The following is a 72,089-nucleotide window of genomic DNA, read 5'->3' on the forward strand; positions in this document are numbered from 1 at the left end:
TCTTCCCTTTTTGTCTAAGGAGCCTGAACCTAGTGACCTAAAACTCCAAGAAACCTTTTCTTTGTAATTAATCTCAGTTACTATTTTTAGTTAACTTAAAACCAAACCTTTTCAACCAAAATTATGTTTTATTTTAAAGCTAACTCATAAAAGAAAAAGCACCATTTTAGTACTTTAACTAATATCACTTGTAATATGAAAACCCATCCCCGTGAACGATCCTAGAACCACTATACTATGCTAGTTATGCTACCCTAGTGTACGGTGAATTAGGTTTATAAATTTTGTTGATAACTCCCGTCCAACTGAATCAAATGGTATACCAATTGGGGATGAATCACTTAATCAACTAACTTTGCTTACGTGGACAATCAATTTTGGACCACCAATTTTCACACTCTCCACCTTGGTTCATAATTGATTTTGGATTCTTTGGATGAAGATCTAACTTAATCATACTTACACATTACCTAGACCAAATCCAGGTAATACCTGAATTTTCTTACTGGTAGAACTTTAGTTGCCATGTCGATTGGATTATCAGCTATGGAAATCTTCTCCATCTTCATTGCTCTTGAGCTTACAATTTCTCTAATGAAGTGATATCTAACATTGACATGTTTGGTCTTTTCATGAAACACGGAATTTTTACACAACTGAATTGTACTTTGACTGTCTGAAAATATTTCCACTACAATATTCAGCACTCTAAGCTCCTTAACAAGTCCTTGCAACCAGAGAGTTTCTTTCATGGCTTTAGTAGTTGTGATATATTCAGCTTCAGCGGTTGAAAGTGCTACAATCAATTGTAGTTGTGACTTCCAGTTAACAGGTCCTCCAAATAAGGTGAAAATATAATTTGTAGTTGACCTTCTCTTATCAAGATCCCCTGCATAATCTAAATCCACATAACCTGTGATACTAGCACCCTCTTTAGAAACTCCAAACTTCAATCCTACACCAAGAGATCCTCTTACATATCTTAGCAACCACTTAACTCCATTCCAATGTTCTCTACCTGGGTTAGGCATAAACCTACTCAAAACACTTATTGAATGAGCAATAACTAGTCATGAGCACACCATTGCATACATGAGTGACCCTATAGCATTAGCATGTGGAACATAATTCATCTCTTTCTTTTCAACTTCAGATTTAGGACATTGTGTCATTGACAATCTGAAATGTCTTGCTAATGGTATACTTACAAGTTTTGAATTGTCCATGGAAAACCTCTTCAAAACCTTTTCTAAGTAGCCCTTTTGAGTACGATCCTCTCTATTTCATACAATTTCCCTGTTGAGTATTCTTCTTGTGTTCCTCAGATCCATCATGTCAAATTCTGACTTTAGAATCCTCTTCAACTCTTGAATTTGTGACTTATCTTTGTAAGCCAATAGCATATCATCGACATATATTAGAAGAAACATAATCAGACTTCCTTATAACTTCTTGTAATAGAAACAACCATCATAACTGCTCCTTTTGAAACGAATCTTTAGTATAAAGTTGTCAAACCTTTTATACCATTGTCTTGGGGATTGTTTCAATCCATATAAGGATTTTATAAGTAAACACACTAGATGTTCCTTTTCTGGCTCTTTAAAACCTTCAGACTGAGTCATTAGAATTTTTTCTTCTAAGTCTCCATGTAAAATGGCAGTTTTAACATCTAGTTGCTCTAATTCCCAATCAAACTGAGATACAATGGACATTAATACTCTAATTGAGGTATGTTTCACCACTAGAGAGAATACTTCAGTGTAGTCAATGCCCTTTCTTTAAGTATACCCTCAAGCCACTAATCTAGCTTTGAACCTTATGGGTTCATTCTTAGTGACACCTTGTTTCTGCTTGAATATCTATTTACAACTTACCACTTTTTGATTTGGGCTTTCTTTCTACAAGCACCCAAGTTTGATTTTCTTGATAAGAGAGTGGCTCACTCTCTTCATACTCCATAGCAGCCAATAGAGCATAGGCAATCAAATTTGCAAAACCAAACCTATCTGGGGTTTTATGTTCCTCTTAGCCTTATCCCTTGACAAGAGATAATCATGACCAGCTTCTTGTGAGTTGGTTCATGCACCACCTTCAACATTTGAACCTAACACCTTAATATCTTTTGTCTCTAGGCCACCATGTGCTAAATCATTTTGTTGAGATGATAACTCCATCTCAAACTCAAAATGGTTTTTGTCAAGTGTCAAGCTCCTATTTTCAGAATTTTTCTTTGTACTTGCAGTGTTAGTCCTCATAGAAAGCATTTGATTTTCATTAAACACAACATCATGACTTATTATTATTTTAACACTTGGAGATTCCTTATTCCATGGCCTGTAACCTTTAACACCATCTGGATAACCTAAGAAGATACATTTTATTGACCTTGGTTCTAATTTTTCTTCACTTTGGTGAACATAAGCTGTGCACCTAATGATTCTAAGGTAATCATAGTTAAAGGGCTTTACAAACCAAAGCTCTTCTGGAGTTTTAAAGTCTATAGCACTAGATGGAGTTCTATTTACTAAATAGCAAGTTTTCATTACAACTTCACCCCAAAAATGTTTAGATAAGCCAGAACTATACAACATACACCTTACTCTAAGCCATTTCGTTGAGGTGTATTCCTCACTATCTTGTGTCTTAAAATACCTTGATTTTTATAGAGCATTTCAAATTGCTCATTGCAAAACTCTAACCCATTATCTATCCTTAAAACCTTTACTCTTTTATTAGTTTGATTTTCAACTAAAGCCTTCCACTCCTTAACCTTTGTTAGGACATTATGTTCATCTTTAGTATTTAACAAGTATAACCAAACTTTTCTAGAGTAATCATCAATCAATGATAGAAAGTACATGTTTCCACCATGAGTAGAGACTCTTACATGCCCCCATAAATCTAAATGCACATATTCTAATACATCCTTTGACTTGTGTATTGCAACTTTGAATGTCAACCTGTGTTGCTTACCAAGAATACAATACTGACAAAAATCAATCTTGTTGATGCTATCTCCACACAATAGGCCCTGCTTGTGCAATTCTTTTAGGCCTCAATCACTTAAGTGACCAAGTCTTCTATGCCAAAGAATTGTTTTATCAGTTTCAATTCTTAACATTGATCCCACTAAACCTTTCAATGTGTGACCTTCTAGGATATACAAGCCATTTCTCTTTTGACCCTTCATGAAAACCATGACACCTTTTGAAATTGTTAATTTCCCATTTTCTACTTTGAAGTTATAGCTTGATTTGTCCAAAGTTCCAAGAGATAATAGATTTCTCTTCAGGTCTGGTATGTGCCTGACTTCTTTGAGAGTTCTTGTCATTCCATCAAACATGTTAATAGCCACTATGCCAATTCCAACCACACTGTAGCTCATGTTGTTTCCCAACAACACATTTCCACGATTAACTTCTTGATAGGATGAAAACCAATCTCTTCTTGGACACATATGATAGGTGCAACCTGAGTGCAAGACCCATTCTCCATGATTTTAATTCAATGTAATAGTGAGTACCTCTGCACTGTCATAACCATCATCTATAAAGGCAACACTTCCTTGTGCTTGAGTCTTTTCTTCTTCTTGTCCATCTGGACAAATTCTTCTTATGTGTCCCATCTTGTTGCAATGATAGCACTTGACATTCCTATAATCTTTCTTGCCTTTGGACTTTGAGCTTGAACGAGATTTTCCTCATTTTCCATTGTTATTTTTATTTTGAGATCTTCCTTTATCAGTTAAACTTTCAACACTGTTAGTTTTGTCAGAGGACTTCATATCCAACACCTTAGCATTCAAGCCATTCTGAACATCATCAAATGTAATGGCATCTCTGCCATGGAAAATTATATTTGCTCTTTGTAGGTATTATATTGAAAATGATATAAATAAAAATTTAGATCATGCCCAAGTGAATTAATTTTCTTTGTAGGATAAGTGAACATTTTGGCTTTAAAAAATGTGTGCATTAGGACAAGATTAACAAATTTAATTAATAGCATTTGCATTATTTGTATGATTCTTTGCTTGTTTCATAAGGCTGACAAAGTTATTTTTTATTCTTTACCTACTTGATAAGGTTAACCTTTCTTTTTTATTTTTCTTTACCTATTTCAATCGGATTTGGGCTAGGATTTATGCCCAGATATCCAACGAATAGGTTTACATGTAAGAGAAAAAAGAGGACAACGATGAATATTACAATCACAATGGCAAAAATTATGGATAAGTTTACAAAAAAGTTTTTGAGCCATTCTTTAAAAGGTCCCAGGATTGCTGAACATAGAGTTGAATATGATAGAAAAAAAATGGGGACAAGAAGGAATCCAACCACACTTCAAACAACATTTTTTGAATTATGTATCATTGTTAGGATGATTGTTGCTCTAAATGCCACTGCCATCATTGCGACCGAGGACCATACATATAATTCCCTATACCAAATTTTTAAAAAGATATGTTCTGAAGTCTTCTAATGGAAATGAGGATGTAAGGATGGGAAAAAATATACCCACATATATCAACACCAAAGTGAGGGAGAACACATCAGCTAAAATGAAAACCACAAAGAAGGATTTAGAGTAAAAGATTGGAATACCAGTGTTTCCATAAGAACCTTCTAGTACCATGTAGGCTACTACAAAGGCAACAATGGCTATGAAAACAGAAAACATGGTACAATTCTCAGTGGTACGCATTAGCTATTCCTTGGCTTCTTGATGGAGTTGCTTATTCCTAGCAGCAAATAATTCTTCAGCAGTCTTGTTCTCTTTGTTGAGAGGATTGCTGACAAGCATCTTACAGGTTGACTTCACTTTCTGCACGCACTCATACGATCACAAGTCGTTATTCTTGGAATGCATAAAAGCATTTTTGTTGTTTGTAGTCCCTTCATTTATAACCAGACTAAATTAAAACATGGTGACTCAAGCCAATTATTAATGAACTTTTAAGCTTTAATCCTAGTAACCTTGATATTATTTTTCTAACAACTTAAACTTATAGGTGATGTAGCTTTTAATAAGTACCTTGGGTTATGGGAAGTCTTGGATTTGAATCTCATTAATGCGTTTAATTATTTTCCCATGCATTTATTAATCATTCTATGGTAAGGAAATTGCTTTCTGTATACCTTATATATATATATAAAAAAAAATGATAGGCAACAAAGAATTATATCTGTGAAAAATGATCTTATTTGTTTATACTTCTAATAAGTTTCTATTTATTAACTATATTTAGATTATATTTTTTATACTTAATTTGATTTTATTTTTTTATATCTAAGTCTCATCTTTTAGTATTTTTATTTTACAATCAATATCTTGTTCTACACAATAATAGCTTAAATTTAGAATTTATTGTGACACCCATTCAGTAACTTAACATTTTTCTAACTTGATACATATTGCCTAGCTAATAACTTATTCTTTTTGGTCATGAACACAAATAATTAAATTGCCTGGCCCAAGTGAATGTAGGTGAACAATGCATAAATTTATGACTAATGGGTGAGTAGAAGTGCACCTTAAACAAAAGCAACTCGTCTCACAATTGAAGTATAGGGCTTTGCATCTTTTCACTCGCTTGACTTTTTCTTTTTAGACTCACCATATGCAGTACGAAGTTCCCTTCATTATTCGTAGTCAATAATAGCCTTCTTGCAAGTACTTCAAACTTTACCACCATGTCAAATATGTCAATATGACGGTAAAGGATTGTCATATGTTATATGTTCATTCCTTCCTTATCAATATGCTTAAGTGCTTGAGGCTGGAAGTTGAGTATTGTTTTGACAATTTCTTCAATATTTGACTTTATTGCCAAAAATTTCATAGCTCTTCTTGTACTTGCTAGTTGAACTTTCTTGGGAGTTTTGACCTCCCTTTTTTTGGGACAATATTTCAAAGGAGTGTTCTACTACTTGAGAATTAATAGTAGCATCCCATGAAGTATCTTTCTCTACCAAAAGCATGATGAGTGAGTTTCTGCTTTTAGTAACATGAGACACTGAGGATTATTTTTATATAATATTGAAAACTAATTGATGGAAAAGTGCTTTTATGATATGGATCATATTTCATAAATCTAAAATTTAACTACTGGACCATATAAATACTAAATTAGAAGTAAATGACTTGATATTATATGAAACACACAAACAAGCTAGTTCTAGAAAACTCGGTTAATTGAAATATTGAAATTTATCATAAGTAAATGAAAGTATTATATGATATTGAAGTCTAATAGTTTGAGTCCTCACATACATGCCTATACACATTTTGATTAATATTATACCAATGGAATACTATAACAACAATAAATTTCAATTAGTGGGTCAATTGATTCATAAAGAAGACTTTTCCTTTGTCTTTTTAATTTTTCTAACAACCTTTTAAACATTACTAATAATTGGGTCATTACCGATCAAAATTATTCACATTGCAAAAAGGGTTACGTTTGTTTGCATATTGACTTTGTATTAATGTCTCATTTTTTTGTACCTTATTTTCATTCCTTTGTATAATCTCATCACATATATCAACTCCTCATATTATGAATTACATATAAGGTAACTGTTCTTTACCTTAAAGTTTTCCTTAAAAATTTAACTACTAAGTTGATCACAATCAATGTAAAACCTAACTCTTTACCTATTCTTTCTTAAAATTTTATTGTTTATTTGTATATAAGTTTCATTCCTTTTCATAATCAAAGTCATATTTTTATCTATTTTTTTTCTATAGTTCAAATTTGTTTATACACACCAATGAGTGAAATTCAAAGTTGGATATGATGATAAATTTAGATTCTAAAATTTTCCTTTAATTAATGTTCAAGTTGGAAGTTGTTCGAGTTTGTTTTTTCTCCTTCAACTAAAAATTCTAATTATATTTTAAATTTCTTATGCAATAGCTTTTAAAATCACTAACCATCAAAATAAATTATTATCCAAGGTGCATACCAAAATTTTCATTTCTCACCTTCCATCTCTTACGATGCCTCTTCTAATGAAATCAAGATAAACAATTATTAATGAATGGAAATGAAAAAAATACATATCCAAATTTTATTAGATCAACTAAGAAACAAAATCCATGGGAACAAATCCACATTTTGTTAGTCAAAAAAATATTGAGAATAAAATAGTTATACCCATCAAAGCCCCCATTTCAAAACACAAGTCATTAGGGATATTGAATATGACTCAATTCCATTCTACTACATATCTAGCTTGCATCATGGCTCCTATTCTATTTATGGAGAATAAATATTACTACTATGTATTAAAGCAATTAAAATCGGTTCAATTGAGTTAAATACATGAAATTTTGAATGTATATCATACATTGTTCTATATGTTTTTCCTCTTTTGTTCCCCATAACAATATATAAGTCAATTTATGAGACTAATAAAATATAATTTGGAACATTATCGAAATTACAACTTTCTTTCAAATATAAATCATATAAGTTATAAATTAGCCTATAAACATTTTAAAAGATATAAATCATAAAGAAAGAGTTTAATATCACACGAATGAAGTAGTTTATTGATGCAACTATGATGAAAGTAGCAAGCTTGTAGTAGCCTAAAGTTGGCGAGCTGATATCAATATCATTAAAGAAGATTATAAGCGTTAGTTAGAGCAAGTCCCTCAAAGAAAGTTGTAATTGAACTATCAATTCACCTCCATATAAGTTCGTATATTATTTTCAAAAAGCAATGTAAACTAAACAAAAGAATGAGTTGCATTTTATAAGATTGCTAGCTAGTTAACTCAATTTTGAACTAAATTTTTCAAAAAGAGAGAATATTAATCCCACACCTACTTTCTACATGATTTTGCCTTCTAAATAAAAATGCAAATGAGAGTAATTCAATAAATAAAGAATAGATGATGATGATGATGTTGAAGAAATATACATAAATAGATCATATACTTTACAAATCCTTGTTCCTTTTTAATTTCAGATTTGCTGAGTTACTCTATGAATCCTTGTCTTATTTGTATTTTCCCTCTTTTGAATACGATTGGATTGCATGCAAGATATTGGAGAGTAGTCATTGAGGCTAGTGCTTGGCAATTAATAAGGCTAAATCTGTTTCATATCAATTATGTAGAGATAAGACGGAAAACAAAAATGTTAAATTAGCAGTAATAATTAAATTAAATTAAATATATGCTTTATAAAGTCGACATTCAAATACTTTAGAAGTTGCATTTCATCTTAAAATTCTATTTGTAGCAAAAAGTTCTTCAAAGGCTTTAACAACTTAAGCCATTCACAATTGAACAACTTAGGTTATGTTTGGTTCCTAAAAATTTTAGAGAAAATGCAAAGAAAAGAAAATAGAGTAAAATGAAAGGAGAAATGAAGAAAAATAAAAATATAAAAGTCAATAAATTATTTTTGTATAATACTTTATACACTATTCAATTATTTTAAACATTTTATATAAATATTAAATAATTTAAAAATGTATACATTTATAACTAGTTTTAATACAATCAAACAAAAAAAATAAGTTTCTTTTAACATTTTTTTCTTTTCAGTGGTATCTTTTGGAAATCATACATAACCTTAATTTCGTGAGGCTTGAGAAATAATGATATTAGAAATAGAAGTGGACTAGGACTTGGAGATGAATTAAGAGCATAATAACTCACTAGAACACTTAGAGGAGATGGAAATTTGAAGAACTATTGTGTCATCATTCCTTTACAAATGAGCTTTACTATCTTCTGGACTTTATCGCTCTAGTCCCATTTTGTTAGCCAAAAACTCGAACTTTGAAGTTTGACCATAGCGGGCTGCACAAAAAATAGGCTTCACTCCTAAGTCGTTATATGCAATTAGCATGTTTGCATTGTTGGAGCTGAGGTCCCAAACTTCTGGCTATTTTTCATCTCGCTTTTACTTGCAATTCAAGGCTTCCCTAGTGATACCTAGGCAGACTCCTCCGAGGGTAAAGCCAGTTGGCGCCCCATGGGAGAATAAAAATTACTTTTTATTAAGTTCCTTTTTTTCTTACTGTTATATATATATAAAACAAAAAAAAAAATCGGATTACCTTTTTAACAAAAATCCAAGATCCAATAAAATTGTTTCACTGTTCAAATCTTCAACCCAAATCTTTAATGGAACCATAGTCAAATCGGGAACCACCTAGTTCACAGTATAAAAACCTTTCACCTACTATTTGGAGAACTTTTCTTTTCGAAGTTCTCTCTATTCTTTTCTTTTTTTTTTTAAAATGTGAGAGTTAGAGAGCCAGAGAGATTGAGTCAAAGATAGATTGTGTCAAAGAGAGATTTTATATATATATATATCTTTAGTGGGGAGGTTTCTAAGAAGTTTTTTATAGTTCCAACTCCTAGAAACCGCTTCCCCCATATCTCTGACATATTAGATCGGGTTGGGTCAGCCCAACTTGGGCGCCCACCCAATTCAAACATCTCCCACTTGCACAAGATGGGTTGATACAACCGATCAATAATCATCCAAGTCCATTCTCTCAAGGTGATTCATACAAGCAAATGGGCCATGTGACCATGCGAGCACATCTACTATTTGGGAGCTTATAAAGTTATGTACATGTTAGGGATACATAATAGCTTAACCCCAAAATTATTAGTGAATAGTTATAATCATGTCTCATTGTACCCTAGATTATTTAGTCACATTTTAATGTATACACTTAATCCCTCAAAGTTGTATACTACTCAACACTATAAATGTATTCACAATTATATTAGCTACAAAAGCAATATAATTGGTTGACCGTGAATACATCTTTATCAATTTAACTCAAAAAAATCTTTCTTTTAGGCTCATGTCTTTTAGATTCAAATTAATCACTTGCCTAATATGTCCCATAAGGATAAATTATTTTATTTCCGTTGGAAACATACCAAAGTAGCGACATTAATTTGTCACCTCAAAACATAGCCAAAAATACAAAGAGTACAATAGTGGGTTATTATAATTGTAATAAGCCTTAAGAATCTCACACAGTGAGGATACATGGATTAATCACTCACTTTCCTTATCAATCACATTCACACATGTAGTATGAAATACATGTTATGGTGGTTTCTCTTCACTTAGAGAGTGTATGTCAAACTACCACCATATGGACTTCAACTAAGAGCTTCACACCAGCAGCTTGTTTGAGTTTTACGTCTATGGTTCTCCTTAAACCTTATATGCTAAAACTCAAGTCCGGTTCAAACAGACAAATGTAATTATGGGTGATTACATTTGGTTAAGATGTCATCTATTATAGACCTCATCTTGATACTTAATCAAAGTGACACTCATCATCCTTTGTATACTTTTGACTAATTTATCATCATTAGTATTTTGTGTCTCATCCCAACTCATAAACATATTAATTGGGGTGGTTGCTCATGTGAGAGAGCCAACCTTTGCTTGTTGACATACATTTAAGAGCATATATGTATCAGTACTATTTACAAATTCAATGATATGAATAACAAATACTCATCTCATTTGATCATTTATAAAGTATCTTATGTCCAATCAATAGTGATCCATGTCATATAATCAACATAAATTATAACCTACGCAGTCTTACTGACTTTACATGTATAGAAAACATGTCTCTCAAAATGGATTTCGTGAATGGATCAGCAACCATCTCACGCGTAGGTAAATATTTCAGGATCAGTTCATTTCGTGCAATAATATCTCTTATAAAATTATTCTTGGTATCTATATGCTTAGTTCTTTCATGATATTTTGGGTCCTTTACATAAGAAATCGTAGCTTGACTATCACTATAGACTGTTGTTGGCCCAAAAACATTCTTAACTATTTCCAAGCTTTGCAAAAATCTTCTCAACCATATAGCTTCCTGTGTTGCAGCTAGACAAACAATAAATTCGACTTCCATGGTTGACAAAGAAATACAAGTCTGTTTCTTGCTTCTCCACAAGATAGCACCATTGTTAAGCAAGAATATATATCCAGATGTTGATTTGCACTCATCTAGATCACCTGCCCAATCGACATTTGAATAACCCACCAAACACAATTCTTTGCCTTGATAACAAAGAGAATAATCCTTAGTGCCTTTTAGATGCCTAAGAATTCTCTTTATTTCCTTCCAATGCTCATTCCAGGATTTGCTTGGTAACAACTAACCATTCCAACAACATAGTAAATGTTTGGTCTTATGCACATCATAGCATACATTAGACTCCCAACAGCATTGGAGTAGGGAACATTACTCATTTTTTTCTTTTCTTATAGAGTCTTTGGACCCATTTCTTTGCTTAATCTTCACCTCTTGCAAATGGAGTATCAATGGGATTGCAATCTTGCATATCAAATCGTTCAAGGATTTTCTTAATATAGTGTTTTTATGAAAGAGCCACTAATCTTTTAGAATGATCTCTATGGATCTTTACTCCAAGAATATAAGATGTTTCTCCCATATCTTTCATCTCAAAAGTAGATGATAACAATCTCTTAATGGTTTGAACAAACTCCAAATTATTTTCAACTATAAGTATATCATCCACGTATAAAGATAATAAGGCATATTTATCTTTATATTGTTTAATGTAAACACAATGGTCCTCATTAATCATTGTGAAATTGTATGAAATTATCACACAATGAAATCTCAAGTACCATTGTCTAGATGATTGCTGAAGGCCATAAATCAATCAATTTAACCTGCACACTTTGCGTTCTTGGCCTTGGATAATGAAACCTACTGGTTGTTCCATATATATTTCTTCATTCAACTCTCCATTAAGGAAAATTGTCTTAACATTCATTTAGTGTAGCTCTAAATCCATATTAGCTACTATAGCTAGAATGAAGCAAATTGAGGCGAACCTAACTACTGGAGAGAAAGTTTCCTCATAGTCTATACCCTCTTATTGGGTATAACCTTTAGAAACTAATAGAGCTTTATAATTTTCAATAGATCCATTTGTCTTTCGTTTTATTTTAAAAACCCATTTGTTCCCAATAGCTTTTCAATTTGAAGGTAGATCAACCAAGTCCTAGACTTTATTCTTTTGCATTGACTCCCATTCCTGTTCCATAGCTTTTCTCTATTCATCCTTAGTTGGACACGTTAGAGCCTCCTGAACCGACTTAGGCTCAGCATCATCATATTTAGTAACAATATGAACTTCCCTTTCAATCTTAAATCGTCGTCAAGGAATAATTTGTATATAACTTTTTCTCAATATTGACTCTTTCATTGTACTTGTTATAGGTACCGGTTCACTCCTACTAGGTTCAGGCATCAATTGTTGTTTGGGTGTAGATATTATGCCAGGATCCATCATTTCATAAAGATGTAAATCCCTATCAATCTCACTGTAGACCCTTAATTTTGTCCCTTTAGCACATGTCTTTAAAATTCGTTTTCAATGCTCCACAATAGTTCTTTGGTGGCCCATGGCTACTCATACCACTTACCTTTTTTTTGAGTCACCTCGGAGACTTTGGTTGAGGGATTATTTGATCCCTTATTATGACCCTTGGCAGTCTTGATTAGACTTAGGCTTTTCTTGCTTTTTTTTTTAGGATAGCTTTTGGATACACCTGGCCCATTATGCACCACCCTAGGCCCACTTAGTCTCACCTTATGCCCGTTTAGGTGCACTGGGTCTATTAAGATTTTTTTTAGTATGACTTGTATGACTTGCATGGTTACATGGCTTTTGGGCTCGACTTTTGTTTATTGGTTTATTTTTATTTTATTTTATTTTATTTTTAGTTTTAGTTTTGTGATTATCATTCACTTTTTATTGGTTATCTTCATCTTTATATTATTTTCCTTAACTTATTTATTTATTTATTATTATTTTTTTGTTTTTTTTTTATTTTTTTTTTACCGTTCCCTAATTTATTTACTTGCTTATCTATCATTCAATTTATTTAACTTCAAGAATTTCATGTTTTTGCAAGGAAACTTACCATTGGAGTTTAAGGAAGGTGGGACTCTCCTTGGAAGGTTTTGGAGGGGAATTTGAAATTGGGAAGATTGCTCTTGATTGGAAAATTAAAAAAAAAAAAGAGAGGAAGAAAGGAAAGAGGAGAATTTTCCTTTTTGGAAACAAATTTAGGTCTTGAGGGGTGATATATATAGGTGAGAAAAGGAGGAATAGAGGGGAGGAGACGCATTGGAAAAAAGAAAGCAATTCTGGGGATTTTTTTTGGGCTGCAGGAGAGAAGATTCTTGGATTTGCTGGGTAGAAAAGCACAGAAGAGCAGAAGAGGGGCGATTGCAAGCAAGGTTCTTCCAGGTACGTTCCTAGTTATTCTCGGAATTCTTATCCATGTTCAATCCTCCATTATTCTCTGATCATTTTGGAAGATTCATTCTTGTTGTTTGGTGTGGACGCAAGGGCCACAATTTGATTAGTTGAGACTGATTTGCTTGCATGTTTATGCTATTTTAATATTCCTTTTAATGTCTTTGGTTCCATCAGAAAGCAATCTGAATATAGGTTTACCTTTGAATTTGATGCTATGGGTCTTGTCCCCATTTATGTCCCAATCTGGCTTCAAAATACCCACCGACTGTCTTCTTTTCCGCTGTTTTCTTTTCTTTTCTTTCTTGGTCTTTCTGTGTGCTTCTGTATCTACGTTTCTTCCCTTTCTTTACCTTGGTATTCTCGGATATGGAGACCATGAGCATTCCGAGAAAGGTGGGAACTTGATAAAGGCTGTGTAAAACGGGTTGCTTGGGGATAGATGGGTGCAGAGGTTGTTACTATTTCTAAGGGGTCTCCGTGGCTTTCTGAATCAGATGTTATGGATTTAAGCTATGAACATATCTCTGGTACTCCCATACTTGCAGTTGTTAGTGGAGATGTCTGGCCAAAATTGCGTATTCTAAATTATTTGATTGAATTGTGGGCAAGACAATTGATTCCTCTTATGACAGATAGATTGCACTAGAAGATGGGTGATTCTTTAAAGGTTGTGAATTCTTCCATTGACCTCCACAAGAAGATGATTGAGATATGCTACTGATGTTAAAACAGAACGGATATTAGAAGTCCTGTCGCCAAGACATTTGGCTTATCACTTGTTGGTGAACTTGTTGGGACTTTCTGCCACCTCTCCCATCTCCACGTCTGCATGGCATTCATTATTTCCAACAATTCCATATACTCAGATTCTGGAAGAAGACAGACCAACAATTTGTGGAAAGAAAAAGAACACTTCGAGTAACATTAATCGTTTCTGTCGTTAATGATCTGTGGTGTTCAAATGATGGAAATGATGGAATTCCACGGGTTTATAGTCTTCTAGCTGGCTATGGAAAATTAATGGGTCACCCAGATGTTGGGATATTTGAAGAGGCTTTCCAATCCCAAGTGCTGGACCGACTGTTAAGTTTGGCTCAAATGGAGTGCAGCATCATCTGATGCTGACAAAGGCCCTTGAATGGACCTTGAATTGGTGCAGACTACAGAGCATGTTTGATAGGAACTTTTGTGCTCAAAGGGACTTTGTTTCCAATCCTAAAACATTGAAGAAAAGGTCATATCTTTGGTGGCAACTTGTTTTGGAATGCTGCTGTTTTTAGAACTATAACAGCTATTAGAGGGGCTGCTGTAACAGATGAGCTTCTGATCCTTGATCCAGAAGAGACAATGTCTTTGGTGGTCCAATATACATACTACTTGCTCTGAGTTGGTTAGAATGGAATTTGAAACCTTGTTTCAGTATACTAGAAGATCGCATCAATTTTATTTTATTTTTCTCTTATTCCTTGCTTGCTCTTATTTGCTGTTCCAAAGCGGGTGGAGGACATTTTGCAGTTCAGAAGATTACACAGTTCGTGTTGAGGGTTGTGATCTATGCCTAGATGATTCTGATGCCCCGTTACAGCTTCTGAACGCAGGCATCAATTGAAGGTCCTGATTCTCTATTTTGTTTGCATTTGAGATAAGTCATGAATACGCTCTGGAATATTAAGAAGCTCTATGCAAGGAGTGGCAGAGAAGAAACTAATGAGCAAGATAAGCTATTAGAGGATGTTGTTGGAGAATTCTACAGGCTTTGAGTTTCGGACAGGGTCATCTTTGAGTCATTCAAGAGTGGACATGCAGATTCATCTTGAACTCTTACCAATGTGTTGAAGTAATGTCTATTATAGATAATTTTCTGAAGCTGAAACATAAAGACCCTCTCAATAAGGTCACCTTTGTGAATCTTGCCCAGCATGCTCATGAGAAATTTTTGGTGAATTACTGTACTATGCCAGCAACCAGAATACATATTTCCAATGTGCCCAAAGAGACAAGGATACGGTTCAATGAAGCATAAAAAATGATTTATGAGTGTTATTTATTCTTTGAGAATGAAGATGTAGATGAAGGGCTGCATCATGAAGGATACCTATCTATTGCTTTGCTGTTGATTCCTCTTGAAACAACCCTTTTATTTGAAGAATATGGCTCATCTGGAGCAGCTTCTAAATTTATTGAAAGTCATTTTTGACGATGTGGAAAGCGAACCAAGCGATCAAGATGGTGTACTAAAGCTGGAGCAAAGCCTTACATCTCCTGGTTAATCTGTTTCACTCCTTAAAACAAAAACTGTGATTCAAAGACTCTGCAGTCTGATTAGAAATTGACTCATCTTCAGAGCCGCCTTGCCATCCAAACCGTAAGGGTCCAAAAATTCCAGTTGTTCGAAGTGAAGTTAAGAGGCAGTCTTGTCCATCTTCCAGCATAGACATAACTCAAAACACTTCTGCGGGCCATTGAGTATAATCGACCTCCAATTTCTGCGCATTTCATGAGATTGCATCCTTCGCTGAAACCTGTTGAGGCCAATGTCAAGTTAGCTGCTGCCGAGAAAGCTCTTGCACTATCAATATGGACAACAACAACAGTTTGTCAGGTTCTTTCCCTTGAAAGTGTTTTGGCAATGCTTGAAGGAGTATTGTTGGAAAAGCAAGTAGTAGTAACGTGCTCAGATCTGGGTGTTCTATTGGCCACAGTGTTATCTCTGATTCCCATGATTTGTCCATTCGAATGGCAGAGCTTATTGCTTCCTGTTTTACCAAGGAAGATGTTCGATTTTCTTGGTGCCCCTGTTCCTTTCATCGTAGGCATGCAAAAATAAAATATATGGTTTGAGGATGAAGAGCTCATGATCAGATAAGCAATAAGTTTGAAAAACATCAGGATCTTCACCCCATTCTGTAATTGGTGCACGCATAGGCAGTAGGCTGCAAGTGTGGACGCTGTTGCTTACCTTTTGAAGAACGATATATTAACTTTAGAAGCACTTGTCAGAGAGATGGGGATGTATTTGCCCACTACAGATAATTTAATCCATGCAAGAGATGGACTGGCAGATTGGAGAGCTTTGTGAGGTACACTCATTGGTTGCCTGGCATTAATGAAGGAGAAAAGAGCTGCTTGGAAGACTGTACAGTCGCTGTTTATCCTGGAATCTGGAGAGCAGAAATGCCATCATAATCTGTAGGTAGAAAAGATGAAATCAGAGATGCTCAACCTATAGTTCCAGCTTCAGAGTATGAGCACCAATTCAAACCGTGGTAAAATTTCTCCCAGGAATGAAAATCTAGAAGAGGCAGAATCTGGACAAGTGGATGGAAATTCTGAGAGGGGTGATCTGGGAAGAGTAATGAAGAGAAAGCTGACATGGATTTAGAGGCACCAAGGAAAGATGTCTTGAGATCTGGAAATTTTGACTTCACTAGCGATCATGTGCTCAATACAGAATTTGTGACACAACTAAAGGATGACATGTAGGCTGCAGATTTAAGAAACAACGGCACCAGAACTCTAATAGCAGTAATATTCACAATAATCTTGCACCTGTAAATGGCTTACCTCCCAATGATACTTCTGAGATGGAGATATTGGTGGCTGACTCATCTATAGACGGGTTGTTTACAGACTCGGTCTTTCAAAGTCTAGGGCGTCAGTGTTTACTTCGGGAATTGCTGCTATTGGAAGTTCATTATCTTTTTTAGGCAGTCAGTTGGGAGATAGTTTGCTTGTGCAATTTACTTCCATACTGTCTTCTAGTGTGGAAAAAAAGGTTGGAGATATTGAAGGTGATGTGCCTTCAGCAAAGCGATCGCGCAGGTCCTCTTCTGATGCTTCGCAAGATATGGTCAATGGTGATAAGCTGCCATTGTATGGTTCGGCTCCAAATAGCACAGAAACATCACAGAAGACATTTTCATTTTCAGTGAGTGATTCACTCATCAATGTTGGTCCGTTGAAAGACTTCGCCTATGGTCTTCGAATTAATGTTGACCTAAAAGCAACTGGCATTGTTAAACAAAGTAATTATGAACTGATGTGTTGTTCGGGTCATGGAAAGAATGGTGCTCTCTGTATTCTGCAGCAATCAATTCGTCCAGAAATGATCACTGAGGTTGAACTACCTGGTTGCAAAGGAATTTGGACAGTTTGTCACAAAACACACGTGGTCATAATGCTGATTCTACCAAGATGGTTACTAAGGATGATGGGTATCGTGCATACTTGATTATAAGCCTGGAATCTAGAGCGATGGTACTAGAAACAATTAAACTTCTTGGTGAAAATGACGTTGCTCTGTCTGTGACTTTACTTGATGGAAACAAAGTACAAGAAGAGAAGCCTCACAAGGAAGGGAAGCCTCAAAGTCTATGTGAGAATTTTTGAAGATTCTTTTGCTACAAAGGCAGCAGAAGAAACATGCTTGCAATAGAAAGAGCTTAGGGTATTTGAAATTTCTGGATTGGTGCTGCTCAATGAGAATATACAGCAAATCAATCCAAACGAACCACTAAAAGAAGAATGCATTACTCTAGATGAAGTATCACGGTTAGAGCATCAAAGAAACGCGTCTGCAATGAAACGCTCAAATTCTCCAATAGAAAGTGACAGAATCACGAAGCTGCCAGCAGGGGTTCCTGAGGAAGCTGAGAAACCTGCAGAAGAGTATGAAAACAACAAAGAACTGATCATAGAGAAAGAGAGAGACATCAGGGAGTTTCCAGCCGTATCCATTGAAGTTGAATCGATTAAATAGGAACAGCATTCTGAGACAATACTCGCTGAAAATCCTTGAACGACAGATTCTGAAGTGCAGACTAAAACTGTAAACCTACAAGTGGTAGAAGGTTTCAGCAAAGACTCTGAAAGATTTCCCATCACAAGAGCAATGGAAGTAGAGATGCTACAGAAATAGAGTGGTGAAAAGAAAGTGGATGTCTCAACTCTGTATCTGAAATATCAGAAGAAATTAATAAGGAGGTCATAGAAGATGCCGACACTTGCTCTAACAATATTGATGCTGCATCTTAATATAGGAGGATTTCAAGGAATTAGAAAAGGTCCAGGAATGCAGTGATGTAAGGTACTTAAATGCATAACGAGAGAGCAGAAGGAAAAATCCAGAGATAATGACAGCAGTGCCTGCAATCACCAACAGTGCAAACTTGGTCATAACCCCCGACCTCGCTCCAACGTGGTCACTTTGCCTCACATCGTACTCCTCCTATTGTTTCTTCTTCTTTTTTGTGATTTTATACGTCTTAAAGCCGGATTTCAAAACCTTTTCCTATCAAAAAAAATGAATTTGGTTTTCTCTAAGGTTCCTTAGAAGCTTCTAAGTACAAAATCCAGACTTCAACACCCTTTTGCTGCCACTTTCCTTCCGGCACGCGTTTTCACTATTTTATTTGATTTTCAACTGATTTTCTTGATTTTCAATAAGCATGAATAAAATTCATGATTCCAAACAATGGAATTCATAAAATCAACTCATGCGAAATTAATTAGGGCTTTGGTGGGGGCCCCACACTCATAACACTCACTTCAATACTGTTTGCTTGATATGATGATTTTTTATTCTTCTTGATGAAGTACTTGAATTCACTTTATATTTATTGTTGAGATATCCTTGTTTCCCATAGAGATGTGGATGCTTGCTAATCAGGTATGCCCTTTCTACCCCACAACCCTAAAATTCTATGAATGTGTATGTTCTCATGAGACATGACCATGTTTGATGCCATAATTGATTGCCTTGATGCTTGTTTGATCATCTTTGATGAAAATACATACCATGTGTCATATTTTCAAGCTAACCTCTCATGCTTTATGATAGCGCTTAAGAAGCCGTTCAGGTACGCGCTTCGACTCTCTCTTATGGTTGGTTTTCTTGTTAGGCATGCAATATTTGAAATCACCTAGCCTACTTAGGTACTTATACTTAACTGATTAATGGCCACACCTCCCTTAACTTTGTCAGTAGAGACCTTTTTAGGGCTTAGAGGGGTGCTACCTCCTAGAGGTACCTTCCCAATAAGTAACCTGATCCCCGGACCTAGACTCAGGTTTCCCAAAGACATGCTTTTTTTCAAAACTATGGAGTCACTTTTTAGGGTTTTTCTTTCTTGTTTTATTTTCCTTTTAAAAATAAAAATAAAATAGGTGGCGGCTCCAACTTTTCCAAAACTAAATATTTTTTCACAAAAAAAAAAAAAAAAAGCGAGTCTCGCCGATCGAGTGGGGACGCACGTGAAAAATGCGGGTCCACACTCACCCATACATGGGAAATCGTCCTCTAAGAATGTGGCATCTCGTGATTCTAATTCAGTTACTCTTCCATTTTCATGCTCACCTATGAACACATATCCTTTGGAGTGTTCATTGTATCTTATAAAGATATATTTCCTTCCTCTAGGACCTAATTTTCCATATTTATGAGAAGGAATGTGAATATAAGTTGCAACATTGTTTTATTGTGGAGTCCCTGAAATAGTCAGTTGTCTACTAATACCATTTTCATCACATAAATATTTAAATTGTTCTAATAGGTATTCTCTACCTCATTCTATTCTTAATGTTTTAATCTTTTTATCCAATTGATTCTCAACTAAGCTAATGTAGCGTTTGAAGCAATCTAATACTTCTAATTTATGAGAAATCAGATAAACATGACCGTAATGAGTAAAGTCATCTATAAATGTGATGAAATATAAGGCGCCATGCCTTGCTTTAACACTCATAGGACCACAAATGTCAGAATGGATCAATTGCATTGGTATTTAAGCTCTAGTTCCTTTTCTGAATGGTTTTCTTATTGTCTTACCTGCTAGGAAATATTCACAAGTTGGCATATCAATTTTAGTGAATTGACCTAGTAGATTTTCTCTAGCTAGTTTATTCATTCTTTCTTATCCAATATGCCCAAGTCTAGCATGCCATATGATCATATTATCACATGTATTTCTAGAAGTAGTCATCAATGAATAATAACTATCATTAGTATTAGACGATACACAATTATCAATGTCAAGAACCATAAAACCATTCAGAATAAATCCAAAACCATAGTATGTTGTTCCCAAATACAACTCCATTATTGAATCATGAAATTTCAAATTAAAACCTAAACTAAGAAGGATTAACATAGAGACCAAATTTCGTCAAATGTCCGAAGCATAAAGAACATCATGTAGGAATAGGGTACGTCCTCTGCGTAACTCCAATTCACACTTTCTAATGCCCTTGACTTCAACTTTGAAGTTGTTTCCTACATAGATTCATCTTGTACCAGAACTAATTTTTCAAAACTCTACATATGCTCCTCGGTCTCTAGCTATATGGTCTGTGGCGGCTGAGTCTACAGTCCACAAAGGAATGGATTCAATTAACATTACACAACTAGAAACATAAGCACATGAGTTATTTGAACAAGACCATACCTATTTCAGCTCAGTGCACTCACGAGTGAAATGACCCTTGTTGCCATACTTGTAGCATTTCAATTTGATATTGTCCTTCTTAACACGCTTGAACTTCTTATGTGCCCCGATTTTTCTTTTCTCTGAAGCATCATCATATTTCTTATTCTTCTTAAAGAATTTTCTATTACGCTTAAAGCCGAAAGTTTTGCGTCAACTAGATTCAGCTACATAAGCTTGTTCATTAGGCCTAGTAACCACAAGTCGCTCGACTTCCAATTCAAGATGGTGAACTATATCATCAAAGGTCTTGACACTCTCATTATGTGTCATGTTCCCAGCTCTTTGGTAGAGATCTCATGACTGCCTTAACCTGTTACTCATCAATGAGGACATGTCTGGATGTCTTAAGCTCTCTTATCATTCTTTTCATCTCCTTGAGATGTTGTTTCATTGTATGGTTCAGTCACATCTTGTAATTTCCAAATTTCATTACAAGTTCTCTCAGCTTTGTAGCTGAAAGTCCACCATACTTTTCTTTTAAAGCTTCCCACATCTCATAAGCAGTTTGGTACACCTCATGCTCAATCAAGAGATCATCTTGCATACAACTTAACAACGTAATGCGAGCTAAAGAATTCTTTCTCTTCCAGGCCACATAAGTCTCCTGATCTTTTCTATGTTGAGCAAAGTTCCCTTGTTTAGGTTCTTGCATAATATGATTTAGTGTTTCAAGAGTCTCTTGCTCTTCAAGGATGTATCGAACCTTGCGATACCAAATCTCATAATTATCATCATTCAGTTTTTCACCCTTATTTAGTTTTGCTATGATGTTTTTAGTTGCAATCAACATATTCAACTACATAGAGATATTGCACAAATCTTATTAGTTGGTACTTTAACGGATATCGATACTCATACTTGCTCTAATTATCTTCTAATATGTAATAACCTTAATTGTAATAGAAACGACAGTTCCCTATGTTCCCAATCAGCTCCTATACACAATTTTAATTATTACTAATTAGAAATAATCTATGCAAGTATTACCATATCTATATTTTATATGTTAGGCAAGAAATTACATAAATTTCCTTTAACCTAAAACTTCTCACTTCATGAAATAATATTGTACAACTAGTATGTGTTGACAATATATATATAAAGAACTGAAGACATGCGAATAAAAAATATATATATACTAATTCAACAAAATAAATATACATGTCATGTCTTGCATATCAAAATATTTACATTTTATGTACAAAGCATAAAAGAAAATGTAATATATAGAAGAAAAACTAATCTTCTCCCTTGAAACTAAAAGGAACAATGTTAGGATTATACACAGTGTCTTCTATAACTCTAGAAGTTGTTTTTAATAACCATAACCCTCTAAGATTTTTATGCCTGATAGAATTTGAAAATTTTGCATTTTGCAAGTTAAGAGAAATAGAAAGCACTGTTGTTCGTCTAATGGCATTCTTCACAAAACATATTTGCTAATGTTCCTTGAAAAGAGCTACCAAGTCATCAAAATACCTATTTGTCAAACCTTGAGGCCCTTCTTGAACGAATTCCCATATGTTTTCTAAAACCTTATCCTCAGGTTTTGTTAATAACATTTGTAAAATTTGCTTTTTATGGTCTAGCTAGAAAATATATTCCACTTCCAAATACTTGATCATATTAACCACATGATTCACACGTTCATTTATAGAATGACTAGGGTCCCTCTTGTAATTCATAAGTGTATCTAAAAACGACCAAGGTCTAGTTCTCTTCATTCGTACCATGTTGCACCTGACCAAAAGAATTTAATTTAATTTTAATGAGAAACACATACTCATACTTTAACTAAATATTTGAACAAATCAAAATTTAATTAGAAATACACAATTAAAAAAAAATGTCTTTCATTATCCCTCAAAATTTTTATTATTATTATTATTTTATACATAAGTCAACATTCATCATTTGAAATAAACAATATAGTACCAATAAATGGTATTTTATGTCATATCAAGTGTTGGTACTTTGGTGGTAATAAGGGACTATTTTAAAATAACTGACTTAGGTTCAAATCCTTGGATATCCCGTAATTTATTTATTTATTTTATTCTAATATCCAATTTCCACTATACTACATTTTATTTATTTATTTATTTTATTCTAATATCCAATTTCCACTATTGGATATTATCTACATTTTATTTCCTTTTTTTTTTTGGATATATCTGGATTATGGGTGAGTCTAGGATTATTGTCTCATCTTATCATTCAAAGTTTTATTTTATTTTATTTTATTAATTATAATATCCAATTTTGCGTTATCGGACATTACCAATAAACTTCATTATTAGATATTATCCTCTTTCCATTTCCCTGCAGATATCATTATTAGATATTATCCTCTTTCCATTCCCTTGTAGATATCTAGTATTTCCCTACAGATATCTAGTCCTTACCTGCGTTCTTACATGCATCCAATGCATCCATCATTTTCACATTCGATGCACATCCATCATTATTTATTCACTGCATCCATTATTTTTTTATTTTATTTTATTTATGATTACTACCAAAAAGTGCTATTTTGTAGACCTAATTATAATGGTTTTAAGCACCTTTGTGTAGTAATCATATTCATTTAACCCAATTAATTCATTAAGGTCCTTAGTAATTGGTTTTAACCATTTTGTGGCAAGTTTACATGTTTTTATCAGCTTATGAATCAATTCAAGCATGCCAAATGATGGAGGAGCTACTTGGACAAGTTAAAGCAAGGATTTTGGAAGCTCAAATTCATAAAGAACCAAGCTTTGGAGCTCCATAGCCCTTTGCCAAAGTCGTTCAAAGTATGCAAGGAAAGAACAATGGAGAAGAGGAAAACAGAGGACAGCAGCTGCAGTCTTCTTTTGCACTTTTGGGGCACTTCCCGAAGTCCATTTTCTACATGCTATATACCATTTCAAAGCTCAGGAAGTTAAAAATCCAACGCTTCAAACCGTGTACGATTTGGAGCTGAAATGAGGAAGATATGGCATTCGGAAGACAACTGCATCAAACCTTGCGAAAATTTCGCAAGGTGAATTTCTCCTTGCGAAATTTCGCAAGGAGGATTTAGCACCTTGCGAAAATGCCAAATTTCCTCTGTTTCTCCACGCACGCACCACCGACTTCCCAGATATTTTTAGCTTGATATTTTCTCATGTAAATTCCTTTTGTAACCTTGTAAGCAACCAATGAAAAGGTTGCTTTTGTAATAGCTCTTGTAATTTAGCTTGTTATTGTCTTTAAATAGAGGTGAAGAGCCTCAGACAAAAATATCTTGTAACCTGTAACTTTATAAGTTATAAGAGCACTTTTGTTCATACGCTTTCTTTTCTCTTTTCCTTCTCATTTTCTTAGTAGCCAAACATCCTTGGAGGATGAAATCCCCAAGGATGAGAGGCTAAAACCTTTAAGTTTCTCAAAGTATGGATGTTATGTGATGGCTTGGATGCAATCCCATGGAAATTTCTCGCACCTGGAAGGTAAGGTAGTCGTTTTTCATTAATGGTTCATTAATGCAAAGTTTGGTTTTTATTTCCTTTGGACAACTTCCAACGGCCAATACTTGATAAGCTTTTGGATTTCTATCCATTAGTTATCTCCTACGAGCTATTGGAAGGTGAGGTTTTCAATTCCAAGTTTTGCATTAATCCGTTAGAACCAATTTCAATGGCCATTGAAAGGTGAGTTTATCACCTGGAATGACTTTGAGTTGCCAATATTTGGTAAGCTTTTGGCTTTAGACCATTAGTTATCTCTTACGAGCCATTCAAAGGTAGTCTAAGGTGAATAACCATTGATGAAATTCACTACCATCTGTTTTGCCATTTTAAAGGATTAAAACTTGATTTGCTAAATCCATACCAGTTCGGGAAGCAAGCATCACCATAGTTGCAACCCCAGCGCGAGGAGCCTATCCTGAGATTTCCAATTTGCATAAGAGCCAGAGCATAGCTATCCTATCTTTGAGAAACTTGTTTTTACACCCTTTCATTTTAGTCTTTAATGTTAGCTTAAATTAGTTTAAATCTTTCTAAAACATTCACATCTTCTTTTAAAGCTAACATCCATAAGAAAATCACATATTTTCCTAATTTGAATATCACTAGTGTTTGCGAAAACCCTTCCCAGTGAACGATCCTAGAACCACTATGCTATAGTAGCTTGGCTACTTTAGTAATAGTATTTAAGGTATAAATTTTGTTGATACGCCTTTAAAGCTAAGCTACCATGAGTCGCATCAATTTACGATAACTCTTCTTTCCAAAAACAAATCAAAATAAGAAACTATATTCTTTCTCAAAAGAATAAAACAAACCAACATGCTCTGATACCATTGTTATAAAAAAAAAACTTCGGATTACCTTTTTAACAAAATCCCAATATCTAATAAAATTGTTTCACTGTTCAAGTCTTCAGCACTCCAGGTCTTTAATAGAACCACAATCAAATCAGGAACCACCTAGTTTCACAGCACAAAAACCTTTCACCTACTCTTTAGAGAACTTTTCTTTTCTAAGTTCTCTCTATCCTTTTCTTAAAAAAAAAATATATATATGCGAGAGTGGAGAGCTAGAGAGAAATTGTTTTTTTATTTATATATATATATATATATATCTTTACTGGGGAGGTTTCTAAGCAATTTTTCATAGTTCCAACTCCTAAAAACCACTCCCCCCATATCTCTGACATATTAGATCGAGTTGGGTCAACCAAACTTGGGCACCCACCCAATTCCAACACTAACCTTCTCATACCATGATTGAGATCTTATATGCTTCTCTGCTTATTGACAAGGGCGGAAGTAACAAGGGTATCCTCTGCCATTCTGCTTTCCACTTCGCCATTTTCACACGATTCTTGACTTTGGGCTAACTGCTCCCACTACTTCAAATGGTTTCCTCCCATAGCTCCCATGTGTCTTACCCGGTTTCTTCTTGGGTCAAAACATTATGACCAGGCCCTCTAATAAGACCCTTAGTTTTTAGCCTTATGGCCCAGGCCCATAATTCCAAGTCCATTTGGGTTCCTACACGCATCTCTCCTCAAAAGCTCCTTCGCCACACTGATCGTGGTGTTGCTGGTGGCTACTTCGTGGAGTATAGTGTTGCCGTCGTTGTTTTTTATATCGAAAAATTGTTGTTTGCCGTCTGTAGGCAACATCTTCAGCAATTTGAGTACCAGATTTTTTTGGTTCGGAGTGAGCGACCATGTGGAGGACTAATTCTCTATAATGGGCCTTCACGAAGTTTACGGTAGAGTCGTCTCACTTTCCAGTACCTTTTATCCATCAAAGCATTGCACAATTTAGCAATGCATCTCTTTTGTTTGATATCTTCGTAGTCCGCCATATGAGCGTCTTTGGAGATGAGAGAGCAAAGGTCTTACAGTGAGGGCATTACAAAATCCCTTTTGGGGATGCCACAAGATTCACAAAGATGTGGTTGGGGACGTTGCCGGACTAGTCTTAGTCCATGCTTTGACCTACTCATCTTTAATGAGTTCTAATAATCTTTTCGTCACAAATTTCCAATTGATAAGGTTGTAATTATTTATTAAAAGGAAGAAAAAATTGGTAACCTAATTGCTTAGGGCCAGTTTGCTAATATTTCTGAATATATATTCAAGATAAAGAATAAAATAATAATGTTTGTTGTAAAACAAGGACAAATATAATGCAAATCAAAGTAGTAGAGATAAAATATATCTTATTTTGATATATAATATGGAAGAAGGAATCAAAGAAGAGAATTGAGAAAGTGAAAGAAAGAGAGAGAGAGAATGAGAGGAAGAACTTTCTTTCTTTTCTTGGGATACTCTTACATGGGGGGGGGGGGGGGGGGGGGATAAAAAGCCTTTTATAGGCTTCATAATAATATGAACTCCCATTACTCATCTTAAAGATGAGTAAATGGAGTTCATAATGACCATCAATGTGGTCATTCACTACTTTTCATTTACAACACTCCCCCTTGGATTACCACCATATTAAAAGAATATGCCTCATTAAAACCTTGCTAGTAAAAAAACCCTATAGGAAAAACCTAGCGAAGGAAAAAAAGTACAATATTCTTTTCTTGGTATATTAGGACTGCCTCGTTAAAAACCTTGCCAGTAAAACCCAATAGGACAAAACCTGGACGAAGGAAAAAAAAAGTACAGTACACTAACACCCTTTTACAAGCATACTCCCCCTCATGTCGATATCCTTGAGTTGACGCACTCCAGTCTTGTGTATTAACTTCATGAATGTTGAGGTTGGCAATGATTTTGTGAATAAATCTGCTAGATTATCACTTGAGCGTATTTGTTACACATCAATTTCACCACTCTTCTAGAGTTCATGTGTATAAAAGTATTTTGGTGAAATGTGTTTAGTTCTATCTCCTTTAATATAACCCCCTGTTATTTGTGCAATGCATGCAGCATTATCTTCAAATAATATTGTCGGGTCACCATTGATAGAGGAGAGTCCACATGATTCTCGAATATGCTGGATCATAGATCTTAGCCATATACATTCACGACTTGCTTCATGAATTGCCAGTATTTCTGAATGATTTGATGATGTGACTACCATTGTTTGTTTGACAGATCTCCATGAAATAGCAGTACCATTGCAATTAAACACATACCCTGTTTGTGACTTGCCTTTATGTGGATCTGAAAGATGTCCTGCATCTGCCTATCCAAGCAATTGTTGCTTTGATTCCCTTGAGTAAAATAAACCCATATCAGTAGTTCCGCGAAGATAACGCAATATATGTTTGATACCATTCCAATGTCTTCGAGTTGGAGTGGAACTGTATCTTGCTAATAAATTGACAGAAAAAGCAATGTCTGGACGTGTACAATTGGCAAGATACATAAGTGCACCAATAGCACTAAGATATGGTACTTCAGGACCAAGTAACTCTTCATCCTTTTCGCAAGGACGAAATGGGTCCTTTTTCACATCAAGTGATCGGACAACCATTGGAGAACTTAAAGGATGCGCTTTATCCATATAAAAATGCTTCAAAACTTTCTTAATGTATGTTGATTGATGTACTAAAACTCCATTTGGAAAATGCTCGATCTGCAGGCCGAGACAAAATTTTGTTTTTCCAAGATTTTTCATCTCAAATTCCTTTTTCAAGTAATTTGTTGTTCTTGTGAGCTCTTCAAGAGTTCCAACAAGACTTTAGTCATCAACATACACTGCAATAATTGCAAATCCGGTTTCTGATTTCTTAATGAAGATGCATGGGCATATAGGGTTATTCACATACCTTCTTTTAGCAAGTATTCACTAAGGCGATTGTACCACATGCGTCCAGATTGCTTTAATCCATACAAGGATCGTTGTAACTTGATTGAGTACATGCTACGAGGCTTTGTATTATTTGGTTTAGGCAATTTAAATCCTTCGGGGATTTTCATGTATATATCATTATCCATGGATCCGTATAAATATGTTGTAATAACATCCATGAGACGCATATCCAGTCCTTCTGAGACTACCAAACTAATTAAGAAACGAAATGTGATTGCGTCCATGACGGGAGAATATGTTTCCTCGTAGTCAATACTAGGTCTCTGCGAGAAACCTTGTGCTACTAATCGCGCTTTATATTTTATGATCTCATTATTCTCATTGCGCTTTCGTACAAATACCCATTTGTACCCAACAGACTTTACATCTTCAGGTGTTTGGACTACAGGTCCAAAAACTTCTCATTTTGTTAATGAGTTTAATTATGCCTGTATAGCTTCTTTCCATTTTGGCCAATCATTTCTATGTCGATGATTGCGACTCATGGTAGCTTAGCTTTAAAGGCGTATCAATAAAACTTATGACCTCATACTAGTGTAGCAAAGCTACTATAGTATAGTGGCTCTAGGGTCGAACTCTGGGATGGGTTTTCATTCAACCAGTGATATACTCGAGATTAGAAATTGAATTTAATGATTTCCTTTATCAAAAACTTAAAGTTTAAAAGAAAATAAAATTTGTTTTGAAAGTGTTTGAAATTAAATTAACATAAACTAATTAAAAATGGAAGAAAGAAAGTTTCTCGGAGCTAAGGATTGCTAGGATCAAGTTTAGAATGCAAAGTGGAAAATTCCGGATTTTTCTCCTCGCATTGGGGATTTAACCTATAGTTATTTCCCGAACCGATATAGGTTTAACAATGAAGATTTAATCCATAAAAGGTCAATAGAAATGGTAGTCAAGGTCCATTAATGGCTTTAGACACTATGGGTCTTCACCTTGAACCACTTTCCAATGGCTCGTACATGATAACTAATGGACTAATATGGATCTAGCAATAAGCATCCACAGAGACCTGAAGCTTACCATGTATTGGCCATTCAAAGTGATTCTAAGGGATTTAAAGCAAAACTTTGGATTTAAAAGCCATTTATGAACTTCAACTACTTGTATTTAAGGCACGAGCATTTTCCACCTTTGCATCTGGACTTTTCACCTAGCTTCCTTCACTCCAAGAAACCAAGAGTTTAGCCTCTCATCCTCTGAGAAAACATCCTCAGAGGTTGTTTGGCTTCCAAGAAAAAGAAAATAGTAAAGAGAAAATAGAAAACGAGAGAGCTCTGTATATTTCTAAGTGTTGAACATAACATGCGTGATACATGTCTTCAAGAGGTGATTTCTACCCCTTATATAGTTTTTACAAAAGCAAAGCTTGTGATTGGCTTGTTACAAGGAGATGAAAGGAAATTACATCAAAAAATACATAAGAAAATATCTAAAGTGGAGTCGGCAAAAACAGAGGAGAATTCGCACCACGCATGGGGTGTGCGAAATTTTCACATACCTGAAGGGGGTGTGCGAGTTTCGCACACCATTCGCACACCATTCGCACAGCTAAGGGGGTGTGCGAATTTCGCACAGCTAAGGGGGTGTGCGAATTTCGCACAGCTAAGGGGGTGTGCGAATTTCGCACACCTGGAGCAGTTGTCTTCCGAAGGCCATATCTTCCTCGTTTCAGCTCCAAATCGTACACGGTTTAAAGCGTTGGATTCTTGACTTCCTGAGCTTTGAAATGGTATATAGCATGTAGAAAATGGACTTCGGGAAGTGCTCCAAAAGTGCCAAAGAAGACTGCAGCTGCTGTCCTCTGTTTTCCTCCTTGCTTCTCTTTGCTTTTCTTTGCTTTTCTTCTTTGGTTGCCTTGTCTTAATGGTCCAAAAAGATGTCAAAATACTAAAACTAGCCACAAATATAATTAGAATTCATTGCTAGGTCCTTAAAACATAATGACTACACAAAAGTGCTTAAAACATAATGACTTAAAGGTGTAAAATAGCACTTTTTGGGTAGTAATCAGTTGACATTCTTCCACATTTCGTGGTTCGGGATCTTCATCATTTCTTATGATATCAGAGGCCACTTTTAATAATAATATTATTTCGATCCCATTTTTCTCTCGTTTGTACATAACTTACTGAGATCTCACAATTTTCAGGTACCTGTGCCTCTTCAGGGGCTTCTTGTTCAATATGTGTCTCTTCAGGGGCTTTCTGCATTATTTGTGCCTCTTCTAGGCCTATAAATTTATCAATTTTAAACTGATCAGTCATTTTGATGGTCTCTTCTAGAGTGCTAAGTTTTTCTTGGGTTCTCCTCTTCCGGGGAGTTACATCCTTTAAGCCGACAGGTCTACCATGCTTCAGGCGTATCTTAGATTCATTTGTTAAATGTCCTACAGGGACATCAATCCGTGCTGGAGTATTTGCAGCCGGGATATGTGACTTTGTCACTTTCTTTATATCAATGAATGCATCTGCTAATTGATTTGCAAGATTTTGCAAATGAATGATCCTTTGAACTTCTAGTTCACATTGATTTGTACGAGGATCAAGATGGGTCATAGTAGATGCCTTCCAACTAATTTCTCGTCGTTCTTCAGGAATCGACTTTTCTCCCCCTAATGATGGGAAAACACTCTCATTAAAATGACAATCCGCAAAGCGGGCTGTAAAAACATCGCCTGTCAAAGGTTCAAGATATCTTATGATAGATGGATAATCAAAACCTACATAAACCCCAAGTCTTCGTTAGGGACCCATCTTAGTGTGTTGTGTAGGTGCAATTGGTACATATACTGCACAACTAAAGATTCGTAAGTGAGAGATATTTGGTTGTTTTCCAAGCACAAGTTGTGAAGGGGAGTATTCATGGTAAGTTGTAGGTCGAATACGGACTAAAGTCGTAGCATGCATAATAGCATGTCCCCAGGCGGAAGTAGGTAATTTGGTTTTCATTAGTAATGGTCGAGCTATTAATTGGAGACGTTTGATGAAGGATTCTGCTAAACCATTCTGGGTATGAGTATGAGCAACAAGATGCTCAATATTTATCCCTATTGACATGCAATAGTCAATGAATGTTTGAGAAGTAAATTCGCCAGCATTATCAAGACGTATTGTCTTAATTGGATAATCTGGAAATTGTGCTCGTAATCTGATTATTTGTGCAAGGAGTCTAGCAAAGGCTACGTTACGTGTAGAAAGGAGACAAACATGTGACCACCTAGTAGAAGCATCTATTAAGATCATAAAATAACGGAATGGTCCACATGGTGGATGGATAGGCCCACATATGTCCCCATGTATTCTTTCTAAAAAGATTGGTGACTCAGATATGACTTTAGTAAAAGATGGTCTGATTATCAATTTAGCTTGTGAGCAGGCAGCACATGAGTATTCATTGGGCGAAAGAATCTTCTGGTTCTTTAGTGGATGCCCATGTGAGTGTTCGATTATTCGAAACATCATTGAAGACCCTGGGTGACCTAGCCTGTCATGCCAAAGGACAAAAACTTTTGGGTCGTTGAACTTCTGGTTCACGACAACATATGATTCAATAGGCTTTATAGTTGTATGATACAACCCAGAGGAGAAAGCCTGGAGTTTTTCCATTATAAGCTTCTGGCCAGATATAATGGAAGTAATGTAAAGATATTCTACATTATCTTCATTCATAGTTTCAATATGATATCCATTTCTACGGATATCTTTAAAATTGAGCAAATTTCTTCTGGATTTGCTAGAATATAACGCGTCATTTATATGAAACCTAGTTCCATTTGGCAACGTTATGTTTGCTCTTCCAGAGCCTTCAACTAAGTTTGTAGTACCATAGATGGTACTTATATTAGCTTTTATTAATGTCAATTAGAGGAAATATCTTTTATCTCGAAGAATTGTGTGCGTGGTCGCACAGTCTGCGAGACATACATCATCTTCATTCATCTTGAGATCAAATAACACATGGATTTCAGAAATAACAAAAAAAAAAAAAACAAGGCATAATGTAAATAACAAAGTAAATCAGATGTAAATATAAGACATAATAATATATTATTTTATATATAAAGTAACATCAATCAATGTTAATTTTTTCATCATTTATCAAATGGTCTGTTTTTTCATTAGGACCTCCAAAGAAATCATTGTCATAGTAGGTTAGGTCCAATCCATCACCATCGGTAAAGTTCATCTCTATCTCTTTTCCTTTAGCTTTTATTGATGCTTGGTAAAGGTCGACCAAATGTTTGGGCGTATGACAGGTTCGCGACCAATGCCCCTTCATACCACATCTATAACAATTATTCTCATGGTTCTTAGGAGGTTTATCTTGTAAATGCTTCCCGTTTTCTTGTATTGTCTCAGTATTGTTCCACTTCTGGTGGTGCAATGAGGCTTTCATTTTCTGAGAATTATTACTATAAGAACCATGGTATCGGGGATTTCTTCCACGACCACGTCCTCGTCCTCGTCCACGTCCATGAGTTTGGGACGATATTGCATTCACTTCAGTGAATGGTTCAGATCCAGTTGGACGAGACTGATGATTTCTCATCAAAAGCTCATTATTTTGTTAAGCAACAAGAAGACATGATATTAATTCAGAATATTTTGTAAATCTACGCTCTCGATATTACTGCTGCAGGAGCACATTCAAGGCATGAAACGTAGTAAAAGTTTTCTCTAACATGTCTTCCTCTGTGATTTTTTTCTCCACATAACTTTAATTGAGAGCTAATTTTGAAAAGTGCAGAGTTGTATTCACTAACAGTTTTAAAATCTTGCAACCTTAGGTGCATCCAATCATATCGAGCTTTTGGGAGAATCACAATTTTCTGGTGGTCATATCTTTCCTTCGAATTACTCCATAGAGTAAAAGGGTCCTTTACCGTAAGATACTCATTTTTTAAACCTTCATGGAGGTTATGGCGAAGGAAAATCAATGCTTTTGCGCGATCCTACAGGGATGCTTGATTTCCTTGTTTGATCGTAGCTCCAAGGTTCATTGCATCAAGATGTAATTCAGCATCAAGGATCCAAGATAGATAGTTCTTTCCCGAAATGTCAAGTGCCACAAATTCGAATTTTGTGATATTCGACATTGTCAAATAACTTCAGATATATGACAAAACAATATTATTAGAATCAGTTATAATAACTTGATAGCATTTGTATAACTTTGATTATAAACAAAATCAAATAATTTGTTTGTAACTTTTAACAATATGTAACAAAACAAATCAACAATAATATAAATATGTAAAATTTTATTCTATATAAATAACTTCAAGTTTAAGATACGAGAATTACCTTCAAAGCAATTCGTGCTGATAACGTGTTGTAAAACAAGGACAAATATAATGCAAATAAAAGTAGTAGAGATAAAATATATCTTACTTTGATATATAATATGGAAGAAGGAATCAAAGAAGAGAATTGAGAAAGTGAAAGAAAGAAATAGAGAGAGAATGAGAGGAAGAACTTTCTTTCTTTTCTTGGGATACTCTTACATGGGGGGGGGGGGGGGGGGGGTAAGAAGCCTTTTATAGACTTCATAATATGAACTCCCATTACTCATCTTAAAGATGAGTAAATGGAGTTCATAATGACCATCAATGTGGTCATTCATTACTTTTCATTTACAACAATGTTATAATTATTATTATTATTATTATTATTATGGATATATTTAATCCAAATCACTGAAAATATAGGATAAAATCTAAATCCTTAAATAAATGTATAAATAATAAGATCTAAGTATAAAAAAATAGAAATAGGTATAAACAATGAAATTGAAGTACTAAAGGATGAAACAAATGTATGAAACAATACAATGTTTGAAATAATGGGATCTATACACATGTGGTGTAATTTGATTAATTGCAATTTTGATAAGTAGCAATTCAATAGTGTAGTGAGAACCAAGAGTATACAACATGAATGTTCATATTTTAATAAAAATATAAGTTATGTTTTTGTTAAAATAAATAATAATTTTTCTAAAAAAATACTGATTAATAATATTTTATTTAAAATGAATTCTAAAAGACGTACATAACTTTTTTTTTTAAATATTTAAATAATCTTCTTTTTTTCTTTTTTCTTACTAAGGAACATGTTTACTATCTAATTATTTTGAGTATTTTATACCAAATTTAGTATTGGAATTTTTGCTATTAAATGAGTTGCAAATACAAATTTTCTATTCAAGAAGTTCACGCACAATGGGTTACATTTTTGTACTCCTTGTCCATTAATGCATTTATGAAATGATACGCTAATGTTTTGAAGTAAAATAAATGTTTATTGTCTATTGATAAGAATTAAAGAACTTCTTGTTTATGATTCTCTCGTCTATCCATATGAGACTTGTAAGCAATAAGGCTTCTCAAATCAGCATGCATATGATTGGAGATGGTGTATGAAAATAAGGTCATGAAACTTATAACAATAAGATGATTAGCTGTTTTGTAGCTTAAATAAAACTATTTTTCTATTATAAAAACTGAAAAATAAAAAAATTATATAGAAATTTGATAATTGAATTACATTTAAGAAACCTTAAATGTTGTTTCATATATTTAAAATATAGTACCTTAATAATTAAAAATAATATAAAAATGAATATACACATTTAAAATCTATTTGCTTTTTAAATAAGTTTAAATTGTTAGGTAATACGTCCCATCTTATTCTCCAAATGGATAAGAATCAACCTATTTCTTAACATTTCAAAATTTTAAGCAAATAGATTCAATGTTTTCTATAGCTTAATATGAATATAAAAATTTGAGATAATGAAATTGTTGTTATATAAGACATTCCATCTTATCCTCCAAATGAATAAGACATTGACTAACAACTCAAATTTGTAAGCAAATAGATTTAAAAAGGTGAACAACTGGTTGTTCATATTTAAGAAATTCAATGTTTTCTCTAACTTAAAATGAATATAAAAAATCTAGACAACGAAATCGTTGTTTCATATGTTTAAAATATAGTACCTTAACAATTAATATATATATATATATATATATAATATACATAGTATTTAAAATCCATTTGCTTATGAATTTAAGTTGTTTAGTAATACATCCCATCTTATCCTCCAAATGAATAAGACATTACCTAACAACTCAATTTTGTAAACAAATGGATTTTAAAATGTAAATAATTAATTGATGATCCGAAAGAAATTCAATGTTTGACCTAATATGAATATACAAATTTGAGATAATGAAATCGCATGTTGTTTCATATGTTTAAAATACAATACCATAATATAAAGATGAATATATACACACCATTTAAAATTGATTTGCTTATAAATTTAAGTTTAAGTAATACCTCCTATCTTGTCCTCCAAATGAATAAGACGTTACCTACCAACTCAATTTTATAAGGAAATGGATTTTAAAATGCAAATAAGTGATTGGTAATATCTAAGAAATTCAATTTTTAACCTAATATGAATATAAAAAATTAAGATAACCAATAATTAAAATAATTTAAAGATGAATACAAATATTATTTAAAAACTACTTGTTTATAAATTTAAAGCAGGTCGAAATGAAATAAATGGTTTACTTTCTTTTACACACATTCCTCTAAATTCCATCAAACCAAACCATGTTCGCTTAACCCACATTCTTCCCATCCATGAAGTGGGAGCACATGAAATCTAACCAAACCAAACTCTGACCCTAAAGGTGGCCCACAAGTGCCTTGGAACCTAAGGGCTCAAGCCACAACAAAAAATGGGGGTCAAAACATGCTAAAACTAGGGCTGCCAAGCAGAACCTATTGAACCGATTCCCAACTAGTCCAACCGATTGAGAAAATTTCTGAAACGTTACCAGCAGATCCTCGAAGAATAAGGAATCGAACAAAAAAAAACGGGGCCCAATTCCTAGCCCGGATGAGGGAGAATCGGCTGAAACAATGCAATGTGTTTATAAAATGGGGCTGCCTAGTAAAACCTATTGATCTGGTTCCCAACCAATCCAACCGATTGAGTAAAAATTTGAAACTTTACCAGCAGATTCCTTGAAGAATAAGGAAAAAAAAAAAAAAACGGTGCTCAATTCCAAGCCCGGATGAGGGAGAACCAGCCGAAACAATGCAATGTGTTCCTTGTAGAAGACCAAACTCGAGCCACCCAACCTATTTAAAACTAAGGTCATAGAGCTCATTAATCAACCAACAATGAAGCCCCCCTGAACTCAAGAAACCCAACTGAAAATTTGGCCACACGGACATCCACATGCAGCCACCTAAATCCCATGAAACCAAACTAAAATTTCATTCACCTGAAGCCTCCCACCTACAGCTACTTAAATCCCATGGAAAGAACTGAAATTTCATCCTCCTATAGCCTATGAATCCAGCTAAAATTCAGCCACCCAAAGCCCCCCCCCCCCCCCCCCCCCCCCCCCCCCAATGCAGCTACTGGAATCACCAAAAAGAAAATCAAAATTTCAGCCACATGGAACCTGTATATGTAGCCACAAGACTTGGGGTTTAAGTCCAGATTATTGATGGGTAGCCCCAAATTAAAAAATAGAGAAGGTCATGGAGACCCTTTCTCAATACCAAGCAAGGGAGGTTTCAAGAAAAACCAAGAGGCAAAAACGCCCATACCAACATAGTCACCTGAATCTAGCATCTAAGAAGTTCCTCGATCCAAAGCTACAAGGCCATAAGAATCCTTTCCTTAACAATCAGGAGGTCACAACGACCTTTGACCAAAACCAAAACTAATGAAGGCGGTGACCCTATTACTCACACATCAAAATTAGGTCACTCTCTCTCTCTCTCCCCCCCCCCCCTCTCTCCCAATTCCTTATCAGAACCAACCCCAAATGAGACATCCACAACAAACATTAAAAATAAAACCATGCAACAGTTCATATCAAGAGCATCCATAAAGTGACTGTTAAAAAAAACAATCAGGGAGAATCATGAGCAGTGCAGAATCTCTTTTTTATGCCACAAAATTAAAAGAGAAAAACAACAATCCAAAAGACCATGCCTGAGAACCTCCCTCGCAGGATGAGCATGAAAGCTGAGATATTCAAAGGTGGAAAAGAAGATTATAAACCTAGAGCTCCATTCATGAACATCATGTATTGACAAGGGGTGCAACTCAACACACTATTAGCAAGGCCAACAGAATACAACTTACAACTAGAGTGAGGACAATAAACCAAATTCCTATTTCTTAAAGGAAAACTCAAAACAGAGCCATGCCATTCTAAATTAATGTAGGGAGAAACATATCAACCGAACTATGAACTAAGAAATAGATCAAAAGGAAGCAAAGAGGAACAATACCAAATCCTCAAACACTCCTTATTTGAAACAGCCATAGAAGTTTCAGTAGTCTCTTAAATAGAGAAGAAAATCTAAAAGGAAAAGAATGAGATACCAGAATCAGTGCTTACCAAATTGTTCTCCCTTCAAGTAGAAATCTGCTTGGCTTCAAGGCTGCCTTTCCTTCTATTTTCCTTAGCACATAGAGGCTCACGAGCAGAACCTCACTCCAAGGATCCAACCAGAAAAATCCCCAAATAGAGTCTTCCCACTCTAAAACCTCAAATTTTATGTTTTTCCTCCCTTTTTGCTCACTTCATGTGCACTAAGAACTTTCTTAGATGTTCAAAACCTTCTCCACACTCTGTTCTTTTCCTCACCAAACTTGGACAAAGTTTTTCCTCCCAGAAAAAAATGCAAAGGAAAAGGTCCTTCTCTCTTTCCATTCTGGCTTTTTATACTAGAACCCCTGCTCCTCCCACTTCCACCTTCGTTTTTCCCTCATTCAGCTCTAGAAAGTGCCCCCATCAATCTCGGAAACCAGCTCCGTAAACACTCCTCCACAGTCACGAGGTGAGATGCTCTCTCCACATTTACTCCCTTGCTTCACCACCAAGAATCCATATGGATTCATGGTGGGCTGCAAGGAACCCGAACCAAGGCCCAAAATGGACCCAAAATATTTCCCAAGACCAATCTAGAGCTTATGGGCCTGAGCCATGTAGGATTTGGACTCCCAAATCACCAAAATCAATGCTCTATACAAGCTGGCCCAACGAACTGGTTGAGCCGATTTCCAACCGATCGATCCGATTGAGAAATTTTTTTAAATTTTGACATAATATTCCTTGAAGAACAAGAAGTCAATAAAAAAAATGGTGCACAATTTCGAGTTTGTATGAGGGAGATATGATCGAAACAAGCCCAAGTTCTCCGAATTCAGACATGCTCCAATGAATTCCGGCTGAACTAAAACTTTGGGGACCGGTCGAGCCGGTTGAGAAAAAATTTGAAATTTTGATAGAATATTCCTTGAAGAACAAGGAGTCCATAAAAAAAACGGTGCACGATTCTGAGTTTGGATGAGGGAGATATGATCAAAACAAGCCCAAGTGCTCCGTATTCGAACATACTCCTATGAAATCCAACTGAACTGAAGTTTTGGGGAGACCTCACTTCCTTCCTTTAGCATGATGTGAACAACTAGGAAATTGGTCATGACAGCACTCCAAAATGAACTACACACTCGCACTACATTGGACCGCAAATGAACCTACACAAGGCTCGAAAACCGATCAAGCCCAAAAGGGGGGCCATGGCGGTGCCATACGGAAAAAAATTGGGTGCATATGACACCCCTAAGATAAATGCAAGTGTTGAAGGAAAAAATTGAGGGTCTACAAATATGCCCCTCTTCAGTAGAGTGAATGAACGAGTGAAACGCGAGTGTGAAGTGCAAGCAATGAATGAGTGAAATGAACTCTAGTGAAGAATTCAAATGACCAACAATTTTGTCGCCACACAGCAATAAAGAAGGCTAAGGGAAATGAGTCATGCTGACCGAATGGACTAGGGGATCCAGGCACAATGTCAGAGAAAGCTAAAAAAAATCTGGACACGATGCCAGAGAAGAGTAAAGGAAACCGGACGCAATGTTGGAAAAGATCACGAGATTTTGACACGATGCCAGAGTAGACTAAAGGAAAAGTGATCAAGTCCAGGCGAGTACTAGAGAACCCAAGAAAATCTGGGCACGATGCCGGAGAAGAGATCATATCCGGGCGAGTACCAGAGAAGATATCGTATCCGGGTGAGTACCGGAAAGGGGTAGAATCTGGGTGAGTACCGGAGAAAGGATTGTATCCGGATGAGTACCGAGAAAGGGGTAGAATCCGGGTGAGTACCGGAAAACCCAAAAAAAACTAGCCAAGCACGACAACACAAAGAAAGAGGTGTATGCCCCAGTATGAACATGATAACGCCACTAAATGATTCGAATAAGCAAGAAATCAAACATCTCAATCACGAAAGACGAAGGTGTATGCCTCAATGTGACGTCTAGAAAATGCCAATAAATGAAAAGCGAGAAAACAAGAATACCATTAACAAGATGGAAAGAAAGGGGGTATGCCCCTATAAGACAACTCAAAATGCGACTAAAAGTGAAAAGAAAGGGTTATGCCCTAGTCTAAGATATCCATACCATTTCAGAATCCCATAACCGTACATATGGTCAAAGTCAGAGAGATGAAAACATCACAAACATTCATTCCTAGAACAACATCGACTTTATTCCGTAACATCCAATAACCACAAAAAAACTGATAGGGGGTATGCCCCAGTGTGTACATCTGATATGCAAGTGCCTCGGTAAAAAAACAACTTTGAAATATATCACTGAAGACCCAATCGTCTGGATAAGCGAACATGACAAAGTATGGGGTATGCCCTAGTGTGCACACCCACTAGGTCAACGAATACGCATGAATCTGATCTCGGGCTATCTCTCAGAAGCAAGCTACTGTATGAAGAAATCAAGCTGAATGTGGGGGCCTACTCAAACACTGATGCCAAGCATCACCTGGTGAAATGGGTTGCCTGCGTCCTAGTGTAAGAACTGATGCCATCATGCAAGGATAAGGGTATGCCCTAGTATGAATATAACAAACTAGCAAGCGGAGGGGGTCCTGGACAGTCTCGACTCTCTACATCATCTGTATCTAATCGTGGACCAAAGGCGAAGAGATAAAACGGAAAAACAATGTAATCCTCGATATTCCTCAAGATATGAAGCCCTGTCGGCATCCCGTACTTCAATCAATAGACAGAGCCTATTCGAATGAAATACGTCGAAGCAAACATGAGATCTCACGGCCTCGGGGTGGTCTTATGACTTGAACCGTAATGAAGGCTAAGGGTAAAAGGTGAATGAAACAACGGGAAACAAATGCCCATATACCTAATAGATAATGCCAAGCCTCTGTGTGCACAATGTCAAATATCGGAGGATTATGTGAGTAAGATGACTCAACCCTACATCCAAATGAACAATGTCCAACAATAGGTGATGTGCACCAAAGAACACGTCGTTCATGAAACGATATGATGATCGACGAGGGTAAAAGAAGACAAAAAGGGATAAGACGAATGATGAATGGGTGTAGAAGAAAATGAAGAAACAAGTTGGGATAAAAGTGTAGCAATGTGTGATAATGACGAACAACTCATCCCATAAACGCCAAATCAAATCAAGTCACTGTATGATGGGAGTGGTGATATAGATAATGATCCAAGGAACCTAGTGCAAAGGAAACCAAAACCTCACTCCCAATATGTCTCCCAGATCCATGGAGAAAAGGATCATACAATGCTCTCACCGACTCTCAGAAGAAGAATAAGTCTCTCAAACCCAAAATGACCTCTGATGATCAAGTCGTGATATTATCGGCAAACCATGCAAAACCCAAATATTAATGACATGAACATCGAACGAGCACAAGTTTTTTTATTTTTTTTATTTTTATGAAACAACCGACAAAGTAAGCTAACGACCATACCAGCATGATCTAACAAATGTACCTCAAATCCTAAACCCAAATGGTCCCCTCAAACTAAAACTCCTGGATCGAAACCTAAGGGTGGAACGAAGGGTGTGACAAGCCTAACCTGCAGCTTTGGGACGAGAACGCGTCATCATCACACAAGGGAAGATAGAAGCGAAAATAATCAAAATGATAGAAACAAAACTCAAAGATAGACAAAGTGAAGATGCATAATATAGGAAAGAAGAAATCATGAATGACCCAAAAATGAAACAAACGAACAATGACACAATGGACTCACAATACTCATCGATCCAGACAATAAATGCAAAGCGCACAAGAGGAGGCCCCCAACCCAGGTAAGAAAAGGTATGCAAGGCTAAGTGAACAAATAGGTCATAATGAATCATGTGAGGCTCAACAGGCTAGCAATGGGATATATCAATGTGTGGGTGTGCAACAGGGAATATGGCTACTCAAAACTTCTTCAGCTGATCCACATTGACTGGCTCTGAAAACTGATTTCCGTCCAGATCTGTCAACCAGGTAGCTCACTCTCAAGTCAAATCTTGGATAACATATGGCACACTTCAGCTCGGTCTGAACTTGCCTCTAGGGTCGCTGATCAATCCCTTGAGGACCTTCAAAACTAGGTCACCTTTCTAGAATTTCCTAGGCTTAATCCTCTTCCTGAATGCACGGGTCATTTTCCTCTGATAAACTTGAACATGATCTGTTGCCCTCAATCTCCTCTCATCTAGAAGGCTAAACTTATCATAATGAGACTGAGCCCACTCGGTCTTGAATATCTACTGCTCTAATGCTACTCTCAAAGATCCCATCTCAATCTCAACAGGTAGCACTGCTTCCATACTATACACCAAGGAGTAAGGCGTAGCTCCAGTAGAGGTACGAAAAGAAGTGCGATAAGCCTATAACGCGAAAGGGAGCTTCTCTGACCAATCCCGAGAAGTCTGAACCATCTTCCTCAAAATCTGCTTAATATTCTTATTAGGTGTCTCAACTGTCCCATTAGTCTACGACCCATATGTAGACGATCTATGGTGTTGAATGCCATACTCCTGAACCAATGTATCCACCTCACCTCTAAAATGCACCCCTCTATATGAGATTAGCTCATGAAGGACTCCATATCGACAGATGATATGTGATCTGATGAACTTGGCCACCTTGGTCATTGTCAATCTGGCGTAAGAAGCGGCTTCCACCCATTTGGTGAAGTAATCAATGGATACTAAGATGTACTCGTGCCCACTGGAAGACTTGGGCGAGTGATTCGACTCATGGTAGCTTAGCTTTAAAGGCGTATCAACAAAATTTATACCTTAAATACTATTACTAAAGTAGCCAAGCTACTATAGCATAGTGGTTCTAGGATCGTTCACTGGGAAGGGTTTTCGCAAACACAAGTGATATTCAAATTAGGAAAATAGGTGATTTTCTTATGGATGTTAGCTTTAAAAGAAAATGTAAATGTTTTAGAAAGATTTAAACTAATTTAAGCTAACATTAAAGACTAAAATGAAAGGGGGTAAAAACAAGTTTCTCAAAGATAGGATAGCTATGCTCTGGCTCTTATGCAAATTGGAAATCTCAGGATAGGCTCATCGCGTTGGGGTTGCAACTATGGTGATGCTTGCTTCCCGAACCGGTATGGATTTAGCAAATCAAGTTTTAATCCTTTAAAATAGCAAAACAGATGGTAGTGAATTTCATCAATGGTTATTCACCTTAGACTTCCTTTGAATGGCTCGTAAGAGATAACTAATAGTCTAAAGCTAAAAGCTTACCAAATATTGGCAACTCAAAGTCATTCCAGGTGATAAACTCACATTTCAATGGCTATTGAAATTGGTTCTAACGGATTAATGCAAAACTTGGAATTGAAAACCTCACCTTCCAATAGCTCGTAGGAGATAACTAATGGATAGAAATCCAAAAGCTTATCAAGTATTGGCCGTTGGAAGTTGTCCAAAGGAAATAAAAACCAAACTTTGCATTAATGAACCATTAATGAAAAACAACTATCTTACTTTCCGGGTGCGAGAAATTTCCATGGGATTGCATCCAAGCCATCACATAACATCCATACTTTGAGAAACTTAAAAGGTTTTAGTCTCTCATCCTCTGAGGAAAAGTCCTCAGAGGCTGTTTGGCTACTAAGAAAATAGAAATGGGGAAAAACCGGAGAAGAGAGAAAAAAAAAGAGCTTTATATATTTCTATATCTCTCTTTGTTACAACGGATGCAAGGGAATATATATAGAGAAGTTTTTCCAACCTTCCTAACTAAGAAATCTTATGATTGGTGGATTACAAGGAGAAGAATGGAAATTTATACAAAAATATCTAAAAGAAAATATCTAAAGTGAAGTCGGCAAAAACAGAGGAAAATTCGCACCACGCATGGGTTGTGCGAATTTGAAACAGGGTGTACGAGTTTCGTACACCATTCGCACAAGCTGAGGGGGTGTGCGAGTTTCGCACACCATTCGCACAAGCTGAAGGTGTTGTGCGAATTTCGCACAAGCCTGGAGCAGTTGCCTTCTGGAGGCCATATCTTCCTCATTTCAGCTCCAAATCGTACACGGTTTGAAGCGTTGGATTCTTGACTTCCTGAGCTTTTAAATGGTATATAGCATGTAGAAAATGGACTTCAGGAAGTGCTCCAAAAGTGCTAAATAAGACTGCAGTTGCTGTCCTCTGTTTTCCTCTTTGCTTCTCTTTGCTTTTCTCCTTTGGTTGGCTTGTCTTAATGATCCAAAAAGCTTTCAAAACACTAAAACTAGCCACAAATATGATTAGAAGTCATTGCTAGGTCCTTAACATGCCAATTGGAATAAAGATGGAGAATTACTATACAAAAGTGCTTAAAACATAATGACTTAAAGGTGTAAAATAGCACTTTTTGGGTAGTAATCAGCGAGATCTTTCCAATAATATCAATACCCCACACTGAAAAATGGCCAAAGAGATGTGAGTGCATGCAACTCCGAATGTGGCATGTGAATGAGATCATCGTGCACTGGCACTCTAGGCACCTTTGAACGAACTGATAACAATCTGCCTCCATGGTCAACCAAAAATAACCTGTCCTCATAATCTTTCGGGCCAACATGTGTCCTCCCATGTGTGGGCCACAAACTCCTGCATGAACTTCACTCATCACTCGATCTGCAGAGGCACGGTCTAGATATAACAACAATAGGCCATCGGGCGATCGTCTGTATAATGACTCTCCACAAATCACAAATCTAGTGGCTAACTACCTCAAAGCTCTCCTATCCTTGACAGTGGCTAACTCAGGGTAAGCAACACATGACAAAAACTGATAAATATCATGGTACCATGGTAGTCCATCCTGATCCTCGATATCTCCAATCAGACAACAATAAGCTGGTGCGGACTTGGTCTCAATCAACAATGGTCGCACAGACACTCCTTAATCTTTTCAAAAGCGCACTAGCAATCATCATCCCAAACTATAGGTTGGCTCTTCTTCATAAGACGGAAAATAGGCTCGCATATGTCTATCAATCTGGCAATGAAATGATTGATATACCGTAATCTGCCAAGAAAGCCTTTGATCTCTTTCTCGGTCATCGGAGCAGGCATGTCAAGTATGGCTCTGATATTTTCTGGATCAACCTCTATACTACGCTCACTAACGATATGCCCTAGCAATTTCCCAGAAGTTACCCTAAAGGTGCACTTCTTGGGATTCAACCTTAACCTGAACTGTCTGATCCTTTTAAAGAATCTCTGTAAGGCTGCTAAGTGATCTGCCCCGTCTTGAGACTTCACTATCATGTCATCCACATATACCTCAACATCTCTATGAATCATGTCATGGAATAGAGTAGTAGCAGCTCTCTGATAGGTGGCCCCTGAATTCTTTAACCCAAATGGCATAACCCGGTAGCAGTAAGTACCCCACTCAGTGATGAAAGAAGTCTTCTCTATATCCTTTGGAGCCATCAAAATCTGATTATACAAAAAAAAAAAAAAAAAAACCCATCCATAAATGATAACATCGAATGCCCTGCAGTACTATCAACCAACATATGAATGTGTGGGATAGGGAAATCATCCTTAAGACTGGCTTTGTTCAAATCTCGAAAGTTAACACATACTCTAACTTTGTCGTCCTTTTTAGGAACATGGACGACATTAGCCAATCATTCAGGATATTCGACCACTGACAAGAAACCAACACCGAGTTGTTTCTAAATCTCTTCCTTAACCTGCAAACTCCATCGAGGGTGTAATCTCCTCAATTTCTACTTAATTGGTCTAGCATGTGGCAGGATGGGCAAGTAATGATGGACTATAGAGGGATCAAGGCATGGCATGTCCTCATATGACCATGCAAATACATCCAGGTATGACCTAAGCAGGTCAATCAGTTTGCTCCTCTTATCAGGAGAAAATGAGGTGCCAATCTTCAACTCCCCGGGCTGATCAAGGGTCCTAAAATCTACTAACTCAGTGCTACCAGAAACGGGTGTTACTTTCATTTTCTCCAAATCTGAATCAAAATTTGACTGATCACTCAATGGCCCATCTAGGCCTCTCACATCATCAACATCATGTATATATGTCGTGGGTGTCGGTGGTACAATCCAAGCAAAATGTAGTGACATAGGTGAATACTCGAAAACACTCATATCATTATTATTTCCACCAGCCACATCATCAAAGCGGGTGACAAACCCGGACATAGTGTCAAAAGAAATAGGTGGGTTCACAGAATCGGATACTCCCTCAATAGTAATAACATCAGGAGTAACAACAGTAATAGAGTCATCATCATCTATCTCAAGCATAAAAGGCCCAAACATATCCAAAGTAGAATGAGGCCCGTGCAGGGCTGCATCCAGAATACGACTAGTGCCAATCATATCCATATCGTCTGTGCAAGCATCATAAAGAGTCACATCATCAGTGTCAATCATAGAAACTCCGAACAAATCAAAATCAAAGTGGGGACCGTGTAGGGCTACATCGATAATACGACCTACCCCTATCATGTCCATCGCGTCGGTACAAGCATCAAGCAGAGTCACTCCATCAGCATCAATCATAGTGTCCATAAGTATACCATAATCAGAAACTGCCTCCGGGAAGCATACGGAGAACATGTTGGCTCGATCGGGCGACGCGGGTGTAACTATCATAACATTAGGTGTCTTAGGGATCCCGGTACACAAATGCATCTGCCCCAAGGTCAGTTGGAGGTCCTGAACCTCAACAGCCTCTGAAATACAAACGATCCCCTCCATGTGGGGTCCATAATCTGAACCTCTAACAAAGTAATCAGTCAACTGAAAGGTGTATAGGCGAAAAAGGGTAATCAAATGGAACCTTAGACAAGTAGGCCCTTACTCTGTCCTTGCGCAGCCTCACCATGTAGCGTGTATCTTCCTCCGTAGGAGTGTAACCTAACCCATAAGGTATGTCATGATCAACTGTGAAAGTAAACTTGTGTGGTCCATGCTAGCAGTGACCCAATCCCAAGTCGGGCAAATAAGACATGCCCCTCATTATGTTAAGCACCAAGGTACTACTATATTGGTCGAATGACATAGGCACCATATCTCTGTTGTCATTATCTAAATTGACAACCTGAACCTCATCGAAAGTAAACCCGATCAAATGCAAGTCATCCTCACTATGACTAATTTGTAATATTGGCTTGAAAGAAGTGACAACATCCCGGTCAGACTGTATCGTGATAATGCGACCCTCGTGTATGAATTTCACCTTTTGATGAAGGGAAGATGGTATGGCACCAGCCTCATGAATCCAAGGATGACCAAGAAGCAGGTTAAAGGATGAATGAATCCTCATAACCTGGAAAAACACGGAATATCTTACTGGCCCAATCTATGTGTGCAGTGAGAGTACCCATAAATGTCCTCTGAATCCCTTCATAAGCTCTGACGGTCTGTGTAGATGGCCCAAAATTAGATGGAGAAAAGCCAAGGGCAATGGCTATAACTAAAGGACAAACGTTCAGGGCAGAGCCGTTGTCCAGCAAGACTAGCGGCACTCTACGGCCTAAGCAAGCAACATCAATGAACAAAGGTTGAACATGATCTGACCCCTCTGATGGCAAGTCATTATCGAAAAACATAATACACGTAGCCCTATCAGTTGTCAAAAAGTGAATCAGCCCCTCTAGGGTGGTAGCAGTATCAACTCTAATTTGGCTGAGAGCTTTGATCAATGCATCTCTATGTGTGCTAGATGAGGCCAATGGGCTCCAAATGGATATGCGAGCTTGCGTAGTGCGCAGTTGGCGTAAAATCTCATCATCCTCAATCTGAATCTCCTCCCTAGCAATTGTACTAGCAAATGGCCTATTGACAGGTGGAGGATGTGCTACTCTCCCACTCTGCGTGACTATCTAAACATCTCTGTGAGCGGGCCCATACTCCTCTTGGAACAGAATGAAGGGTGTCAAAGGCGGCAGATGCTGTAAATACACTGGTGAGACTGCGGGTTGTTGGGAATCTCATCTAGGGCTAACCTGAATGGCCTGGGGACTTGCTGTCCATGGGTATATCCACTAAAATCTGAGTCCTCGTACAAACTGATCAGCTGAGGAGCCTCTCCATCCCATCCCATCATAAATACATCACCCTCTGTGTGCTCAACCAAATGGATTCCCCTTGGGGGTGGAGGTACAACTCTAGTGTTATGAGTAGGTAACGGGTCTGTGGTCACTGCGGGTCATCCCAAATCCACCAAACCCTAATCAATCAAGTCCTGTATAACATGTCTCAGTGCCGAGCAACTGTCTGTATTATGGCCCGCTCTCTGGTGGTAAGCATAGTGAAGGTCTGTCCTGAATCCTAGTAGGGTAGGTTGTAGTGGTGGTCTGGGCGGTAATAGGGCAATCAATCCCCACTCAACCAATCTTTGAAATGCTCTGCTCAATGGCATCCCAAGTTGTGTGAACTGTATAACCGGCCTCGGCGAAGGCGGTGCTCCATACTGATGGAACTTCATGGGTGGCCTCTAGGATGCCTGTGTAGTATATACTGGTTGTGGCGACAGATGCAGATAAGCAAGCCCTGCTAGCCTAATGGGAATAGTTGGCTTGTACTGATCATGTTGCATCATCTGATAAGAGATATCTGAAAACTACCTCTAAGTCTGAGGCTGACACGGGGACCTATGCCCCATCATACCAATGGTGCCAACATCTGATGGCCTGGGTCCTGACCCCGGCTTCTTTCTCTTTGAGTATGAGGGGGAAGAATATACCCATAATCCTCTAGATATACCCTCCTTGATGCCATAGAGGGCCTGCACTAAGGAGCTAAAGTCTATCTTCGAAAAGCCCATGAGATGTCTAGCGTAACGGGGCTGAAGACTGCGCATAATCATACTGATCTGATCACACTCTGAGGGTCTGTTAATAATCTGTGCTATCTTTTCCCTCCAGCGGGAGATGAAAAAGGTAACAGTCTCATCCGGCCTCTGTCTGAGGGCCTCTAACTCTCTCTGAGATACATCAACTACAGTATTAAAGAAATACTGTCTTAGAAACTTCTGTGCCAGGTCAATCTATGTCTAGCGTCGTGAGGATCTAATGAAGCAAACCACCGGTGGGCCGTACCACTCAGGAACAGAGGGAACAACATGATCATTTGTGTCTCATCTAACCTATGCTCGCGCATAACGACATTATACAACTGTAAGTGAATATGAGGGCACCCAATCCCCATGTATCTCTCAATGTTTGGCATGCGGAACTTAACGACAAAGCTGCAATAGGTAGGTCATCATACCCATCCAAACTCATGACTCCATCGATGACATGCAGTGACCTCATCCTCTGCTCAATCCTCTCAATGCGGGCCTGAGTATCATCTACAACTTGTGTAGGGGCCACAACAAAATGTGGTGTAGTCTCAGTCTGACCATGTAAAACAAAGGCCCTTGCCTATGGGGCTGACTAAACTGGGGGTGGTAGTGGAGGTGGAATTGTGTAGTCCAGCTATATGGTAGGTCCAGATGGTGGTGGTAGTGAGGGTGTGGAAGAATCATATGGGGTGGTCCCCTGAATCAGTACTAGTGGGGCCTGGTGCCCATCAATCCTCTGACCCAATCCTAAAATAGCATCTCTGAGTGACGCCATGGTATCTATCATCTTTGCCAACTGGTCAACAGTAGCATACTGTGGGTCCATATCTCTCTGAATTGATGTCTATCCTGACTGGCTATACTGGTTTGATCCTTTAATAAGTCTGCCTCCGACCCTGATCCAAGCTCGAGAACCCAGGTCGGTCTCAATCAACAAACCTATAAAAGAAAAAGGGTATGTCAATCCCTGTGACTACCAGTCCTGAAATCAATTTCGTAATGTAATCCCACGACTAAATCCTCTAAGGCAATGAACTGTCATGTGATGTTAACAGTTAATCTAATACATGGCTCCACGGGCAAGAGCGGGATTCTGACATGGTGATACCTTAGAGGTAAGGTGGCTCAAAAGCCAACAACGGGAAAAGGCAAGTCCTAAAACCTAGACGACAATACCCACAAAAGGGATACGCAACTTATGATTCTAACCAACAATTAATGTGACACTCTGACCACGTAAGTATCCACGAAATCCAACTTAGGGCTATACAAGTCTTCATTGCTCAGATATCCGTCATCTCCATAGTGCTCCCAACATGGATATAGCCCTTATGCTAGACCCTATTCCAAACCCCTAGCTTGGTCGAATGCAAATAGTTGGGAATGACTCCCAAACAATTCAAGAAACCAATAAGGAATAGTCAACCAAGACCACAAACATAAACGACAAGCACTTATGGAAGAGAAATGGCAGTCATGCAGCAAGCAATCATGCGCAAAGAGATACCCTACCATACAATCTACACACAAGCTAATCATCTAAGCCTATCATGAACCGCAAAACCAAGAACCAACAACAACAAATAAGCATGCCACAACAAATTAGGTGAACACACAGGTAACAACTCATCACAAGTGCAAGTCGAATACCAACCAAGTAAGTGATCACCAGTCACCTATAAAGCCTAACAGTAAATTGGTCAATGAACCATGTGCTCCAATATACCCAACTCAAGTTCAAGTTTGATTCTCTTATGAAACCATAGATTCTGGGTTCGATCTCTAGTGGAGTCGCCAATTTGTGGACACTCACCCGATCCACCGATCGATGCGACTCACTATTTTAAAGGTGAAAAGGAAAATTGGTTTTCGAGTTTTGAAAAATTCATCCCAGTGAGGAACGGTTTTGTTTGGAGTCGCCACTTACTTTTTATTTTTGTTTTTAAATGGGGAAAATTTAAGAACAAAAACCCCAGCATGACTCCAGTCAGGAAAAAACGGTCTGCGAAAACTAGATTCTAGGTCAGAGGATCAAGTTACCTATCGCAAAGGTACCTCATGCGAGGTAGCACCCCTCTAGGCCTAGAACTCGATCTCTACTAATGAATTGGGTATATGGGAGCATATGGGTCAAAGATCAAACAAACCTTGGGCTAAAAAAATGACATCAATCACATAGACCCGCCTAGTATTTAGCATGCACATACACTCAACAAGTCAAAATCAGAGTGCATACCTGAGGTCCTCAACCAAGCGCTGCATAAGAGGTTAGTCAATAAGCTCAAATGCACAACAAATATACATAGCAATCATGCACCAAGCATTCATGTGAATTTCATTATCCAAATTCGAAGTGCATACCTGTGGTCCCTAGCCATACGTTGCAAAGAAATCGTGAGGCAAGTAATACAAGCATACAACATGCACTCTCAATCAAACATCAAATCTCATACCCAAAAGGGAGGGAAGCAGGTTGAAATGAAATAAATGGTTTGCTTTCTTTTGCACACATTCCTCTAAATTCCATCAAACCAAACCATGCTCGCTTAACCCACATTCTTCCCATCTATGAAGTGGGCGCACATGAAATCTAACCAAAACGAACTCTGACCCTAAAGGGGGCCCATAAGTGCCTTAGAGCCTAAGGGCTCAAGTCACAACAAAAATGGGGGTTAAAACATGCTAAAAATGGGGCTGCCTAGTAGAACCTGTTGAACCCATTCCCAATCAGTCTATCCGATTGAGAAAAATTATGAAACGTTACCAGTAGATTCCTCGAAGAATAAGGAATCCAACAAAAAAATGATGCTCAATTCCGAGCCTGGATGAGGGAGAACCAGCCGAAACAATGCAATGTGTTTATAAAACGGGGCTACCTAACAGAACTTGTTGAACCGGTTCCTAACCAGTTCAACTGATTGAAAAAAATTCTGAAACTTTACTATTAGATTCCTCGAAAAATAAGGAATCCAACAAAAAAACAGCGCTTAATTTTGAGCCTGGCTGAGGGAGAACTGACCGAAACAATGCAACGTGTTCCTTGTATAAGGCCAAACTCGAGCCACCCAACCTATTTAAAACTAAGGCCACAGAGCTTATTAATCAACCAACAATGCAACCCTCTTGAACTCAAGAAACCCAACTGAAAATTCGGCCACACAGACATCCACATGCAACCACTTAAATCCCCTGAAACCAAACTGAAAGTTCATTCACCTGAAGCCTCCCACCTACAGCTACTTAAATCCAATGGAACAAACTGAAATTTCAACCACATGGAACCTCTACATGTAGCCACAGGACTTGGGGTTTCAGTCCATATTATTGATGGGTAGCCCCAAATTAAAAAACAGAGAAGGTCATGGTCAATACCAAGTAAGGGAGGTTTCAAGAAAAACCAAGTGGCAGAAACACCCATACCAACATAGCCACCTGAATCTAGCATCTAAGAAGTTCCTCAATCCAAAGCTACAATGCCATAAGAATCATTCCCTTAACAATCAGGAGGTCACAATGACCTTTAACCAAAACCAAAACTAATGAAGGCAGTGACCCTATTACTCACACATCAAAAGTAGGTCACTGTCCCCCCTCCCAATTCCCGATCAGAACCAACCCAAAATGAGACATCCATAGCAAACATAAAAAATGAAACCATGCAACCATTACATATCAAGAGCATCCATAAAGTGACTGTTAAAAAAAAAAACAAGAAGGGAGAATCATGAGCAGTGCATAATCTCTCTTTTATGCCACAAAATTAAAGGAGAAAAACAACAATCCAAAAGACCATGCCTGAGAACCTCCCTCCCAGGATGAGCATGAAAGCTGAGATATTCAAAAGTGGAAAAGAAGATTATAAACCTAGAGTTCCATTCATGAACATCATGTATTGACAAGGGGTGCAACTCAACACACCATTAGCAAGGCAAACAGAATACAACTTACAACTAGAGTGAGGACAATAAAGTAAATTCCTATTTCTCAAAGGAAAACTCAAAACAGAGCCATGTCATTCTAAATTGATGTAGGGAGAAACATATCAACCAAACTATGAACTGAGAAATAGATCAAAAGGAAGCAAAGAGGAACAATACCAAATCCTCAAACACTTCTTATTTGAAACAGCCATAGAAGTTTCAACAGTCTCTTAAACAGAGAAGAAAATCTAAAAGGAAAAGAATGACATACCAGAATCAGTGCTTACCAGATTGTTCTCCCCTCAAGTTGAAATCTGCTTGGCTTCAAGGCTACCTTTCCTTCTATTTGCCTTAGCACACAGAGGCTCACGAGTAGAACCTCACTCTAAGGATCCAACCAGAAAAATCCCCAAATAGAGTATTCCCACTCTAAAACCTCAAACTTTCTGTTTTTCCTTCCTCTTTGCTCACTTCACGTGCACTCAAAACTTTCTCAAATGCTCAAAACCTTTTCCACACTCTGTTCTTTTCCCTCACCAAACTTAGATTGAGTTTTTTCCCTCAGAAAAAAATGCAAAGAAAAAAATACAAAGGAAAAGATTCTTCTTTCTTTCCATTCTGCCTTTTTATACCAGAACCCCTACTCCTCCAACTTCCACCTTCATTTTTCCCTCCTTCAGCTCTGGAAAGTGCCCCCATCAACCTTGGAAACCAGCTCCATAAACACTCCTCACAGTCACGAGGTGAGTTGCTCTCTCCACAACTACTCTTTTGCTTCACCACCAAGAATCCATATGGATTCATGGTGGGCTGCAAGGAACCTGAAAAAAAGCCCAAAATGGACCCAAAATATTGCCCAAGACTGATCTGGAGCTTATGGGCCCAAGCCATGTAGGATATGGGCTCCAAAATCACCAAAATCAATGCTCTATACAAGCTAGTCCAACGAACCGAATGAACCGTGTTCCAACCGTTCGAGCTGGTTGAGAAAATATTTGAAAATTTGACCAAATATTCCTTGAAAAACAAGGATTCCATAAAAAAAAAAAATGGTGCTGAGTTTGGATGAGAGAGATATGATTGAAACTAGCTAAAGTGCTCCGAATTCAGACATGCTCCAATGAACTCCGACTGAACTAAAACTTTGGGGACCAGTCGAGCCGATTGAGAAAAAATTTGAAATTTTGAAAAAATATTCCTTGAAAAACAAGGAGTCCATAAAAAAACAAAAAAAAACAAAAAACAAAAAAATGGTGCGCGATTCCGAGTTCGAATGAGGGAAATATGATCGAAACAAGCCCAAGTGCCCCGTATTCGAACCTGATCCTATGAACTCCAATTGAACTGAAGTTTTGGGGAGACCTCACTTTCTTCCTTTAGCATGATGTGAACAACTATGAAATTGGCCATGACGACACTCCAAAATGAACTACACACTCACACTACATTGGACTGCTGATTCGTGTCCCAGTTGGTGTATCATGAGTTTGGTCCTCAAACGGGAGTAATTAACAAAATTTATAACCTATATCACCATGCAATAGGATAGCCTTAGCTAATATAGCATAGTGGCTCTAGGATCGTTCACTAGGAAGGGTTTTCAACTTACAACTGATACCAATTCAAAGCTGAATTGGTGCTTTTTCATTTCAAGGCTAGCTTAAGAAGAAAACATAAACTTTGGTTGAAAAGGGATTTGTTTTAAGCTAACTAAAAAGAAAGTAATGGGAATTACTTATGAAAAAAAACGTTCCTTGGAGTTTTAGGTTCACTGGGGTCAGGCTCCTCATGCAAAAACAAAGCTCCGGTCACTTGAATCTTTTCCTCGCATTAGAGAATTAACACATAGTTAATTCTCTAACCGGTGTTGTACAGATGCTTCCCTTTTATGGATTTCAACACGAATTCCCTCTCACTGATGCATCTTGCAATGGCTCGTGCCTCTCACCTAACATTTGTCATTCAAGGAGATCATTAACCTTGGACTTCCCTTCTCAAGCTCACAAGAGATAACTAATGGATGTCTCCTTAGAGTCCAAAAGCTTACCAAGTGTTGGCAATTCTAGAAAATCCTACCTTCAAGTCACCTCCCAAAGGCTCGCAAGAGATAAACTAGTGCATCTCCATGGACAGAGATCACTTGCCTTGCCAAGTGTTGGCCCAGGTGAATTGAAGGCGTTTTAAGTTAACTAAAAACATAGAAATCATAAACGGGTCACACTTTCTCTTCATTAACAGCTGAAACAACAAAACTACCAATTCTTGTATTCGGGGCCTTACCCGACTACCTTAGCTCCAAGGAACTAAAAGCCTAGCCACCCATTCTCTAAGGAAACATCCTCAAAGCTTGTTTGGCTAGTAAGAAAAAATTAATATAATACAATCAAATTGAGTAGGTAAGGTAGAGCAAAGCTCTGTATTTTACTTCCTTCCAAAACTATACAAAAGATGTCTCTGAGAACAAGCTCCCGAGATATGTCTGTGATGAAAATTACAAAATAATATATATGAGGCTATTTACCCTTTGTTCTTACTTAAAGACTAAGGAATCCTATGATAGGTGGATTACATGGAGAAAATGGGGATTTAGACATCAAATATCTGAAGCAAAAAAGTATAAAAATGTCGGTCGCAAATATCTGGAAGCACTTAGGAGAATTTCGCAAGCGTGCAAGATGGCTGCGAAATTCCGCAACCTGAAGGACACCATTTCGCAGCCTGCGAAATTGGCCTTCAGCTTGGTGTGATTGGCTTCCAATGGCTCTAACTTCTTCATTTCAACTCCGAATCATGCACCTTTTGAAGCATTGGATTTCTGACTTCCCGAGCTTCGAAACGACATATGGTATGCATCAATTGAGCTTTAGAAAGTGCTCCAAAAGTGTCCAATAGTGGTTGTCCTCTTGAATTCTTCATGTTAGATTTTTCTCTTTGCTTTCCCTCCTTGCATTCATGATTTGCATATGGCAAAGGACTATAAAGCTTCAAAGCTTAGGTTCTTCATGTTAATGAGCTTCCAGTTGCTTTGCCATGGATTCCATAGAACTCTCCTTAATCTTGGATTGCTTTGGTGATCAAATTACTATCAAAAGCACCAAAACTTACACAATTTGATTAGAAATGATTGCAAAGGTCCTTAATATGCTAATTGAGTTAAAAGGTAATAACTACTACTCAAAAGTGTTTAAAAGAGTTAATTACGAGCTATCAAATAGCGCTTTTTGAGTAGTAATCAACCGCATATGAACCTACACAAGGCTCGAAAACTGATCAAGCCCAAAAGGAGGGCCATGGTGATGCCATACAGAAAAAAAATTGGGTGCATGTGACACCCCTAAGATAAATGCAAGTGTTGAAGGACAAAATTGAGGGTCTACACATTTCCAGCCTATTGAGCATCATATGGTATATTGTAGCCTTTTCTTTTTTATAGCCCTGCTTATTATTTCTACACCCGGGTTAGGGCCCTTTGATGTATAGTTACACTTTGCTAGGAAAGTCTCACGATCTTTAGACTTATAGGCTTATCTTTCTCATCATCGATGTTATCGCCTCATCACCCTGTTTGTTACATTTCATTACTTCAATCCTAGCTTTTATCATTGGTTACTACATTTCGTATTTTATTCACTTGGAATGATGATTCTTCATATATTTATGCATAGAGGGTAATCATACCACTCCCTTCATTCCATCATTCGGCATTGATTAAGAGATTTTAGATCAATAGGTTGTCCCATTGGATGGGGTTTCATGTGTTCATCAATGATTTGAGAGAGTTAGTTCATTCCTTGTATTTTTCCCATTGGAGTTCGATTTATTGATGACCAGGGTATGTGCATACACAAAAAAAAAGGCATAGTGATATGTTTGTATTTGATATCCTACTCTATTGAGCATGTGTTGCTATTTGAGCGTTGTTTATTGGGTTTATCATTGAGGGTTTGTGCGAGTTTTCCATGAGGATGCTTTCGCTCCTTGAGCCATTTTCATTATGCCGTTGGAGGGATGAGAGTTTTTTCGTCTTGAGTTTTGTGAGATCTTTTGTTCCTTAGATCAGAGTTGTTGTACTTTATAGGTATGAGAGCTGAGTAACCTTTCACTAAGATCTCCGAATAAGTTTTTTCTTTACTACTCCATTATGGGTGATATGATTTGCCTTTTCTGCATTGATATGCATTTCTCATTATTCCTTTTACCACCTCACTACCTTCATTTGATTCCCCATCATTCATTTCCTACTATTTATTCCCTCTTTCATGCCACTCCAACACCCATACACCTTCCTGATTCGACATCTTTCTTCACATTGTTTACATGATCCACTGATAGCTTGTCCACTTTTTTTTTTTTTTTTTTTCATCATCGATATTACCGTTGACTCCTCTTAAGTTCACTTGCTCATGAGATTGTCATATTCATTGTACACTATACATGAGGGTATGGGTTTGATCATTGGGTATTTGAGCTTAGTTTCCTTTCGTTTCTTTACCTTTTCACCTTGGCCTATGTTACGTCCCGTGTCTAAGGCCACCCTGAGGCCATGAGATCAAACATTATCTTTGACAGTTTTCACTTGGACGGGCTTTTGTAGATTGGTTGAGGTATAGTCATTACTATGTTTTCTCTTATGGGAAATACTTTTGGAAGCATTTGGTTTCTCTTTCTTGCTTAGCATATTGATGTTTGATGGATTTTAGAGTTTAGAGACAGTTCATAGATGATATCGGATTCATCCTTTTGTTGTGCATCAGATATCCACATTGGGGCATATTTCCCCTTTACTCTAAGATCCTTAGTTGTGGTTGGGTTGTATGGTTATCCTTGATCTTGGTTATTGAGATGTTTGATTGATGTTAACAGATGGTTGATTGACATTGATAGATGTTTGGTTAGCGATGACAAATTCTTTGTTGTGCATCAGATATCCATACTGGGGCATATTTCCCTCTCATCGATGAGATTTGTTTAAGTAATGGTATGAGAGTGAATGATTAGTGTTAGTTATCTACCTCATGACTTTGACATCAGATCTTATACTGGGGCGTATTTCCCCATTTTCTTTAAGTATTCTTCATATTAGGGCGGCTGCTAGCTTGATTTCAAATTGAGCAATGGTTTGGGACTTCCAATGATTTATGATATCAGGACCTTCCTACACAGTTTTGTTGAGATAGAGGTGGATTTCATCAGGTTTCACCTGAAGAGCATTGATGGGTTCTTCAGTCGAATGCTTATGTGATAGTTTGTTTTCGTTATATCTACCTTGCAGATCAGGTTATCTAGATGAGCAGTATCTTGTGCACCTTGAGATTTGTTTTTAGATGAGTTGCAATGTACACACTTCAAGATTCATTTTTTAAAATTTTTCGATATAACATCTTTCGAGTCACACAGAGAGTTCTTGTGGTCCAAATTTTTTCATAGGTTTTTTATGTGGTGCACTGAATTTTGACTCTTTGATTTTAGTAAATGATTGATTTACTGGCTGATCTAGAAGTATGAGTACCTTAGATACTAGGTCATATTTCCTTTCCTAAGCCTAGTAGACCAACCCTTGGCATTTGGAGTCTACAACTCTAACCTCGTCTCTTTCCTATCAGCTTTCTAGTCATTCTTCACCATGCTTTCCATTTAGAGCCCTGAGCTCACGACCCAAAGTCATTCTTCTCATTCATGACCTAGAGTAATTCTTTCCATTTAGAGCCTTGCGCTCACGACCTAGAGTTTTTTATTTATTTATGACCTAGATTCATTCTTTCCATTTAGAGCCCTAAGCTCACGACCCAGAGTCATTATTCTCATTCATGACCAAGAGTCATTCTTTCCATTTAGAGCCTTGAGCTCATGACCCAGAGTCATTCTTCTCGTTTATGACCCAGAGTCATTCTTCTCGTTCATGACCCAGAGTCGTTTTTCTTATTTATGACTAGAGTCATTCTTTCCATTTAGATCCATGAGCTCACGACCCAGAGTCATTCTTTTCATCTATGACCTAGAGTCATTCTTTCCATTTAGAGCCTTGAGCTCATGACCCAGAGTCATTCTTTTCATTCATGACCCAAGGTCATTCTTTCCATTTAGAGCCCTGAGCTCATGTCCCAGAGTCATTCTTTCCATTTAAAGCCCTGAGCTCATGACCCATAGTCATTCTTCTCATTCATGACCCAGAGTCATTCTTTCCATTTAGAGCCCTGAATAGCAACAATCAAATCAAAGTTTAGGCTACCAACAAGCATAACCAACAAACTAACAAAAGATATTGAAACAAAGAGTGTGTTGAGTTTAGGTCAATCAAGACTCTAGAAATAAAGTGTAAATTCAATTAGTACATGTCGCCACATCAGAAGTGGCTTGAGCATCTTGATGAGTCATAGCAAACATCCGCCCTTGGACTCTAAGTTTTTGTTTATCCTCCTTATTTTCCTTCTTAAGCTTTCCAATTATAAACTTCTTATTCTTTGGACAATCCCAAATCATATGTTCATGTTTCCTACAACCAAAGCAAGCTTTAGACTCTTTATAGCAAGGTTTACCCTAATGTTTCTTACCACAAATAGAACAAGTCACATCTAAATTTTGCATTACTTCTCCCTTTAATCTGACTCTCAATTGAAACGAACCTTTTTGGTTCTTGGTTATCATGGGCACCATCACTCCTACTCTTCTTTCTTTGTTGTTCTCTGTATTACTGAAGCTCTTTATTATCCTTTTCTGCTGTAAGGGCTCTATCTATAACCTATGAATAGACACTAAGCTTCAAAATAGATATTTCGTTCTTCAAATAGGGTTTCAATCCATCCTGAAACTTTAATGTCTTTTCTTTTTCTATACCAATCAATTGTGGAGAAAAACGTGACAACTCTGTAAATTTAGCTTCATACTGGGCCACCGCCATATCCCCCTGTTCCAAACAAACAAACTCTTCTACTTTTTATTATCTAACACTATCAGGAAAGTATTTTTTGTAAAATACCTCCTTAAACTGTCTCCAAACTATAGGTCCTTGATCATCTAAAAGCCTTTTAGTCATACACCACCAATGATTTACTTTTTTATTTAACATAAATGTTATGTAAGAGGCCTTTTGCTCTTCAGAGCAATCTATAACATCAAAGAATTTCTCTATCTTAAGAATCCAAGCTTTTACTTTCGTTAGGTATGAAGTACTAGAAAAATAAGGAGAACCTAACTTCTTAAAGTCATCAAATGAGCTACCCCTAGAAGATGAGGGTTCTCAAAGAGCTTAAGTCTCAATAGCTCTAGCTTGATGCTCAACCAAACCAGTTAAGGTCTCAAGATACCTATAAATCCCTTCTACATTCATGGAAGGCAAAGCCTCAAGTGGAGGAGGTACATCATTATTAGCTTGACTGTTTTGGGAAGATGTTTTTCTTCTTAGTGCCATGTTGTCCTATAAAGCATTAGGTATAATTAAATTAGTCACTAAGAAACCAGTTAAACAATTTGGATTCATAAGGAAGAATAAGAATTTATACAAGGAACTTAAACTAATGCGTCACTTATCTATCCTCAAAGTAAACTAAAACATGTTCCCAACAAGATCATAACCTAGTGCTCTGATACCACTCCTAACGACTCATTCCCAACAGTGTAGATATGGTCCGCTTTGGACCCAAAGGGGCCCTCATGGCTTTAAAACGCATCTATAGGGTTACGAAGAGCCCATACTTATATAGCGCTAAGAACTTTCCCTCCTATCCGATGTGGGATATCACAAGAAGACACTGTACAAATCCTATTTTAATTTTCTCATGAGGGAGAGAACATTATTTTAGTATTTCTTAGTATCACGCTGCAATTGCTTTGAGGCACTATACTAATAAACATGCATGGAGTAGGCCATAAGATTTTTATCATATGAAATACTACCTCTGGTGCCCTTACATATATATTACTTATTATAGGCCTTCCTATTTTTAAGGAAGAAATTTAATGTGTTTGAAGGAAATGGATAAGAATAAACAATAGTAAAAATAATAATAATAATTTAGAAATATAGCTAAAAATCAATTTTAAAGAAACTATGCTCACCCCTGTATTCTAAATGGAAAAATAAATATTAGCTCAACACTAAAAGAAAGATAGAATATGAATAAAACGATAAAGATTGACATTTAAATAAAGTTCTAAATATTTATTTATTAATTAAGCATTGAGATTTTAAATGGGTTTTAAGTAAAACTTTTATTTTAATTAATTGGAACTAATTATTTTTAACTATTTTATCAGGTAAATGTCATCCCAAATCAACTCATATTCAAATATAAGAGCAAAGACTACTTGGAAATCAAAGTTTAAAAGTTTTTTGAGTTCCTTCACTAAATATCCCTATATAATATGAAAGGTCCTATAATAGCTCCGTAGGACCATCCATGTCATGTCATCTATATAATTTTGGTCCTATTACCCAAATCCGTTCCATCACTTTGTACCTTAGTTTTTACTCATTTATGTATAAGACCTAGATTTTAATATACACTTTTAATACTACAAATATTGATACCCTTAACTTTTCCTAATATAAACAATCATAATTTTGCATATTACATCCAATACCATTGAAATTATAAATTAAATAATAACCCCAATCTACAAACCTAACATTTGAAATAAATAAATAGATGTCCTAATGGTGCAAGGACCCATCATTACAATTCTATAATGCATTGAAAAAAAATCCCAAGGAGAAAATCAATTTAAGAAGACCACTGCAAAGGCTATGAGAGAGTCGAGTTCAGTCTAGCTTAGATTTTATCAAGTCATTTCAAGTCTTTCACTTTTTTCCTATAGAATGATTATTATATTTCACTTGTTGAAGGACCTGCATTTTTAATTTCTCATTTGCCAATGGGTATTCCAAGGATAGTAAATATTAATTTTAGAGCTTAAAAATGAAAGTAAATATCAATTTTAGTTGCTTCTTACAAGTGTTTGGATAAATTAATTTGTCACCGTTTCTTACATGACTTTTGAACTAGAGAGATTCATGTTTCTCTTTAAGTGATACCTGAAACCATGTTTTTATTTAATTAGAAGTTTTAAAAGCATAATACTTATTCTCATTTTTGTAATAAAAATATTTTCAAAATAGAATTTCTAAATATAACATTAAATTAGACCGTAGCACTAACTACTTATGTTACTTGTACTTCTTACTTCTACTTTTTCTTCCATCTTTCCCCTATATTTTCTAATAAAAGTTATTTAAAAAAAAGTGAAAAGTGAATAATGACTCACTAATTTGAAAAAAAAATAATGAAAAAAGAACTTAAATTTTATAAATGAGTTTTGTTTTCATCTATTTAAAAATATTTTAAAATATATACATTTTTTCACGAGTCAATAATTATTTCTTGAAATTACTTGCTATGGTCATGATACCAATTAAGAAGTAGATATATAGATGTTTAATTGTAAAGAACCAATTTTCCTTTTAGTTTAGTTTAGGTTTTTTTTTCTTTTCTTTTAAACCGTAAGACTTTATTTAGGATATATATATATATATATATATATATATGTATAGAAATAAACATCCTTAGGAATATTAAACAGTAATAAAATAAGAAAATTTTAAAATTAATAATACAGTTAAAACTAAAATACTTAAAAATTAGATGCAATTAAAACAAAAAAAAAAAAAAAAATTGTATTTGTCTTTCTCCATATCTATATTTTTAACTAGAGTACTTTACAATCGAAGTGAAAGTCAATATTTTGTTTTTATTTTTTTTGCTTTTAAATTTCTAAATTTTCTTATTTTATTGTTGATGTTGATCAACAAAAATTTTATTCAATTTTATTAGAAAAGATAAGAAGATGAAGGGATTTATATAATATAAAATATATAATCATTATTAACTAAAGGATTAGAAAGATTTCTATTTATCACTTAAGGATATGTAGAATTTTTCTACAATAATTTGTATTTCATATTATATAATAAAAATTTATTATATATTTATTTTTAAGATTTTTTCATTAACATAAAATGATAAATAAATTTTTTGATAATTTTATTTAATATAATCAAATAAAGGGTCATTTAAAGAAATAATTATATGATTTATGAAAAAGTTTATGTATTTTGAAATATTTTTAAATTAATGAAGATAAAATTGATTTATAAAATTTGGGATTCTTTTTTCTATATATTTTTAAATTAGTGAGGCAAAATCCACTTTTCCCTTAAAAAAATTGTATATTTTCAAAATTTTGATTTTGTAATAAAAATTTACTTCACTTTGCCTTTTTTCCCCTCTTCAATTTTCCTTTCTTATCATTTTTGTAAAACCTTCCATGATTCAAATACAACTTACAAAAACTTAAAAGAAAGATATTGAAAAGGAAAAAGAAAAAAAAAGGCAAAAAAAAAAAAAAAAGACATTTAGGGCCGGTTTGTTTAGTGTTTTCAAGAACTGTTTTTTGTTCTTGAAAACAAAAAACACCAAAAACTCGTTTGGTTGAGAGAGTAGTTTTTGTTTTTGTTGTTCCCCGTGTTCTCAAAATGGCACTGTTTAGAGAACAACAAAATGTTGTTTTCCCCGTTTTTTTACTATTTACAGAACAAAATTAAACAAAAAAAAACAATCTGTTCTCCGTGTTTTTTTTTTCTTCCCGTTCTCATCTCTTCTCCAGGACAGTCGCGTTGCCTCTTCCTTGATTTTTCCCTTTTCTCAGTTTTGATTCAGGGTTCGTGAAATTTAAATCCAATGGCACAATAGCAAAGAGATCCCTAAAACGGATCCAGAAAACACAGGGAGCAAAAGAAAAGCAATTTTTTTGGTTTTCCTTGGGGTTTGCATTGATTTTCTCGGAAATCAAACGATGATGAATTTTCCCAGAAATTGAACGGGCATGGATTTTCTTGGGAATCAAACGGGGTTGCAGAAAAATAAAAATAAATAACAAGATTAGATTAGTACCTGGGAGGATTGAGAGTGGCAGAGGAAAATAGGGCCTTTTTAGGGTTTCTCTCGTCTGGAGGGCAACTTCAGAAAAGGGCTTCAGAAAAGGGCTTCTTGATGCCCGAGTGAAAAAATGCCATTTCATTATTTTGAGAGAAGAGATAAAAAAAAACTTAACAAATCACGATAACAAGTTTATCTCAACTTAAGAATATGCTATAATTTTTCATAAAGTTAAAGATTAAATAAAAAAAATATTAATAAAAATGATTTTATTATGTTTGATTTATTTTAAAAAAATATAAAAATTATTTTTATTTTTAAATTAATAAAATAAATAATTTTTTTAATTTAAATGAACTATATGTCTAAAAAATATTTATAAATTTATAATATAAAATTACTTGAAAAAAATATTTTATTAATTAGAAAAGAAAAAAAAAACATCTTTCAAACGTGTTTTTTGTTTTATTTGTTCTAAATTTATTTTTTATTAACTCAACCAAACATGTTTTTTTGTTTTTGAGAACAAAAACTATTTTTTGAAATTCAGTTCCCAAACACAATTTTTTTTAAAAAAACACCAAAAACTGTTCTTAAAAACTATTTTCAAAAACTGTTTTCCAGAACAGTTTTCAAAAACAGCAACCAAACAGGCCCTTAGACTCAATAAATTCTTTACACTCTTCTACGAGTCATTTTTGTAATATTTTTGAGAAACACTTTAGCCTAAAAGGTGTTTTTGAAGAAGGATTACATCATTGTTATTTTTTTGTGACACATTGAAAAATGGGATATGCTTCATGGGATCCTAGAAAGATAAAAAAAAAAAAAAAAAAAGGAGAACTATTTGGATGCCTTAAGCATGTGTGAGGCAAGGGGTGAGCCAATAGTGTGCTGAAATTGATAGTAACAATATCCATCTTCTTGTGGATCCTTTGAGGGTTGTTTTTACTATTAAGTGGTAGGGAATGTACATTTCCTACAATCATCATCATTTTGCAGCATGCTGAATTCTTGGCAAAGTGTGTGGACAAAAATATTCATCTTCTCATTCATATGCCTCTCCCTGTATCCCATTCTAAATGCCTCTTGATCGCCATTTTCTATTAAGTTTTTAATTTTTAATTTTTCATTTTCACATACCCTTTCATCACCATACACATTATTTACTTGAATTGGTGTAGTGCCAAATAATTTAGAGGTTTGAGAGTGATTTTCATAACAATATTTTTTTAGTTATAAAACTTATCTTGATAATACTTGCATTACTTTTAAATGATGTTTGTCAAATAAAAAGAACGGTTTGATATGGTTTAATGATTTAAATAGTACATTTAGTATGGTTGATAAAATAACTTAAAAGTAGTAAGTTAAAATAATTGTCTTTTTCTAAATTACAAACACCCTTTACCGTAATAGGTTATATTTGTTTCTTCTCTTGTTTCTCTCTCATAAGAATGCAAATATGTCAATTTAATAGTTAAAAAATTCTTCTTTTTAGCTTTATGAAATAACTTTAGTATTTAAAGTAAAAAGTAGATAATAAGTAATTCACTAATAAGAATTATATCATAAGTTTTAAGTAAATAATATTAGTCTAATTTTAATTAAATTTATATCGAGTCATTAAATATTAAGTATTAAGTTTTATCAAACATCCATTTATAAATAATTTATTAGGCTACATTTGGTTGGCGAAGTATGATAGGATATGATATGTATATCATGGGATATCATATCCCATTGAATAGGAAATAGATATCATGTGATATGATTCCTAGTGAGATATGATATCTTTAGATATGCATATCTTATGGACATAATATTTTAAAGTATCATATGCAATGAGATATGTTATGTCAATTGACATTTATATTTAACTTAACCATCCAAGTGAAAACAAAATATTAGCTTTAGATCCAAAAGGCAATAAGAAAGTTGGTGGGTTTGAATCGGGTTTTGTATTTTTGATTGCTTGTGTGATTAATTGCATGAGTTGATTAGCCATTGCATCCCCACTCCAAACCTAGTGAATATATATATGTGTATGATCTCAAAGCAAATCCAATGGATAATATAATATCAAAAAGAGCATGTATAGAAAGTGATTACAACTCAACTTACAATTATTGTGTTTTTTGAACCCGAAGTTTTTATATATTCATTGACTTTGTTGAATATATGATGAAGAGGAACCTTTGATACATCAATCTGAAGATGGAAAGAAAACTATCTTATAGAAAAACAATTAAATAAATCTTTTATCATGATATAAAAAGTTAAGTTTTAAAACCTTACTATATAATCCTTGTATGAGATGCTACAACATGATAACAACAACTCATTTCCCAACATTGCATCATCTTTACAATTGATCAATGTTATCCCAACAAATATTTTCCAATTGTACCTGTAACAACAATTTTAAAGATTTAATTAAAATATTTAAAAATATTCTAATTTGTGTTGTATATATATATATATATATAAGAAGGCTATATAAATTTAATTTAAGCAACTCATACTTAAAAAATATTCTTCGATAGTTTTCACATAAAAATAAATAATATTGAAGGAAAACATTAAAAAACTGGGGAAGTTCTATTTGTTTATATTTTTTTATTTTAAAAAAAAATAGAAATCATATATCATAGCATATTTTGAATAATTTTTTCCATTTTCATTTTATTTTAGAAAATATGAGTTTACAAAAAGAACAACTAAAAACACCTATTTGACATTTTCAATTTTTTTTTTCCTCAAAAATTGAAGTTCAACCCAACAAAGGAAAAAAAATGTCCTTATGGATCCATAATATATTTTTTAAAATATGTGAATATTATAAATATAAATGGAATATGAATATTAAAAAATATTGTATAAATATTTTAAACCTTAATGAATAGACCAAAATAATTTTTAAACCTTAAATTGTTTTGTAATATAGATCATTCACCTAAAATAACTCATATTTCTATAATTAAATGAATAAAATTATGAAACCGTTAAAACAAAAAATGCTTAGACATTACTTTATTCCTAATATTTGCTTGTGAATTGCCACTGCCAATGTGTGCATTGCTAATGGGAGGCCATTGTAATGCTCTAAAACCTCGTCTTTCATTTTCAACCTATATTCTTTCAGGTATTCCAATAACATTCCATACTTGACTCGCCATGCTTGCTCCATGGATGATGGGGTGGCATCTGATACAAATTGTGAGGGCCCACCACATGGTTTAAAATATCGACTGAGTCTAGTACGACTCAGCTAAGTCGTATCCGCTACCCGATACCGTTTTCAACACAAACCCAACTAAGAACCGATTAAAGAGATCAAACACATTTTTATAGTGGTTCGACATCCCTTACTTACATGCACTCTCCTCAAGCTCCCAACTGAGTGAGGGTTCCACTATCCTTGAAGTTTCAACCAAGCTTCCAAATTCTTTACATTTAAATTTCGGCTCCAATGGGTTCTTACATAATCCTTCAAGTAATCACCAACTTGAAGCATTCTATACACATAATCTCACTTAATCACAACCTAGCTCAATAAATGCTCAAATACAAGTACATACTAGGATGAATGACAAAGGTGCACTAAATGATATGCAAGTGAAGGGTTAATGCACCAAAAGAAAGAAGTGAGAGCTTTGAATGAAGAACAGATAGGTAGACAATTGATTGCAAGTATTCTTTGATTCATAAATGAAGTGGAGCTCTCAATTTATAGGTTTTTAGCCTTGGGTACCAAAAAATGCCAACAAGTAGTCTCGACCGATTGAGTTCTAGTTCAACCGATTGACTAGCCGTTAGGCATAAAATGCATGGCAGGTGACCATTAGGCCTTGATCGGGCATCAATAGAGAAGACCTACCCCTCGATTGGGAGAAGTCTCACCTTGACTAGGAATGCAAGGCTAATGGAAGAGAGAGAATATTTTTGCATCCCTTGACTAGTCCTCGATTGGGAAGGCTTTATTGGTCGATTAGTTCTATGATTGGTTGAACTAGTTCACTAGTTCCCTTGACCAATTCATCTATTTTGGCTTGAAAACCTATCTTTTTCTATTCTTTTCACTTCTAACACTTAGGCAAGGTCTTTAAGAGTATTGATATGTCAATTTTAAAACAATTTGCCTAAGATTCCTATGAGAAAACTCGGGTTTTAATTGAAATTTAACTTTAATGCATAAATCGAGTTTTTAATAATGAATGAATTAGTATAAAAAACCTAAGTGCACCCATGCATTCACCTTACATATATTTCCTAAGATTAAAAATTCTTCTTGCATGCTTAATCTTGCATTCATTTGGTCATTTGATGATTTTCTTGAATATCCTTTTGAATTTTCAAAATAAAACTTGAAACTCTTCTAATTCAAAATCATTAGCAACTTAACTATAGTTTGTTATCATCTAAACATAATTAGGAGGACCCTTGGGCCAACAATCTCCCCCTTTTTGATGATGAGAAACTTTGGTTATTTAGGAGGAAATGCATCTCCCCCTTAAACCAATCATAGATAATTTAATATTAACAAAATTTAAAACAAAATGATCAAGCATGTTAATTCGATTTACTTAGGTTAAGAGCATTGCAACAAAAAATCATCAAACAATAAGTCATCTAAGCATCTAATGTAAGTATCAAATATATATAAGTATATCAGATATCAAGTATCATTATTAAAAGGTACAACCCATGCTATCCTAAAGTGGTGAATAATCAACAAGTCATATATTTGTCCAAAATACGAAAATGATATGCATGTCATGTCCAAAATGAGTGAATCTACTATATCATCCTCCTAGATCCTAAAATATCCCCTTCTTTGGCAACATAAAAAAAGAACAAGATGGGTCTCCAAATAATGATTAAGGACGAGGAAGAGGAAAAACGGATCATAAATAGGCCATCATCTCCTCATGCTGTCGAGCAAGACCATCCTTTATCTAATCCATCCTCTATTGTAGGTAATCAAACTGACAGGTGAACCCACTCTGATACTAGTCCAGCCTATCCTCCATGGAATATAAACGTGTCACTGACCACTACAAGCTCCTCCATATGAGTACCAAGGGAGCTTATTTCACTAATAGGTCCATCCATGGAGCATAATTAGGAATAGAAGGTGCATGTGGTTGTGGTATCTCAGTAGAAGTAGGCTTGGCATATGCTAGTCTAGAGAAATCAGGCTCGGTATATGGAGTGTGATCAGTATAAGGTCCTTCTGTATAGGCAGGCTCAATCATCATCAAATTAGAAATAGTAGACTTGAATTGAACACTCTCAGTCTATGAGACAATCTCTATCTAAAATGGGGGGATATTAAGTTCAAGCTCACTCTACTAGCCACTCTGAGGGTTTAGGCCAACTTGAGGGTCTAATCCACCCTCCATCTATCGAATCTCTGCCTCCTTCTCAACTCCAAGGTGTATCTATCCTTATCCTTGTCCTCATGGCTATGCTTGTGCATGTGCTTGTGTTCTCTCTACTTTTCTAACCCAAGAATAGTCTGGAGCCTTCTCAAATTTCATATGCCCCATGAACTCATCTTCATATGTGTCATAGATACTAGGGGCCTCAAAATCCATCTTTCTACTAAGGTCAGTGTTAGAATCTTTGAAGACTCTAGAAAGGAAGTGACCATAAGGGAATACACGAGTCATGCTCTCACAACATGCAATTATGTGCATCATTATCAGGTATCCCAAATGAATTTGTCTCACAGTTAGAATGGAATCTATATAGGAATGCCTCGTAATAGGATACCTTATCTCAGTGTCTACCCTATGGTAGAAAAGTGAAACATAACATATGAGGGAGTACTCTATTGATGATAGTCAAGCTATGTGTCGAGGGCTTTCCCATCCCATGAGCATTTGGTAGTCCACAAATCCTTTGAATAACCTCTTTAGGATCAAATCCTAGCATAGTGGGTCATATCTTGGACTTGTATACTTTGAGTTCAACGAGAGCAACATCAAAGATACGATAAATGCTCTCCAGGTAAGCAGATCTCTACTTCTTTGACGGTGGATGAGATTGGGCCACCCATAAAGTGAGTTATCCTCAAGTAGAATGCTTGTACCAATATAGGAAAAACTAGCTAAAAAATTGTAACAATCAACAACCAACCCATCCTAGTAAACAATCTCTCAAATCCAAAGTATTAAAATTGGGCAAAATTGATGTTTCTCCCCAAAACTACATGCCTATGAGAGAAATATTGTTTGTACCACTGGTACTCTTCTACGATATTGAACAAGGCAATGTCAAAACGTGCCTTTCGACATGCCTCTAGTTGTGAGGACTCAATAGGGTGCTTGCCTTGAGCCCTAACGTAGTTGACTCTTGTCTAGGAGCTATTAAATTGAAAAAAAGGTACAACTCAAAGAAAAGGAGGCCAAGAAGCCTGTGCACAACCAAATACTTGCGAAAGTAAATGGGACTAAAAGCTGAAATGATTGTGAGGCTTGGATGGAAGAAGAAACTACTTAAATACCTCCTCAAATCTCTCTGAAAATTAGCTTAAAAAGTCTAAAACGCACCAAAATCAACCTCTAAAAGACAAAATCGGTAAGACCCTTGGACAGTGGAAGAGAAAAACGTAGAGGAAGAGGCACGGGAAGACTATTTATGTTCCTAGCCCCAACAAATAGGTCAATGCTCGTTGACTTTCCAATTTTGAGCAAAATTTCATTTCTTGATCCTCTTTTCGCTTTTTTCAAATGGTTTCCCTAATTTTTGATGTCTAATGCCAAGGGAATTTTAATTTTTGGTTAAAAATTGACCATTTTCTAAGTGTGAGTCTATATGATGTTTTATATGATGCATATAACATGGAAATTTATGTAATTAGAAGGCATAATCATTAGGCATTCATAAATAAGAATTAGATCATAATGAAATCACCCCTAGTTGTCTTCTAATATCAACAAATTGTTCTTCACTTAGAGGTTTTGTAAAGATATCGGCAAGTTGATCATTAGTGCTTACAAATTCAAGTGTTATGTCACCCTTTTGTGCATGATCTCTAAGAAAGTGATGTCTAATCTCTATATGCTTAGTACTAGAGTGTTGCATGAGATTTTTAGAAATGCTTATAGTACTAGTATTATCATATTTACTAGGAACATGCTCAAAAGATAAACCAAAATCATGAAGTGTTTGTTTCATCCAAAGAATTTGTGCACAACACAAGCTGACTATTATGTATTCAACTTCAATGGTTGACAAGCTACTAAATTTTGCTTCTTACTATGCCATGAAACAAGTAAGTGTCCTAAGAAATGATATGTGCCACTAGTGCTTTTTCTTTCAACCTTACAATCGACATTCAAAAAACCAATTAATTCAAAGTTATCGCTCTTAGGACAAGATTGAAATCTAGCATACAAATATATACTATACATGATATCAGGTCTATTAGCAGTCAAGTGTAACAAAGAACCTATCATGCCTCTATACATACTTAGGTAAATGGATTTACCTTTCTTACCCTTATCAAGCTTGATAGATGAGCTCATTACAGTCTTCATTGTCTGGACTTCCTCCATGTTGAACTTTTTGAGAAGATCTTTGATGTACTTTGCTTGATTGATGAAGGTTCCTTCCTTTAATTGCTTGACTTGTAATCCAAGAATGAAATTGAGCTCTCCCATCATGCTAATTTCAAAATCACTATGCATGCACTTAGCAAATTCTTCACAAAGAGAGACATTAGTAGCACCAAATATAATGTCATCAATATAAATTTGAACTAAGAGCATTTTTTTTTTCTTGGTTTTTATAAAGAGAGTTGTATCAATTTTACTCATTTTAAAACCATTTTCTAAAAGGAATTTTCTCAATCTTTCATACCATGCTCTAGGTGCTTGTTTCAAACCATAAAGTGTCTTTTTAAGTTTAAAAACATGGTTAGGAAAGTTAAAACTTGTAAAACTAGGTGGTTGTTCAACATACACTTCTTCATTTATAAAACCATTTAAGAAGACACTTTTCACACCCATTTGATATAACACAAAGTCTTTAAAGCATGCAAAGGTAAGTAGCATTCTAATAGCTTCCAACCTAGCTACGGGGGCAAAAGTTTCTTCATAATCTATCCATTCTTCTTTATTAAACCCTTAGGCTACTAACCTTGCTTTGTTTCTAACAATTATGTCGTTTTCATCCATTTTATTTCGAAAGACCCATCTCAAAATCTCATTCTTTTTTTTCAAGAAAGGTTTTAGAGACTTCAACATTTGAAAACTTTTCTTTTACTTCTCTAAGTTTTTTTCAAGTTGTTGAATTTTCCTTTTGAGAGAAGCATTTTTCAAGCCAAGTTTTTCAAGATCGTCATATAAATCTTCAAAGGCATCATGTAAATCATCATAGCTAATATTAGAATTTACCTCATCGAGTTCATCTATTGCCATGAAGCACATGTTTGCCACTTCTTTCTCATTTTCTTCTTTGGAGGATTCATTTTCATTTTCACTTCAGGTGGCTATCATTGTATTCTTTGTTCTCTTCTTGGCTTCAACTTTGTAGAGAGGACAATCATATTTAATGTGTCTCGATTTCGTGACTTGAAGCATACCAAGTCCTTTTCATCTCATTTCTCTTTGTCACCATTTGATGAAAATTCGTTTTCAAAGAAGTCTCTTCTAGAAGTGAACCTTTTGTTAGGATAGATCTCTTAAAAGCATGACATGATGTAATAAATTTGGAATTTGTTATTTATTTAATGATGCTCTAGTTTCATTTTTATCTATCCTTATTCCATGTAGTATACTTTATGAGCATTTTTGTTTGTATCTTTTGCATTGTACGTGACTTAGGTGCATTAGGAGTTGTACAGAAGATCTAATTCATGGGTTCGTTG

This window comes from Vitis riparia, chromosome 3, assembly GCF_004353265.1.
Source record: "Vitis riparia cultivar Riparia Gloire de Montpellier isolate 1030 chromosome 3, EGFV_Vit.rip_1.0, whole genome shotgun sequence".
In the NCBI taxonomy this organism is placed as follows: domain Eukaryota; kingdom Viridiplantae; phylum Streptophyta; class Magnoliopsida; order Vitales; family Vitaceae; genus Vitis; species Vitis riparia.